This window comes from Oryctolagus cuniculus, chromosome 3, assembly GCF_051225735.1.
Source record: "Oryctolagus cuniculus isolate XC-2025 breed Fujian yellow rabbit chromosome 3, ASM5122573v1, whole genome shotgun sequence".
Lineage (NCBI taxonomy): Eukaryota > Metazoa > Chordata > Mammalia > Lagomorpha > Leporidae > Oryctolagus > Oryctolagus cuniculus.
The window spans coordinates 118,957,958-119,030,046 of NC_142869.1; the positions used below are offsets into that span (position 1 = coordinate 118,957,958).

At 46.5% G+C, this 72,089-nt stretch overlaps 1 long non-coding RNA gene across 7 annotated transcripts; it reads left to right on the plus strand.

Moving 5' to 3' along the window:
- The first annotated feature begins 1,918 nt into the window (after positions 1–1,918).
- LOC149127477 (uncharacterized) lies at positions 1,919–46,630 on the plus strand. Of its 7 annotated transcripts, none has more exons than XR_016231233.1 (4): positions 1,919–2,344; positions 38,885–39,059; positions 41,310–41,431; positions 44,783–45,078. It is a non-coding gene; the product is annotated as an uncharacterized LOC149127477 (long non-coding RNA). The 7 variants fall into 7 exon arrangements; XR_016231232.1 differs by lacking the exon at positions 44,783–45,078 and adding an exon at positions 46,412–46,630 and having other exon boundaries at positions 1,921–2,344; XR_016231231.1 differs by lacking the exon at positions 44,783–45,078 and adding an exon at positions 46,430–46,630 and having other exon boundaries at positions 1,925–2,344.
- The last annotated feature ends 25,459 nt before the right edge of the window (positions 46,631–72,089 follow it).

The following is a 72,089-nucleotide window of genomic DNA, read 5'->3' on the forward strand; positions in this document are numbered from 1 at the left end:
GCATGGAAAGCCAAGGCACTCTGGCAAAACATCTCTGTGAGTGAGATCCCAGTGGAAAGAACAGGCCATCAAAGAAGGAGGTACCTTTCTCTGAAGGGAGGAGAGAACCTCCACTTTGACTATGAGCTTGTCTAAACAAGATAAGAATCAGAGAACTCAGAGGGCTTCCATAGCCTTGGAAACTCATGACTGGAGCATAGGGAGATTACTGATGCCATAGACAGGAGTGTCAATTGGTAAAGTCAACAACAGGAGTCACTGTGCACTTACTCCTCATGTAGGATCTCTATCCTTAATGTGCTGTACATTGAGATTTAATGCTATAACGAGTACTCAAACAATATATTTCACTTTGTGTTTCTATGGGGGTGCAAACTGTTGAAATCCTTACTTAATGCATACTAAACTGATCCTCTGTAAAAAAAAAAAAAAAAAAGAAATTATCAATTCCCAACTTGACTCTCACTGGGATTAAACATGACAATAGGTCTGCTCTGATTTCATCATCATTTTAAAAAATCATCTATTATTTTTCACTTTATGTTTCTGTGTGGGAGCAAACTGTTGAAATCCATACTTAATGTATACTAAGCTGATCTTCTGTATATTAAGATAATCGAAAATGAATCTTGATGTGAATGGAAGGGGAGAGGGAGTGGGAAAGGGGAGGGTTGTGGGTGGGAGGGACGGTACGGGGGGAAAGCCATTGTAATCCATAAGTCGTACTTTGGAAATTTATATGCATTAAATAAAAGTTTAAAAAAAAATTTTGTGTAAGTTATACAAGCTTCATATATTTCATAGATACAGATTTCGGAACAAAGTGGTGCTTCCCCTCCCCCTCTGCCCACATTCCGACCCTTCCCCCCACCCCCGCATTCCCATTCTTAATTTTTACAATGATCTATTGTCAGTTTACTTAGTGATCATATCTTGAACCCTACTCTAAATAGAGGAGTTCAGCAAATACTATGCTGAGAAAGAAAACAAAACAAAATTAAGCAAAGCTAAACAAAAAAATTGTTCCTCAATGGAAGAGACAAGGGTTGTAAACAATCATCCACTCTCCAAATGTCTATTTTGCTTGAACATATTACATTTCAGGTATTCTACTAGTTGCATCGGATCAGGGAAAACATGATATTTGTCTTTTCAGGCTTATTTCACTAGGTATAATGGCTTCCAGCTGTGACCACTCTGTTGAAAAAGAATTTAGTTGTGTTTTTTTTTCCTTTTTAATAGCTGAGTAGTACTCCATGGTGTATATGTACCATAAATTTCTTTATCCAGTCAACAGTTGATGGACATTTGGGTTGATTCCTCAACTTTACCCAAACCAAACCCAAAGAAATCAATATAGGAAAGAGTTCTCTATATACCCATGTTCATTGCAGCGCAATTCACGATAGCTAAGGTAAGAAGCACTTTAAAAAGCTGCTTTCCACTGGCTTTTATCTTGGTCATTGTTTTGGAGTTACTTGCCCTTGCGCTCTGATTAGGAACATGAAGAAGCGTATCACATGAAGGTATTACTTAACACATGTAAAATAAGAGAAAATGAGGAGCCCGTGTTGTGTCCCTAAAGCCTCCACCTGTGATGCTGGCCTCCCACATGGGTGCTGGTTTGAGTCCCAGCTGCTGCGCTTCTGATCCAGCTTTATGTTAATGAGCCTGGGAAAGCAGTAGAAGATGGCCCCAGCACCCAAGTGGGAGCCCTGAATGAAGCGCCTGGCTTTGGACTGGAGCCCAGCTCTAAGCCCTTGTGGCTATTTGGGGAGTGAGACGGCACATAGAAGATTCTCTGTCTCTCTCTCTCTCTAACTTTGCCTTTCTAATAAATAAGTAAATGTTTAGAAAAATGCCCCTGCCCATCATCCGGGGCATGGTGAGACAGAACCATAAGCTGCACTCATGTGAACATGAAAAGCAGGTGTATGGAGAATTTCTGCAGGTGGGAAACCGCCTGCATTGGGATGGAAAGCGGAGCCGGAAGTGCAACTGAGTCACTTTCTCAGCGCCGCCTTCCCTGACATCCCCGGTGAGGACGTGGTGCCCTCCACCAGTCCTCGTGGCACCCATCACAACTGTGATCAGTCATCCTGAATCAGTTAAGTGTGCACTCATGCTTCTGAAATCGACCTTGCATTAGCATGAAAGCTTCGGGAGGATAGCTATCAAGTGTGTTGTGCTCAGTGATTACTCCCCAAGGCTGAGAACAGCACCTGGCAAGTGGAAGCCACCGAATAAACAGACGCAGCAGAATCGGGAACCATGCAGTCTGCGGTCCTCTGTGCCTGGCTCCTTGCATTTAGAGTGCCTGGGTGCTTCATCAGTGTCCTACCAGGTATCTGCACTTCCCTTCTTACTGATAAATAACATTCTACTACATGGATCTATCACATTAGATCTTTATCTGATTGATAAAGTTGATGAGTATTTGGGTTGTTTCTACTTCCAAGGCTCTTATGCTTTGTTTTTATAATGTTTTAAGGTATGGTTAACATGCACATCAGTTCACTTTTCATTTATTTGAAAGACAGAGGGGAGGGGAGGGGAGAAAGGGATAGGTCGTTGATCTGCTGGCTCACTCCAAATGCTAACAATAGCCAGGTCTCAGCTGAGATTGAAGCTGGGAGCTGAGAACTAACTTGGAGTTTACTAAGAGGGTGGCAGGGACTCAACTACTGAGCCATCATCTGCTGTATCTTTAGGGTGTGCATTCTGAGGAAGCTGGAATCAGGAGTGGAGCTGGAACTCAAACCCAGGCACTCCAATATGAGCTGCAGGTGTTCCAAGGGGTGCATTAACAGCTGTTACAAATGTTTGCCATGGCTAATATGAGTGCTGTTGCTATGAACATTCTTGTGCAGGCTCTGTGTATCTATGTTATCATTTCTCTTGAACATACTCATATACCTAAGAGTGAAGTTGCTGCATCATGTAACAGTTCCGCTTCTTTATTTACTCTCCTTCTGGCAGTGTGTGATGGCTCAAATTGGGTCTCATCCTCAGAGGCACTTGTCTATGTTTTGGATTGAAGCTGTCATAGCGGGTATGAAGTGGTCATATCATTATGGTTTGATTTGCATTCCCATGATGAAAAATGATGTGGAGCATCTTTTCATTTGATGCTGGCATTTGTTTATCTTGGTTAGGGAAAGACCTACTCAAATCTTTGGCTCATTTTAATTGAATTATTTGTCTTTTCCTTGTTGAGTTAGAAGGATTTTAAAGAATATATCCTGCATACAAATTCCTTGTCAGATACACAATTTGAAAAATGTTTTCCCCCCATTTTGCTGGTTCTCTTTTGTCTTTATTGACGATGTCTTCTGAAACTCACAACATTTTAAATGTTGGTAAAGTGCAATTTATTTATTTTCCTTCTTTGCTTGTATAATTGATATCATGTATACATAACCAGTATCTAATGTAAGGTCAGCATATTAATCCCGTGCTTTCTTTTAAAGATTTTCATGGTTTTAGCTCTTATCTTCAGTTCTGTGATCCATTTTTGGGTTGGTTTTTGTATATGGTTTGAGGACATCCGGTTTTCCTAGTACTGTATATTGAAAAGACTATTCTTTCCTCCCTGAATGGACTTGGTGTGCTTGACAAAATTCAACTGGCTGTGAACATGAGGGGTTATTTCTGGACTCCCAATTCTCTCATTGATCTATATGTTCCTCCTTATTCCAGCACTGCACTGTCCTGATTTAGGGTAGCTATTATTAAGATTTTCCAACATTTATTTTAATTTTGAGAGGTGGGAGGTAGGAGAGAGAGAGAGAAGGGGCGAGAGAGAGAGAGAGAAGGGGCGAGAGAGAGAGAGAGAAGGGGCGAGAGAGAGAGAAGAGGGGAGAGAGAGAGAAGAGGGGAGAGAGAGAGAAAGAGAAGGGGAGAGAGAGAGAGAGAAGGGGAGAGAGAGAGAGAGAAGAGGGGAGAGAGAGAGAGAGAGAAGAGGGGAGAGAGAGAGAAAGAGAAGGGGAGAGAGAGAGAAAGAGAAGGGGAGAGAGAGAGAGAGAGAGAAGGGGAGAGAGAGAGAGAGAGAAGGGGCGAGAGAGAAGAGGGGAGAGAGAGAGAAGAGGGGAGAGAGAGAGAAGGGGAGAGAAGGAGAGAGAGAGAGAGAAGGAGAGAGAAGGGGAGATGTCCCATCTGCTGATTCGCTCTCCAATTGCCCAAAACAGCCAGGGTTGGGCCAGACTGAAGCCAGGAGTCAGGTACTTAATCTGGGTCCCCCACACGGGTAGCAGGGACCCAGCTACTTGAGTCATCACCTGCTGCCTCTTAGGGTGTGCATTGGCAGGAAGCTGAACTCAGGAGCAGAGCTTGGACTTGAACCCAGGCACTTCAAAATGGGATGGTGGTATCATAAGCAACGTTGTAAGTGTAGTCTCAACGGCTGTGCCAAACGCCTGTCCCAGATGGGGCTTCTTTCAAGAAGCATTCAGCCCTTCAAATTATGTATTCTCCCTTTAATTGCTAACACAAGGGTAGTTGTTACTACTACTGGTCGTGCAAGACTGCTGTGTTTTAAGACTGGTTGAGCTGGAGATGGGGGCTGGTAATAGGACAAGTTAAAATATCACAAAGCTGTGCTTACTGAGACGTAGCTGCTTTGCCTGAAAACAATTCTCCTTTAATTTTTGGTGAGTCTTTGGTTAAAGAGTTCTGCAAAAGTTGATTTTTGGCAGTTTTCTCATGTTTTCATGAAAAAGTTGATTTCAAGATTTTTCTTCTCTGCCACCCTGGAAGTTCCCCATAGCATTTTTATAAAAACTGTGTTAGCTATGAAGATATATTCTAGGAAAGCCTTCTAGGGATCAGAGTTAAACATCTACTTCTCTGGTCAGATCAGAGCACCTCTTTCTGCTCCAAGAGTCAACTGATGGGTCGCCTAAACTTAAGGGTCTTTAATATGTGAGGTGAAATTCCCTGTGAAGACAGAACACCCAGCTCCTTTAGGGGGAGATAAGTTTTGATTCAATATTGGCATCTTGAAGCCCTTGCTGAACCTCTGGACTTTTAGATCTACTGTTCAAGGAACGGCAGTAGGACAAGAAAGCACAAGGCTAGGTTAAGAATGAAATAGGAGGAAGAGGAGGATGTTCAATAAAATCGGTGAGAGGCCATAGATTGGGACTGAGCGTCTGTGTAGAGCTTAAGGTAACTAAGCCGGGTTGGTAGAAGGCGGCCCTGTAGCCAATTAACTAACTAAGCTGTAAACAATTAACTAGTTTAGTCAATCAACCACTCAACTGCTTCCATTGATTGCTTGATTGACTAAATTGTAGACAATTAAGCTGCTCTCTATGTCTCATCTCCATTTATCTATAAAGGCTAACTGAGCCGATTGTTGGCTGTGTTCTCAGAACCTGCTCTGGTTCATGCAGTATTTTTGCTTTGCTTTGCTCACATAAAGTCTACCCAATTGAATTGGCCTAAGAAATTTTCTTTTTAACAAAGGAAAGGAGGATATGCAGGAGAAGAAGCAGAAGGAAATCACACAACTGGGGCCTGCGCTGTGTCACAGTGGGTTAAGTAGGACAGCGCCATGGTGCAGTAAATTAATCCTCCACCTGTGGCACTGGCATCCCACATGGGTGGCGGTTCTAATTCGGCTGCTCCTCTTCCAATCCAGCCCTTGGCTATGGCCTGAGAAAGCAGTAAAAGATGGCCCAAATTCTTGGGCTCCTGTACCCGTGTGGGAGACCCAGAGGAATCTCCTGGCTCCTGGCTTCGGATCAGTTCCGCTCTGGCTATTGCAGCCAACTGGGGAGTGAACCAGCGGATAGAAGACCTCTCTCTCTCTCTCTCTCTCTCTCTCTCTGCCTCTGCCTCTCTGTAACCCTGACTTTCAAACAAATAAATAAATCTTAAAAAAAAATCACACAGCTCTCTTTGATTCTGGGGATTATTTATGATTATCGAGGGAGAATTCGACGAGATGAAATACAAAATGGCATCTTGACACTGTGTGTCTCGGTAAGCAACACAACTTGCTTTATCAATGTAACAGTTAGTCTTCCTGGGAAGTCGCAGACTCCATAGGCAGGAACTGGTGGAGCTCTGGAGAAGGGAGCCATCTGATCATCATTCTCTATCTGGATGAAATTTAGGAGAAACTGCCAAGGTATGAATCAAAGTGATAAACAAGTAATACTTGGCCATGTGACAGAGAGAAAGCCTACAGCACCTTAAGGTCTTTTATCTGTCTGATTGTTTTGTTTACCGAACAGGAGCTGGACACTATGTGTGTCAAAATACCATTTTGTATTTCATCTCATCAAATTCTCCCTCGATAATCATAAATATTCCCCAGAATCAAAGAGAGCTGTGTGATTTCTTTTTTTAAAAGATTTATTTATTTGTTTGAAAGTCAGGGTTACAGAGAGGCAGAGGCAGAGGCAGAGAGAGAGAGGCTTAGCGAGAGGGGTCCTTCTGCTTCTTCTCCTGCATATCCTCCTTTCCTTTGTTAAAAAGAAAATTTCTTAGGCCAATTCAGTTGGGTAGACATCTGTGGGGCAGGACACTGGGTCTGGAGCAGGGGACACACTACTGAAGGAATTACATTCCTACCTGAAGGCCAAGGAGGAGCACTGAGTTGGAACTGGGTGGGCGTGGAGAGAGGTGAGCCTAGTGACACCGGAGCCAGTGTGTTCCTGGACTGTTTGGAGCAAGCAAACATCACAGGATGACTTACTGGGCAGAGGGTTCAATGAGGTTTCTGAAAGTCTCATTACAGAGACACAGGTTATCATACTGAGCAGTTTGAACTCCTGAAAGTCGTGAACAAAGAAGTGCTAAGGTCAAGGTACACTGTGGGACTGTCATTCCATAGCTAGTGCAAGGTGACCTTGGAGGTAGGGTGTGGTGACATCCTGAGCAGGTGCCACTGCCATGGTATGGACCAGCAGCATGCAGCCCTGGCCCAGGTAGCTGATGGAGTGGTGAAAGTGGGTGAGAGATTAGAACTGAAAAAGAAATCATGAGATGATGGCAGATTGGGTATAAGTAGGGAGCCACAGCTAGAGCTGGAGCTTGTACAGCTGTGTGGGTGTGGTACCAAGTATCAAGACCAAGCACTGGGGGAAATTCAGGGATAGTGAAGACATCAACAAATACTTTTCAGCAACGCCTCACCAGGGCCTGCACGTGTACAGCCCCATTAAGGGCACTGAGGATACGAGGCAGCCCTAGGAACTGTAGTCTCATGCATGGGAGAGGAAGGCAAATACTCAACGCCATGTGTGCCCTGGCTGAGCAGAGGCTCAGGGGAGAGAGACTCTGTAAAATGCACTAGAGCAACGAGTACCAGTCGGTGGGCCGTAGGAGAGCCCAGTGGGGGCTGCAGGGAGAGCATGGTGGTCCTGGCAGGAAAGTATTCATGCTGGGCTTGATCCTGAGGCTAATGCAGAGTGTTGGAGGCACTGAGGGGGTATGGCTTGTGTTTTACCTTGCACATGGATCAGTGCATATGGGCAGCAAAGTCCAGCAAGCTCCTGGAGACATTGGTTATGACCTGGGGGAAGAACCCTCAGCTGGGGATAGAGATCTCAAATTTCTCACCAACAAGTGATTGCCATCACAGGGAGTGGGGTGGCATAGTGAGGCTATGCAGGGAGAGGACCAGCATGAGAAGGAAGGCTTTGCCACAAAAGAGCTCATGAAATTCAGCTCCAGGTTTTTATAGCCTGCAGTGAGGAAGAGAGGTGAAGCGTGCACAACATTGGCTTGTCTCCACTTTCTGCCTCTAACATCATCCCCTTGCATACTATGACCACCTGCTGTGGCTTCAGGTACCATCTGCCATCCTGTGACACCTCGGTTCCCCTTCAGGCCCTCCGAAGTCTCCTTACTCAGGCCACAGCTCTCTGTCCACTTCTACCCTCCCCACTGAGCTGTGGCCTTGCTGACAGTGACTGTCCAAGGTGGGCATTGTACTCCCTATGCATGTGTGACACAAGAATCTGAGTCAGGGGTCTGCCACCTCTTATGTAGATAAGAAACGCACAAGCTGTCCAAAAATCACACCTTTAGTATTTCATGTCTGCATTGCGTGCTAATGGGATGCGTGCAAATTAAGGTCATGTGCTGCTTTGTGACAGAGGGTATGTTCTGAGCAATGTATTTTTAGGTGATTGTAGTATTGCACAAACATCTTAGAGTATGTTTGCATGGGCCAGGATGGTATAGCTGAGTGCTATGTAGTGCATACTGTTGTGCAAATATGTGCCATAGTTTTATAGGACTGGCAGTGTAGTAGGCTTATTTATTTCAGCATCACTGCACACAAGTGAGCAATGCCTTGTGCTGGGATGTTACAATGGCTGCAATGTCAGTAGGCAAGAGGGATTTTTCAGTTCATTGACAGTCATGGGACCAGTGTCATACATGTGGTCCAACATGGACCAAAGCATTGCTGTGTGGCGCCTGCCTGTGTATCTTACATACACACAGGTAAAGGTGAGGGCTGGGAGCCTGCTGAGAATCTACTCTGACGTGGGTATTCTTCCAGGTACTTAAGGGTTCATCCAGGCCCAGCCATATCCTTTTCAGAGCCCAGTGCCAAATGACAAGCAGAGCCCCTTGTTCAGAAAGTATTAAGAATTTCAAAACAGGAACAGAACATTAGACAGCTTCAGGGCGGGATGGGGGAGCTACTCAGCACAGGTTGCAGGCCCATAAACTGGCTTTCGAGTTACCCACAGCAATCCTGAAGCAAGGAATTGTTTGTCTTCTTTTATGGACTCAGAGAGGGTAAGTAGCTTGACTGGGGTTGCTCAGCAAATGCACTAAGTAGTTAGGATTTGAACCTAAGGGATTCAGCTTCCAAAGCCCTCATTCTCCCGCCCCCCAGCTTCTGTAAAGTGAAGATTTTTGTGGAGTGCATTGGTTTTATCCGTATGAAATTGGCAGATCATTGGCAATTTCATGCAGTTCCATCTAACACGGTCCCCTTTACTGGCGACTCATCATGTGTGTGGGGGTCTTAGCTCATGTGAAGCCGAGGAGGCTGCCTGGCTTGATCATTCTGCAGGTGCCAGCTCCTGGCTGATGGTGGCCCCTCCGCCAAGAGCTGCAACTCTGGAGCTGTGAGTTACTGGTGAAGGTCCCCCGAAGCTAGGCCAGGGTCTGAGCTTTGTGGAAGGTGGCACGTGGGCCAGATTGCTGTTTCTAAGGAGGGCGCGGCCTCAGCAAAGGGTCTGGCAAATGCGTAAGTGCTCGGGAAACGCTTGCTAAACATTTCTGATCAGCAAAATTCAAGAACCAGGCAAAGCACATACACTTCTGACATATGTGTAAGTTAGCAATACAAAAATTACAGGAAGCAATCTGGCCCTCTGTGGCCACGCCTTACAGTATTATCGGTTTAGCATCCTTAATCTGTAGACAAAATCTGACATCCCCCTTAATCAGAAATGTCTTCCCCATCAACCTGGTGCCCAAGAGGAAAATTCCCCACCATGAACCTGTTTCACACAAAACTATGAAAAATATTGGCTAAGACTGACTTCACACTGTGTGTATAAGGTAGAATACGAAGGAATTTATGGTCTAGGCATGGGTCCTCTTCTTGAGATAATTTCATTATGTACATGCAAATATTCCAAAACCTGAAACTCCCAAACCTGGGGCCCTTGTGGTCCGGAGCATTTCAGATAATGTGAACCCAGCCTGGAAGGCGCTTCTTCCACTTATCACAGCTCTGAGAAGTGAATCTGAAGTGAAGGCAAAAATACCTGTGGGTCTTGAAGTGCTATTTATAGTAGAGAAAGCAAGGCACAAACCAAATGTCCATTAATAGGTGAAAGGCCAGGGAAATTAGGACACGAGCATTTGACAAAACACTCTGCAACGTGCTATGCGGGATTGCCATTAGTTATGTTATGAGATGGAAAAACACTTAGATGGTGATTTCAGGAAAAAGAAAAATGGGACCGTCTGTGAAAAGTTAAGTAGAATTTTGAAAAAGATTTTATTTATTTATTTGAGAGGTAGTTTAGACAGTGAGAGGGAGAGACAGAGACAAAGGTCTTCCATCTGCTGGTTCACTCCCCAAATGGCCTCAATGGCTGAAGCTCCAGTAATCTGAAGCCAGGAGCCAGGTGCTTATTCTTGGTCTCCCAAATGGATGCAAGGGCCCAAGCACTTGGGCCATTTTCTACTGCTTTCCTGGGCCATGGCAGAGAGCTGGATTGGAAGAGGAGCAGCCGGGACTAGAACCGGCACCCATATGGGATGATGGCGCCACAGGTGGAGGATTAACTTACTGCACCATGGTGCTGTCCCCTAAGTAGCATTATTATTAAGTGAAAGCTACATTGAACGAAAAGAGACTGAGGACAATCTACTAAAGATAACCAGTGATGGTGACATGGTCCTGGTGCTCTGTGTAATTGTCATTATTTATGTTCTGATTTGCTGGTGTTAAAATCACTGTAAGGAGGCTTAATCACTTCTGAAATGGAGAAAGAAGTGGACTTCCTTAGCCTTCCTCTCCTTGAGGTTTCTCTGGCCCTGCATGGGCTCCCCAGGCTCTGGCTCACTTGCCTTTGCCAGCACTCTGTGTGCTCAGCCTGCAGTCTGCTGCTTATCTGCCCGGGGCCTGGCCTGTGGGCCTTGCATTCTGTCCCTGTGCCCCATAACTTGTCCCTATTTGCCTAGGTTGATGGCATGGTCTGATGGCTTGGTTCTGCTTAGTCTCCTGGCTGTGACCTGTAACTCCTTTGACCCCAAATCCTAGCTGTCCAGTCCAGAATGTGCCTGGTCTCTTGCCAAACTTGGATGACTACTCATCCAAGCTTTAAGTCTGATGCAACTTCATCCAATTTCATCCAACCCAACAGCTCTGTTCTGCCCCAGTGGGGATAGATGTAGCGAGAGTGTCCTATAGGTCACTGAGCAGAAACCGCTAACTGAAGGAGACGGTGGGGGTGGGCATTGTGGCGCAGCAGGTTAAGCTGCCACCTGTGATGCTGGTGCCTTATATATTGGAGTGCCAGTTTGAGTCCTGGTTGTTGCACTTCTGATCCAGCTCCTTGCTAATGTGCCTGGGTAAGCAATGTAAGAGGCCCAAACACTCAGGCTGCTGTCGCCCTTGTGGGAGACCAGGGTAGAGTCTTTGGCTCCTGGCTTCAGGCTGGCCCATTCCCAGCTGTTGCAGCCATCTGAAGAGTGAACCAGGGCATGGAAGATCTGTCTTTCTCTCCTTCATCTGTCACTTGTCTTTCAAGTCAATAAATTAGTCCTTTAAAAAAAAACTGGAGAGAATGGATGAGTTCAGACTAAGCTTAGGCTTACTATGGTTTTGAAACAGAAGAAAGCTGTATCTTCCTAGTGTTATGACATAAGGGGACCACAGCTGCAGGGTAGGGGGGCAGCATGGTCTCAGCAGCTGTGTGACCCGAGGGGAGTTTATGAGCTGTTCTGTCCAAAGGCATGATTACAACAAATTCAGTTTCAGGTTAAACTGGCTTTTTTTTTTAAAGATGTATTTATTTATTTGGAAAGTCAGAGTTACACACACACACACACACAGAGAGAGAGAGAGAGAGAGAGAGAGAGAGAGAGAGAGAGGTCTTCCATCCGGTGATTCACTCCCCAATTGGCTGCAATGGCTGGAGCTGCACCGATCTGAAGCCAGGAGCCAGGAGCTTCTTCTGGGTCTCCCATGTAGGTACAGGGACCCAAGGACTCGGGCCATCTTCTACTGCTTTCCCAGGCCATAGCAGAGAGCTGGATTGGAAGAGGAGCAGCTGGGGCTCAAACCAGCGCCCATATGGGATGCTGGCACTTCCGGCCAGGACATTAGCCTGCTGCGCCAGAGTGTTGGCCCCTAGACTGGCTTTTTTGGTGATTTGTGAATGAGGCAGCCTGCATTCAACAAAAAGGAATGAGAGCCCCACCGGGCAGTGCCAGAGCAGTGGGGGTGTTCGTGGGAACCCAGGCACAGCTGTAGGAGAACGGCCGAGTGGTGAATATCAGCTTCTTCGGCTGAGATTTCCGTAAGCATTAGAGCAGACGAGAATTCCTTTTCCTCCTGGCTGACACGGGCTCCTGGAGTTTTGGCTCTTACCCCTTTCCTGATTTCTCGGAAGGTCACTTCCACAGCTTTGTTTGGATTTTGTGGCTGGAACTTTAGCACCAATGACTCCATGTTGGCTGTGTCTGTCTTGCCTCAAGCGGAATGAGCTCACTCCAAACCAATGGCCTCCTATAAATTGTGGTTCAAAACTTTCAGATCCAACTTCTTCATCTTTAAAAGTGGATTTTAAAGAATCCTCACTTGCAGAAGTTCTGTAAGGACTAGAAACAACAGTGGCAAGAGAGCAACAGTGGTCTTCTCAATGGATCAGGAGTTGGCCCTGAGGTTGGTTTCCAGAGCCCTGGATGACACCTGCGCTGACGCACAGGACCCTGAATGGGGAACGTCTTTCCCCAGTGAAACTAACTACGTGGCAAAGCTAAAAGTTTTGAGGATCGCTGATGCATTCTCTGCTCCCTCCCAGCTTCTCAACAAGTAGAATGCATGTCCTAGTTTACCCGTCTCAATTCACACGTATTGCCCCAGCAAAATTATTAATAGCACTGCCACTCATTGTAAGAGCATCCCAATTTGGACAATACCTTGTATGATCCGCCTACCTATAAATAGCTCTGTGAGAAACAGAGATCAAGGTCCCACTTCTGAAGCTGATGCAGGGCCCAGGCATGCGACAAGCACATCTCAGCTTGGGGTGGAAGGAGCCTGGGGCTGCATGGGTCCCCATCAGCTTGTGCGTTTGGGCTTCTGTGCCACAGGTCCCACTCTCATGACCAGCACCGTGAGCAGGAGAGAGGCTGCCCTGGAAGTGGGAGAAAGCCTCCTCGGGTGGTGTGGTTGGTTGGGTGAGTATGGCTGTGGGCAGAAGGAGCAGAGGCAGTATTTGTACAGCCGACTTGTGGCCTGTCAGTGTGGGGCAGCCCTGCCAGTCCTGTTAAGGGAAGAGAGATGTGGTAAGGGGGCTTGGGCTCCATTCCAGACAGAAAGACGTGGGGACAAAGAATCTGTCAGCTGGAGTCTTTACTGGGACTCCTTCCCATAGTTCTTAGAAAAGAGGTGGAGGAAACTGGGGGGCTGCCCGATCTTAAGGATTGGAGATGCAGAGAGGAGGGTGGCTCCATCTGTGAGCTGATACAGATGTGGCAGGCAGAGCACTGTGGGAGGTGGGAACCCTGGGAGTCTGGGGGCTGGGCCTGTGGAGACTGCGTCTGCCCTGGGCCCTGCAGGCATCTCACAAATGATCCGGGTTTTAGGGACAAAGAGCATGCCCACTGCATGGAGGATACACTGAGACGGACACTGGAGGAGGACCCCCCTGGCCCTTGGCACGTTGTGTAAGGGTCCCGAGCTCCCCTGGTACCCTGACCTGAGCCCCTTTTCAAGAACAAACAAACATGAGGTAAAATTGATTTCCGAGGCTGATGCACATGGACAAGACCATCTCCTTGTCCACTCCCCAAATGCCCGCCATGGCAGTGACTGGCCCGGGGCTGAAGCCAGGAACCAGGAACTCAATCCAGGATACCCACGTGGGTGGCAGGAACTCAATTACTGAAGCCATCTCTGCTGCCTCCCGGGGTTTGCGTTAACAGGAAGCTGGAGTCAGGAGACAGCTGAGCATCAGACCCAGCCTGAGCCCTTTTGAACTGTGGGGCAGCCCCAGGGTCCTACTCCTCCTGATGCAGAGTTGTTTGTAAGCAGTCAGGAGCCTTGGCATGGCTAAACCCATCAGAGGAGCTTGACCTGATACTCTGCCTCCCTGGACCTGGGTTTCCAGCTGGGTTTGCAGCAGTTTTAAATGGATAGGACTCACAACAAGGAGGAGTGAAGACCTGAGCCACGCCACTGCCTCCCTCCACACCCTAGCCGGACCCCTCCCTGCACCTGGGTTGCACCTGCAGCTCTCTGGGCACTGGAGCTATCAACTGAGATCATGCTTTGTCTCAACAACTCCCAGCTGTCTACCTACTCACCTTCTTTCTGGTAACACCTTCCTAGGCATTTCCCACCCAAGAGTGTGGGCCACCCCATCCAGCTCCTAGGAGGGCCCTACTGCCCCCGACTCACCTCCTGCCTGCCTTCCAGGACGGTCTTTGCCAATGTCACACCTAAGCTTGTCAATGTCTGGTTCAAGGCCCTGGGCGGGGCTCGTGTGGCTTCAGAGGTCAACTCCCAGCTCCTTCATGTTGGGGGCACACACCCTCCATCCCATATCTCATTGTCTGGCCTGGTACCTGGGGCCTGCACAGTGAAGGTCCAGCAGATGTTTGCTGTCATCTTTGTTTGTTCCCTGTGTGTCTGTAGGTACCTGCAAACACCTCTCTCTCTCTCTCTCTCTCTCTGTAAACACCCATCACCTCCACATTGTCCCCATGCCAAAGGTTTCTACTAAAGAGAAGAGTGTGGATTATGTGTCTGAGCTGCAGACAGGCCCCAGCCCAGCAGAGTCAACTCCTGCAGTGTGACAAGAGTACCACGGTCCATAGACACGGTAGGGGACTCAGCCAAGTGTCTGGAGACCAGATGGGTGCAATGAATGGGGCTTGCCTGTCTCCAGGGACAGTTTGAGAATGGTGTGGGAGGAGGCTTCCTGTTGGCATTGGCCAACCACACAGCGTGGTCTCGGGCTGTGTGCTGACATTTTCAGCAAACCCTGAAGTCCTCTGTCTCAGGGGAAAAGGCAACCCCAAGCTTGTGAACACCTTGACAAGAGGGTTCACCATATCATGCAAGTGGCTTCCAATTCTCTCGTTCAGCAGAAACAGGAGGGGGAGTCAGAGGCGGAAAGAAGACGTCCCTGTTTTTTTTTTTTTTTTTTTTTCTTGACAGGCAGAGTTAGACAGACAGAGAGAGAGAGAGAGAGAGAGAGAGAAAGGTCTTCCTTTTTCTGTTGGTTCACCTCGCAAGTGTCCTCTATGGCTGGTGCGCTGCACCGATCTGAAGCCAGAAGCCAGGTGCTTCCTCCTGGTCTCCATGAGGGTGCAGGGCCCAAGCACTTGGGCTATCCTCCACTGCCTTCCCGGGCTACAGCAGAGAGCCGGACTGGAAGAGGAGCAACCAGGACAGAATCTGGTGCCCCAACAGGGACTAGAACCTGGGGTGCCAGCGCCGCAGGTGGAGGATCAGCCAAGTGAGCCATGGCGCCGGCCCCCTGGTTTTCTTTGTAGGGAAGGCTGGGCGAGGTGGGGACCCATATGTCCCCATTTCTGGTCCAGCCCTCTGCATCCCCAGGGCTCCCAGCAGGCTGCTGAAGGAACGGATTAAATACTGCGTTTCTCAAGCCGCCTGGGGTGCTTTGAATGTGCCTTGTGATTAAAGTCGACTGGATACGAATTTCACAGCTCTCCTCATTCTCTCTTCCTCTATCATCTTTGGTGCTTTGCAATTACCCTGCATATGTTCTGCGGTGGAGCCCAGGGATCTGCTGCCGGTGGGGGGAGTGGAGGGAGCCCTGCTGAGCACCTTCTGTGGTGGGCCCTTCCCTGGGCCTTGCTGGAACACAGGAGGGAAAACACCGAAGCCATCCTGGCACCACTGGGGCAGACACTGCTGCTGAGTGACAGCCATGAGCCAGTGAGGCCCTGGAGGATGTGGAACTGGCTGGCCACTGGCTCTGACACCTGTGCAGGCTTGGCTGCTCCCACCTGCTTGAGATGAACCTGGGCCTGACCAAGACAACTGAGAGACGCCTTTGGCGTGTAAAAGAGGGTGGTGGGTACAGGGCCCGGAGTGTGAGAGGCATGAGGGAAGCTGAGTCTCCGGAGAGAGAGCCACAGGGTGTGGACATTCCTGATTTATTCTTTATAGTTTTTTTTTTTTAACCATAACCATACCATGGGACCTACTGTGTGTCAGAAACTCTTATAGGTCCTGGCGAGTATAGCAGTACTGGCAGGTGCAGGGGCCCTGGGTCTTGGGGAAGTGGGCTAGTTCAGTGTGTCCTGGGTTGCAGGGAGCCGTGGAGAGTAAGAAGACACACAGACGCAGGTAAGGGTCTGGGATAGGAGCAGACTTTGCCTGAGAAAGCCATGATGTGGGGAAGTTGGGCCTCCAGCTGCCTGAGGGACCCTGCCTGTGGCCCACCTGCTGCGGCTTCCACCTGTTGGGAGGCAGGAAAGTCACACCTGCGGGCCTCCTGCACGTCTGAGTTCACTGTCACTACTCCCATTTTGTAGATGAGGAAATACAGGTGTAGCAGTTTTAAATGGATAGGACTCACGATGAGGAGGAGTGGAGACTTGAGCCACGCCACTGCCTCCCTCCACACCCTACCTGGACCCCTCACCGCACCTGGGTCACCCCTGGGTTCTACGTGCTAAGACCTTCATTATGCACCCGCGTCATTACACATCTGAGCCTCTGTCCACGTTGCCTGTCAAGACCTCCCCCCTCCCCCCAACACACCATGATGCACTGGGCCACACCTGCAGCTCCCCCTGCTGCCTGCCAGGGCCCTTTCACTGCATGCCTGGGTCACATGGTCACTTCCCTGCCTGGTCCCACCAGGACCCCTCTCCCATGTGGCTGCGGGAGGCCCGCCCCCTTGGGTTGATGCTGCTCTCAGCGGCAGGTGAACACACAGCCCTTGGTGCTCTGTGGCAACTCTCTGCTCACCAGTCTCTCTGTGTGTCTTCTTGACCAAACAGAAGGGATCTCTACTCAAGTTTCCCTTGGTTGGGGGGGGGGGTGTCCATGGTTACAGATTCCCCAGGTGCTGTCAGTCACACCCTCTCCTCGAATTTCTAGAAACAGCATTGTGTGGTCTCTTGGGACTGCAAGCTTCTTTGATTGACTGCACTCAAGGGCTATTCCAGGAGAATGTTCCAGAAGCACGTTCTCAGATTCCCTAGCCCCAGTATTGCTCCAGACTTTCTTGTTCAGGGTGTGAAGTCCCCCATGTGAGAAAACACAGGCGCATAAACGAAGGGCTCTGCTCACACCAAGTGGCAACAAGCTGACTTCTGTGCTGGTGCGCAGGGGCTGAGGGAGCCCGGTGTCCTCCAGCATGACCGCCAGGGCTGCTTTGAGCCGAAGGTGATGATTGCTTAGTCCTGTCTGGGGTGCAGGGCAGGTCTTGGTCAAACTCCTGGGTGGAAGCAGCGTTGTTCACCGCCCTCCCCACCAACCCCAGGGTGGTGGGGCAGGTCTTGGCAGGCAGTGTGTTTCTGGAATAGCAGCTCTCTCCAAGCAGCTCTTAGAAGGATGCCAAGGGGCTGTTTAAGGTGGATGGAGAGCAAGGCAGGAGGAGAGAATGTACGGAGGCCACAGCACACAGCAGCAGGCTGTGTTTAGAAACCAGCAGGCAGCTGGACAGCTCACGTCGTGGGGAAGGTCAGGGCAGCCTGAGTTACTGCTGGACAGGGCAGAGGGACGCAGGCACACCTCAGCCCCTTTGCCACCTGCTGGCTTTGGCTACAGGTTCAAAGAGGGGCACCTGCCATGGCTCACGAGGACCAGGAGCCTCATCCCGTGCAGACCTCACGTTCACCTCAGCTCCCTTCTCTGCAGGTGCCCACCTTGCCGTCTCCAGGGGAGGACCCTGAGTCATTGTTTCTGCTCTAAGGCTGCTCCATTGCTAATTTTCCACTCCCAACCCGCATTTTGATTCTGTCTCAGAGAGAGCAGTAGCTAACAGTAGGCCTGCTGTGCCGCGTTGTTATCACATCATCACGAGGACGTAGTGTCTTCTGCTCAGTTGGAAGGGTTATCAATCAAGGCCTCACAGACAATTCCATGCAAGGATGTGTTCCTGGGAGCAGGCGAAACTGAGATCCAGAGGCACTGTGTAAAGCCTGCAAACACCACACTGAGCAATTTCAAGCCCGGCGTCCCCTGCAGGGGTAGAGCGGACAGTGTTGAGCACTGCCGTCACTCGGTCATCTCATCATGCAGGTGCAAGGTGTACGGCGCGTAACAAATCTTCCCAGGCAGACGAATCAATTAATTCACAAGCTTTATTGGGATTCCGCTCCCTGGCGAGGTTCCGGGTCCCAACAGAGCGGGGGCAGGGAAGTCGCGCATCAGAGGCTGGGAGGGCTCCTTTTGTAGATTCAGGGCATGGAGGTTAAAGGTTGAGGCGGGTCTGATCCTTATTGGTTGACCTTTAGGCACCTGTGGGGACCTTGACAAGGACTTTTCTTCCCCCGAAGTACAGGTAGGGACTCTCCATTCCTGGAAGTATAGGCCTTCCCTCCTTGTGGATCCCAAAGCTACCAGCAGGGACACGCCTTCACACAGCCTTGTGGCTGTGATCACTCTACTGGCAGTGTTGCCAAAATAGCACAAGGCAGGGTTAAAGCTGTGGTGCAAAGCCATTTTCACCCCTAGGCCTACAGGGGAAGTTGGGCTTGCAGAGCCCAGTGAAGGGGGCAGCAGGGACAAGAGTCTGGTGGGCACTGTGTCTGCTGAGAGGCACTGGTACAGGCAGTGTTGCTAACATTTGCTATCTTGTAAAAAAAAATCAGCCTTTTGAAGATTGCGGTACAACACATGTCATGGAACTTAGAGCCTTTTCAGAAATGTTTGATTTCAGTGCATTTCGAAAGGCAATGAAATAGTGATCCTGCACACAGTGGGGAGCAGATCCTGAAGTGGGAGCTGTGGAGAGCCAGCACCATGCAGAGAGCGCCAGGCGTCCCTTGCAAGGTCCTGAGCCTCTCACTGTGGCTGGGAGCCACACTAGCTGGCTACGTGACCTTCCAGACTTTTCTATGCATGTCCCAAATCTTACTTATAGATATATCTAAATATGTGCATGTGTGTATCTAAATATGTGCATGCATGTATGTGTGTATGTGTGTGGTCGCATTGCGTTCTCCCTATCCTATACCCACCTGCTTGGCTCCTGCCAGGTTATGCTGCTGTTCTTTCTTCCATGTCAGTGCATAGAGATCTAGCTCCTTTTTTAGAAAAATATTTATTTATTTATTTCAGAGGCAGTGAAAGGGCGAGAGGGCAAGCACACTTCCATCTGCTGCTTCACTCTCTAACTGTTGGCAACAGCCTCCTACCAGGAGCTAGGTCTCCCATGTGGGAGGCAGGGAGCCAATCATTGGAGCCTTCATCTACCTGCTGCCTCCCCAGTCTGCAACAGCTATAAGCTGGGGCCAGGAGCCAGAGCTGGGTATTGAGCCCAGGCACTCTGACATGGGATGAGGGACTCTTTTTTATTTGAAAGGCGGAATTACAGAGAGGCAGAGGCAGAGAGAGAGAGAGAGAGAGAGAGAGAGAGAGGGAGAGAGAGAAAGAGAGGGAGGGAGAGGTCTTCCATCCGCTGGGTCACTCCCCAATTGGCCGCAATGGCTGGAGCTGTGCCCATCCGAAGCCAGGAGCCAGGAACTTCTTCCGGGTCTCCCACGTGGGTGCAGGGTTCCAAGGACTTGGGCCATCTTCTACTGCTTTCCCAGGCCACAGCAGAGAGCTGGATTAGAAGTGGAGCAGCCGGTGCCCATATGGGATGCCAGCACTGTAGGTGGTGGCTCCACCCATTATGCCACAGCGCTGGCCCCATGGAATGAGGGAGTCTTATCCAGCGTCTTAACTGCTGGGCAACACACCCTCCCTCCCTCCTTTACAGTGATCCTGATTGTCCTTACTCCATGCACACAGAGCTCCTTGATTTCCTCCTTCATTTCTACTCGGCTGCTCGTGGTGCCTCCCCTCCACCCCCCCACAGCCCTAACCTGAGCAAATCTCAGCTCACTGGATGCTGTGAGGAGCGACTCCCCACCCCCACTGCGCAGCACCACTGTGGACTTACCTCCTGCCTGATGGGTGCACACCACAGGCCCTTTGTAGGTGCAGGGTCTGGGGTGAGCAGGAGCCCAGGGCACCCTCAGGGAATGGCGTCAAACCCACGCAGGGTCTCAGGAGGCACTCAGAGAGTGAGCGCGTGAGCTGCGCTCCCTGTGCTGGTGCAGGTGGGGCCTTGGTGATGGAGTCTAGCATATCTTGCTCCTGTTTCTGAGCCTCTCTGTCTTCACGTGGTGCATAGGATGAGCCCTTTATCCAGGAAGCTTTTGCTGGATGGCCACTGTTGCAGGCGCTGCACGCTGACTCCTGGTGTGGGTTTGGGGACAGCTGGCGGGACTGAAGGCTCCTCTGATAATGTCCCTATGTGGTGGGTCAGGAAAGGGTAAGAGAGTCCTCCAGGCAGAGAAGCAGAGGGAGGAACATTCCAGAAACAAAAGGGAAGCAAAGCATGTTTGGATCAGGGCTCACCCCAAGCCCCGTTGTGGCAAGAGTTGGGCTGGCAGGAAGGAGCATCACAGATGTTAGAGACCACGGTCATAGAGAGGGCCATCCAAGTGGTTTCCAGGCAGGCTCAGTGCAAACTAGGCCAGGGGCGGGAGGTGTCCACCCCGTGTTTGGGGAGGGTCCTGGTAGGAGGCATGGGGTGGAGAGCAGGGCACAGCCTGGGGATAACGCGTGGGGCTGCGGGGGGATGGGGGGATCAGCATGGCACATGGGGAAGCTGTCGTTAGGTTTGAACCTGCCTCCAGCAAATGTTGGGACTGCATGGCCGCAGCCCTGTAACCGCGGACTTCATGCTAGCCACACCCCTGCCTCTGAAGCCCTGGGAAGGACCCAGGGCAGAGAGGTCTCTGTGCTCCTGGAATGGGGCTGCAGACCCACTGAGAAACTAAGCAAGAGTCAGCTCAGAGTGCTCCAGATTGGAAAGCCACTGGGAGCCCCTCACTCACTGCAGAGGGACGAGGGTTCATGACACACAGGTACCATCTGGGTGTACCAGCAAGGGGCCGGCGCCGTGGCATAGTATGCTTAGCCTCTGCCTGCAGTGCCAGCATCCCATATGGGCATAGGTTTGTGTCCTGGTTGCTCCACTTCTAATCTAGCTCTCTTCTATGGCCTGGGAAATCGGTAGAAGATGGGCCCCTTCACCTGCATGGGAAATCTGGAAGAAACTCCTGGCTCCTGGCTTCGGATTGGCCTGGCTCCAGCTCTTGCAACAATTTGGGGAGTGAGCCAGCGGATGGAAGACCTCTATCTCTCTCTCTTTCTCTCTCTGCCTGGAATTCTGCCTCTCAAATAAATAAATATTTTTTTAAAAAAGATGTGCAATTAAATGGCTGGCCATACCTGAGTGTGCCCCTGAGATGCCCTGGGCTTCCAATGATTGAGGACTCTCCCCTATGTGGTCCTGCCATCCCTCTCAGGCCCCTATCTCCCAGGGTCTGGGTGCAAATTGCTTGAGGTCTGTTTCTGACAGTGTGTGCTTGAGGTGCTGAGGTCCAGTGGGATTCTCCCAGGCTCCCGGTGTGTAGTCCTTCTGAGTAGACCCACGTCACCAATCCAGGATGACAGTGCTTGTGAGACGAGGGAACGATTCCACAGCCTCTCACCTCTCAGCCCTTCTCTGATCATCGTGAAATGGGCTGGTGCTTTTCAAACCATATGCCTGGATTTCCATAACCAGGTCTCATTTTCTCGATCCTGTATCTTTATGCCAAATGGCACATCGACAGGGAGGTTTGGTAGATGAAGGCAGGTGCTGAGCAGAGATTCTATCTCTACTACACACTTGGAGTTTCCTGCATTTTGGATTCTCCTAGCATTTTCCCATCTGTTCTGTTTCTGTTGAACACTCACCAGATAGAGAACACACAAGGGCCTCTTTCCCTTTGGGCCCATGCAGAGCTGCAGTCCTTGCTCTGAGCTCAGAGCCAAGGAGGACTTTCCTCTGGACTTGGGTTCTTCCTGTCTCACTGGGAATCAGGTGGATTTGGCCCATCCACAGCCTGCTGATCCCCCGCAGCCCTGCAGAGGCAGCAGTGTGAACCAAATCCACACAGTGAACTTGGGGAAAATCCTGGAGCTCCTTGTGAAGGAAGCAAAAGTGAATGGCTCACTGCAAAGAATGAGCTATATCTCCATGCCCTGGCTAGAAAGAGAGGCAGCCGTGTGGCTTTACAGGTGATGAGCAGGTGGATGTGAAACAGGGAAAGTGTGACGCTACCCACGTGCAGGTGCATGTGCACACAGGCACACACGCATGCACTCTTTTAGATGTATCTCCACAAGTGAGTGTTTGGGTGTGCATAGAAAGATCTGGAAGTTCTTATAGCAGGAATACTGGGGGAGGAAGAGGCGAAAACTTTCTTGTCTTGGGTGAAGTTCTGTCATTTATGTTGTCACAAGCTGATTTTTTTTTTTTTTTTTGACAGGCAGAGTGGACAGTGAGAGAGAGAGACAGAGAGAAAGGTCTTCCTTTTGCCGTTGGTTCACCCTCCAATGGCTGCCGCGGCTGGCGCGCTGCGGCCGGCACACCGCGCTGATCCGATGGCAGGAGCCAGGAGCCAGGTGCTTTTCCTGGTCTCCCATGGGGTGCAGGGCCCAAGCACCTGGGCCATCCTCCACTGCACTCCCGGGCCACAGCAGAGAGCTGGCCTGGAAGAGGGGCAACTGGGACAGAATCCGGCGCCCCGACCGGGACTAGAACCCGGTGTGCCGGCGCCGCTAGGCGGAGGATTAGCCTAGTGAGCCGCGGCGCCGGCCTACAAGCTGATCTTAACACTGGTATCCTTCGCAAGGAAATATTAAGGGAAAGCAAGAGACTCCAGATTCTGAGCACAGGGAGAGGTTCGGGACTTTGTGAGTAAACCCCTGCTGTTCTCTCCCCCGTGCTGTTGGGGGTCCTCAGTTCCCACTTTGGGGTCTGCTCCTCCTTTTGTGCGGGGTCTTCTGCTTGGGTAAGTGGGGTGGTAGAAGGAGGATTGGCCAGGTGGGACCATTGCTGGTCTGAACCAGCGAGATGGACCAAGCCCATCCCGTGGTAACTGTGTGGGACATGGGAAAGGCCACCCACCAAGTTCATCCTGCAGCTGTGACTCATGCTTTTGACCCCTGTCTCTGCCTGGCCTGGGCACTTCCCTGCCCCAAGGAGGGGGAAGACAGCGAGTGAGGTGTATGGTGTTCTGGGGCTAGGCTTTCAGCTTCCACCTGTCTCTGTCTTGGGCTGGCTGCTGTGGCCCAGAAGGGAACCAAGGAAAGAGCGTGCTTGGGGAAAGAGGGGCTTGAGTCTGAGTCCTTGCCCACTTACAAGCAGAGTGTCCTTGAGAGAACACCACTTCTCAGTCTCATCTTCTAATGTGCAGATAACAACGTATCTCTCACATACTCGATCTGCAGAGACCATCCCTCCCTGGGCTGTGAGTCAGGCCATCCACAGGCCTTGACGAAGTGAATGTGTGTGGCTCTCACAGTCCAATCACTCTGCGCTGACCACATCCTGGGCACTGTTCCTGATGATCTGTGGCCTGCACCCTTTGAGCCCCACCAGAGCTCTGGCATAAGCACTGCTCACCACCCCCAATTCACAGGTGAGGGGCTGATGCGTGGGCAGTGGCAGGCTGAGGACTTGAACTTGGTAGATGAATTAGCTCTGCAGGCCAGGTACCCATCCTGAGGGTCTGTAGCTGCTCAGTGAAGCTGTAGAGGAGGGTGGGGGCAGCCCCAGGGACTGAGGAAGGGCAGGTGGAGGAAACCCTTAACACGTTTGCAATTAAGAAATTTGCAATGGGCACATCTAACTTAAATGCTGGCAGCTAACCCTGATCTTGCTTGAGCCGATGAAGCTACTTGATTGTGTATTGACTGTCACTGCTGGGGAGACCAGGAACTCACACCCTCAAGGGGCACGCGGATCTCAGGAAGAGGGATATTGTTGGCCTCCTGTTGCCACCTCCCACCTCCCTCCTCAAGGAGTGCTTGTTCTGTGATCTGGGCATCGATCAGCCTTGGTAGGGAGGGCTGTGTTGTTGGGGGCTCTTAATGGTGCCTCTTGGACTGAGGCTTGGCTGTGATGTTGATGGCAGGGTTGGGGTGGGTTGGGGGGTGGAGGTGGGGTCTCACTGTGCCATCCAAGCAGGAGGGGTGTGATGCCTAAGATTTGGCCGCCTGCAAGGAACCAGCATGTTAGGAAACAGATGGGAAGTGAGCACTATAGACCAAGGGGGAGACAGAGAGAGAGAGAGAGAGAGAGCAGAGTCCATGCAGGTGCAATGCAGTCCCCACTGAATGACAAGGGTGGCCTAACGCAGCCATGCTAAGAGACACTTGTTTCATACCTGCCAGCATCGCTGTGGTCAGATAGGATACATCTCACAGTTGGTTTGATCTCACAGTGTGGTGCCCGGGAGGCAACGGTTGTGATGGAATTATCATTGCTTGCATACAGGCTAACTCGGTTACAGTTGGAGAAACTCTGTTCCGCATTTTTTGGGGGGCTAGTGGTGGCTTATGTCAGTCACCCTGTATCAGTTATTTACAGCACCTCTTGTATTCTAAGAAGCCTTATAGTGGGATGAGAAATTGCACAGACTCCTCACCCACAGCAAGTGCCCCTAGTACCCTGTGCAGTGTTGTCATTATGTCTGTTGAGTTACATTATCTTCAGTAGGAGTGGCTTCCTATAGATAAAAACCTGCTATGGCAATGAAGCAAAAATTGTGTGCATAGGAAAGAGAAGCGAGGAAGGAATGTAACTTTCAAAAACATTCATTTGAGAGGAAAAGAGAGAGAGAGAGAGAGAGAGAGTTTGTGAGACACACACAAAAAGAGAGATTAAAGAATTGACTTGTGAGAGTGAGAGCTGGCAAATCTGAAATCTGTATGACAGGTCAACAGCAATGGGCTGGAAACTCGGGTAAGAGCTGATGTGTTGCCTTGAGTTCAAATTCCTTCTTCTTTGGGAAACGTTGGCCTTGCTCTAAAGGCCTTCAGCTGTTAGGATGGGGGCCACCCACCCTCTGAGGGTGCTCTGTTTTACTGACAGTCTACAGATTTAGATTGCTGGCTGAAATAATCAGAGCCTGGCTGGAGAATCAAAGTTAGGGTTTGATCAGCAAACAAAAGACAGGTGGCAAGGCCAGAGGTAGTCTGAATTGGCTGCTCTGAAAACTTTTGTTTTGTTGCTTCTTACAGAGTGCGTACATGCACTGGGTCAGGTTTAGATAAGATAGCAGAGTATCTGGGTTTGATTCCCAGTGTTGGCTCCTAATTCCAGCTTCCTGTCAGTGTAGATCCTGGGAGGCAGTGGCAATGGGCCAAGTAGTTGGGTTCCAACCACGTCTGAAAACAGAGGGACCTCGTTCTCCCCCTACTTCTGACCCCAAATGACCTTGCGAACTTCGACAGACAACTGGCCGCTCTAAACCTAAGCTCACAGTTCTAAAATGAAATCACTCTCCTTCCCATCCTTGAGGGCAGGTTTCTGCCTCTGGCGGGAAGAATAGAATCGATGGCTTCTCTAAGGCTGTCTGGAAAATCTGCACTCAAGTTGCAGTTCCTGTGTCTCCTGCTCACTGCTTCTTAGCTTTGTTTCCCTGTGCTGGGGTGGCGGTTAAATGCCAGTGAGCGAGTGCTTTCTGGCCGCAATCACCACCAACATGTATGGTTTCCTTCATAATGGGGGCTCCCAAAACCACAGGGCTGGAGGGAGATCAGTCACACTTTGCCATCTCAAAGAGTTTGCTGGGCTTTGCTAGGATCTCTTGTTGTGGGATCCACATCAAGATCACATTTGGGGTCCCGAGCAGAGCTATGCACTCTAGGACATGGTGCTCAGTGGAGCCAGGAGGGCCAGCCTGGGTTCGGGAATCTTGGGTTCTATGTTGGGTAGGCTGCTGATTCGCTGCGTCACTTTGTGCCAGGTCTGTGGCCTCCCTGGGTAAGTTCTTTCCTTGGTTGATAGGGTGAAGCCTGGACTCTGTGACTTGATGCCTTGGGGTCCACCATCCTGCAGTGCTGTGTGGCATCCTGGGCACTTCGCACAAGTGGTCCAGGCAGGAAAGTAGAGAGCAAGCACATGGGGCATTTCAAATGGAGGCAATTTAATGCGGAGAACCAATCGCACAGGTATTGAGAGGTTGGAAGAACAAGAAAGGAATGAAGAGATAACTCAGAAATCGCTAGGAGGGTGCAGGTGGAAGCCACTGTCCATGGGAGGAGAGAAGAGCATGGGCCTGGTGAGGGGCACTAGAGTTGGTGCTCAGATGGGGGGACACAGTGTTGTTGCTTGGCTGGGAGGGAACCTGGACTCCAGTAGGGAGCAGGGCATGGTGTCACCTGGCTGGCGAGTGAGAAGCTAACAGTGCTGAGGTATGGCTTCCACTGCCGATGTGGGCATGCCAGCAGGACCTAGCGGGGCAGGAAGAGGGTCTCTTGTCCCCCCCTCCCATCTCTCGTCCCCTAACTGTGCTCCAGACATGGTTGCAGGAGACGGGCATAGAATCATTCTGACTTTTATTGCTGGGAAGCCAGAGAACCTGTTGATGGGGCTCAGAAGAAATCAGATGTGTGAGACCAGGACATGATGCAGCGGAGAGATCTTCCATCTGCTGGTTCACTCCCTGAATGTGTGCAATAGCCAGGACTGGGCCAGGTTGATGCCAGGAGCCAGGAACTCCATCCTGGTCTCTCAAGTGAGTGGTAGGAACTCAAGTACCTGAGCCACCATGGCTGCCTCCCAGGGGCATTAGCAGGAGGACTTGAACCAGGGTTCTGAGACGACAGTGTCTTAAGCAGCAGCTTAACCCATTGTACCACAGCATCGCTCCATCCCTGTCCCTGGCTGCCATCTCCTTATTTCTGCTGGTTTCTGGAACTTGGTGGATCCAATAGATTGTTATCCTGTTGAGCTAAAGGAGTCCCAGGGAATCCTGGTCGTTCATGCACACAGAGTGGGTACATGCACTGGGTCAGGTGTAGATGCCCCAGCTGCCCGGCAGGCAGTGGGCATGCGTGGATAGTGGACCCTCCTGCCTCCTGTCCTGCAGCTCCCTGGATGTTCCGCTCTGGGACCCCCTGAGAAGGGCAGGTGAGGTGAGGGGGTCCCAGTGCCCCTTTCCTACTGGGACTCTCAGCGCGCCCCCAGCTTCTTGCCTCCTGGGCAGAGCTGGAGGGTTTGCTGCCCCTTCTGACTTGCCATCACAACCCACACTGCTCCAAAGGCAACGTGCAGATGGAGGTGATGCTGCCCCATAAGCCACTCCTGACCTCCAAGGGGGAGGCTGGTATGTACATGGGCAGCACCCAGTGAGGCCACTGACAGGAGCACAGGCAATCCCTGCTGAGACCCAGCCTGCACGTGACACAGTGATGATAACTTGCAAACATTCTAGGTGTGACGTGTAGAGATACACTTGACACCACAATCCATTTGTGAGCTGGTATGTGAATGCAACATACACACACATATGCACACATGTTATATGTGTAATATAGTTATATGTGTAATATAGATAACTATATTATGTGTGTATATATAGATAATATAGATAAATATAGATAACTGTATGTACAGACCTGCTTTGTCCCAGCCTGGGACCCTGCAGGGCACTGAGGCAGGGTTTGGTGCTGGTGCTTTTTTGCAGGAGAGGTGGGGGTGCAACAAGAAAGGAGGAAAGCAAATGCAAACTATGTTCTCACGCTGGCCCCTGGCTTCATCTGCAAACACAGTGGGCTTTGGGCCACGAAAGATGTCACCAGAGGAATTCAGTGGACGCATTGCCCCCTGCCAAGAAAAGCCTGCTGCGAGGAAGAGGGAAAGGAGCCGATCTGCTGGCTTCCTCCACACCCTGTCTCTCATCAGTTGAGTTTGCTTCTCAACGCGTGACCCTTGCATTTCAGGCAGTACCTCCATGGACGTGGTTGAGGTGGACAAGGGGGCTGTGGTTGCTGTCCTCTTCCCACAGCAGGTGTGGCAGATGCCGTGTCCAGATTTTGGCCTTCACTACTGTGGGTGTCAGAGAAAGCAGTGTGGTTAGAAGAAGGGACAGCTGAAGCTGCTAGGGCTCTCCACACACCCCATTCCTCTTTTCCTTCCCTAAATCTTGGTAACCTCTAATTTGCCCTCTATTTCTAAAATCCTGTGATGTGTTTATTTGGCATATGAATATCCTCCGACTAGCTGTTCATGTCTTTTGCCCACATTTTAATTGGATTGCTTTCATTGTTTCTGGTTTGATTTTGACAATTCATCACATATTCAGGGTGCTAGTCAGATACATACTCTGTAATATTTTTTCTCCCTTTTTTCAGTGTGTCTTTTTTTTTTAAGACTTACTTATTTTATTTGAAAGGCAGAGATACGGAGAGGAAGAAAGGCCTTGTATCTACTCGTTCACTCCCCATTTGGCCAAAACAGTGGGTCTGGGCCAGGCTGAAGCCAAGAGCCAGGAGCTTCTCTCCAGTCTCACACGTGGGTGCAGGGGTTCAAGCACTTGGACCATCTTCTGTTGCTTTCCCAGGTACACGAGCAGGGAACTTGATTGGAAATGGAGCAGCCAGGACTCAAACTGGTGCCCATTTGGGATGCCAACACTGCAGATAGAAACTTACCCTTCTGTGCCACAGTGCAGCTCCTCAGTCCATCTTTTTTTTCCCCTCCAGAAACCTTTTATTTAAGGTGTACAAACTTCACACATTCCATAAATACAACTTTAGGAACATACCGATTCTTTCCACTGTACCCATCCTCCCACCTTACTCCCACCCTTCTTCCTCCTCCCTCTCCTATTTCCATTCTTATTTTTTACTAAGATCTATTTTTAGTTAACTTCATACACATGTGATTAACTCTATACTAAGTAAAGTGTTCAAAAAATCGTATTTAAAAAAGTGTTCCTCAACAGTCAAGACAAGGGCTGTTCAAAGTGATCACATCTCAAAGTATCAATTTCACTTCTATAGATTACCTATTAGGAACTCTATTATTTATCATAGATCAGGGAGAACATATGATGTTTGTCCTTTGGGGACTGGCTTATTTCACTCAGCGTGCTATTTTCCAGTTTCATCCATTTTGTTGCAAACTACAGGATTTCATTTTTTAAAACTGCTGTTTAGTATTCCATGGTTTACATATTCCATAATTTTTTATCCATTCTTCAGTTGACAGGCACTTGAGTTGATTCCATGTCTTAGCTCTTGTGAATTGAGCTGCAATAAACATGGGGGTACAGATCACTCTTTCATACACTGATTTCATTTCCTTTGGTTAAATTCCCAGGAGTGGTATGGCTGGGTCATATGGTAGGTCTCTACTCAGATTTCTGAGTGTCTCCACACTGTTTTCCACAGTGGCTGGACCAGGTTACATCCCTATCAACGGTGGGTTAGGGTACCTTTTTTTCCCACATCCTCACCATCATTTGTGATTTGTTGATTTCTGTACGAGAACCATTCTAACTGGGGTGAGGTGAAACCTCATTGTGGTTTTGATTTGCATTTCCCTGATGGCTAGTGATCTGAGCATTTTTTTTATGAGTCTGCTGGCCATTTGGATTTCCTCTTTTGAAAAATACCTCTTTAAGCTCTTTGTCTGTTTCTTATTCAGTTTATTCTTTTCACAGTCTTTGTAAATTTTAAAATTTTGATATTTAATTTATCATTTTCCTTTAATGGATTGTGTTCTTGATATCAAATACAAACATTCTTCGACTAGATTCCAATGTTTTTCTCCTATTGTTCCCAAAACTTTTGTAGTTTTATGTTGTATGTTTAAGTATGCCACCCATTTTGAGTCCCTTTTATATAAGCTGTGAGATTTAGGTCAATGATCATATTTTTTTCATTTTCCTTTTTCCTCCCTCCCTTCCTTCCTTTTGCATGTTCATGTCCAATTGCTCCAGCACTGTTTTTCTTTTTTTAAAGATTTATCTATTTATTTGAAAGGCAGGGTGACAGAGACGGGGGAGGGACACAGAGAGATCTTCTATCTGCCGGTTCATTCTCCCGATGGGTGCAACAGCCAGGGTTGGGCCAGGAGGAAGCCAGGAGCCTGGAACTCCACCAAGGTCTCCCATGTGGTTGGCAGGGGTGGAAGTATTTGGGCCATCTTCTGCTGCCTTCCCAGGTGCGTTAGCAGGGAGCAGGACTTGAATTGGCACTCTGATATGGGACGCAGGCATCACATTGGTGGCTTAATCTGATGTGCCACAATGTTGGCCCCAGCAGTGTTCCTTGGAAAGACTGTTGATCCTTCCTCCATTGAACTGCTTTTGCACCTTTGTCAAAAACCAGGGAAGCATAACTGTGCAAGCCTGTTTCCGGGTACTCTGATGTGTTCCGTTGATCTGTGTATCTGTCCTTCAATCATAGCCACGCTGTCTTGATTTCTGTGCTACATAGTAACTCTTATATGTGATACAGCGATTCTTTCCAATTTCTTCTTCTTTCTTTCAATACTGTTTTAGATATTCTAGGGGCTATAGCTTTCCATATAAATTTTAGAGTAAGCTAGTCTATGTCTATAAAAATCATTGAGGATTTTTGATAGGAATTACAGTCAACACATATTCATTTGTGGAGAGTTGACAACTTTTCTGTGTTAGATCTTCTGTTCCATGAGCATTGTATATCTCTTCAGTTACTTAGGTCTCCTTTGATGTCCTTCACCCACATGTTCGATTTTGATTACTGCATTCCATGGCTATTATGGAAGAGGTGATTAATTTTCATTGTAGACCTTGTATCTTGCAACTGTCCTCAATGAATTTATTGCTGCTTATATTTGTTTGTATATTCCTTGAGACTTTGCAAATAGATAATTATGCCGTCTGCAAACAGAGGAAATTTTATTTCTTCCCTTCCATTCTGTGTGTTTTGATTCATGTACTATGTTGTACAAAAGTGATAATTTTTGTTTTACAAGAAATCTTAGGGGAAAAAGCAGCTGATCTTTTGACTACTAAATGTGGTGTTAGCTATAGCAACATTTGTGTTCTTTGTGAATTTGAGGTAATTTCCTTCTGTTCTTAATTTGCTGGGAGGATTTGTTTTTCCTTATGAATAATGTTTCATTCAATAACAATAACGTACATTGGATTTTGTCAAATGCTTTTTCTGTCTTGATAGAATCATATGCTCTTGGGGCCAGTGCTGTGGCATAGCAGGTAAAACCACCACCTGCAGTGCCAGCATCCCATATGGGTGCAGATTCAAGAGCCGGCTGCTCCACTTCCCATGCAGCTCCCTGCTATGGCCTGAGAAAGCAGTAGAAGATGGCCCAAGTCCATGGGCCCCTGCACCTGTGTGGGAGACCTGGAGGAAGCTCCTGGCTCCTGGCTTCAGATTGGCACAGCTCTGGCTGTTGTGGCCAGTTGGGGAGTGAACAAGAAGATGGAAGACCTCTCTCTCTCTGCTTCTCCTTCTCTCTCTGTATAACTCAAATAAATAAATAAATAAATCTTAAAAAAAAAATCATATGCTCTTTCTTCTTTGCTTCTTGACCTAGTGACTACAATGGCTAAGTCTTGAATATTGAATCAGTGAAGCATTTCTGAACTAAACTCCACCTGGTAGGTTATCATTCTTTCTCTACTCTGATTAATTCAGTTTGCTAATATTGCATTAAGGATTTGGGACTCTAACTTTATGGGGGACACTGATCTTTAGAATCCTGTTTTGGAAGTAGTATAGTTGTCTGGTTTTGTATCAGAGTATTATTTGTGCTTGTAAAATCCATCAGGAAGTCTTTTCTCCTCTTCTGTATTCTGTAAGAGATTGTTAAACTTGAACTAATTCTTTAATTCTTTGGTATAATTATCCAGTGTAGCTCTTCAAGCCTGAGGGTTTCGTTTTCCGGGGATTTTAATGACAAAATCAATTTCATTAATGATTGCCGGGCAATTCAGATAATCTTTCTAATCTCGGCAGAGTTTTAGCTTGTGGTTTTCAAGGAGGTGATCCATTTCTTCTACATCGTGAAAGCGTGAGCGTGAGCTGTCCCCAGTGTTTATTCCCTTATGATTCTTCTGTTGTCTGCAGGATCTATTATGGCACCCATTTCGTTTCTGTTGTGGGCTATTTGTATCTTCTAACTTTTCTATTTTCCAGCCCCAGGAGAGTTTATAAATTTTACTGACTTTTTTTCCCCCAAACAAACCAGCTTTGTGTTCCAATGGTTCCCTTGATTGTCTTCTGCACAGAGAATAGTTGACCTAGCAGGCTGAGATGGTTACCCTTTGAAAGGCTTGTTAACAAGGTTGGCCCTAGGAATGTGCATTTCAGGAGGGCTCCCACTGTTCCCGGATGTTATGAAGTGGCTCCATGCAGGCAGTTTGTGCAAACAGTGTGGTTTATGCGGAACACAGGGCTTGCTATCGGGAGCCTGGAATTTGGGTGTGAGGGTGCTTGCACCATCAGCTCCCAGTAAAAATGGGGCAGCAATGAGTTTCTAGTGAACTCTGGTCTGCTACACTGCACATGGGTCCTGGAGGGAATTCAGTGAGTCCCGTGTGGCCTCACAGGAGCAGACTCTTGGAAACGCATCCTGGTCTGGTCTGAACATCACCTTCCTGCTTTATCACTGTGATGACCTTGCCTCTTACTCCTTCGCTGTCCAACATTGTAGCTGTGATGGTGTGCTGAGGTCTGCGGCTCCTTAGTGAGCAGTGAAAATGAGGGGTGGTCTCGAGGACCTCTTGACGTATTTTCTTATTTTCATTTTCATCGATTTATGCTCTTACCTCTTGAATTTTGTTTTTATTCCTGTATTCCACTCATTTTGCTCTCACATGATTGAGGTCTTTCCTCTTCCTGCAATGCACAGTTAAATTTTGTAAGTTTCCCTGTTGCTCGATCCGAACCCCAAATACTCAAATATTATGTTTTAGCTTTTACTGAACTCTAAGGGCATTTTTCATTTTCCTTATGACCTGACCCCCGGATTCACTGGAAGTGTGTTGCTTAATTTCCCGTGCTCTGACACCTTCTGTTGCCAGACCGCTTGTGGTTGCAGAGCACATTTCGTGTGATTTCGATGATTTTCAAGGTGTTAATGTTTGTTTTCTGACCCAGGATTTGATCTTCATCGGTGAATGCTCTGAGAGCTCTGAGAATTGTGTAGTCTGGATTCCTTGAGTGTTGTGTTCTGTATCAGTTTAACCCCTTGGCTTTGTTGCTGCATAGATCTCTGATGATTTTGTGTCTAGGAGTTCCATCAGTTGCTGACAAGTGTCTGATTTCTAACTTTCATACTGTTTTTGTCTGTTTCCCTTTTTATCTGCAGCAGGGGTGGGGGATGTCCATCCCATGGGCATAAGGTCCTGGGAAATTGTTTGGTCTGGTCCTGCTGAGGCAACCACGATGAGATGCAAAATTCCGTAAGTCCTTAGTAAGCTAATATTAAAAAAATTTATTTGAAAAACAAAGTTACAGAGAGGCAGAGGCAGAGAGAGAGAGAGATTTCTATCCTCTGGTTTACTCCCCAGATGGCCACAACTGCCAGAGCTGTGCCGATCCAAAACCAGGAGCCAAGAGCTTCTTCCATGTCTCCCACATGGGTGCAGGGGCCCAAGGACTTGGGCCATCTTCTACTGCTTGCCAGGCCATAGCAGAGAGCTGAATCACAAGTGAAGCAGCCAGGACTCGAACTGGAATCCAGTGGGATGCGGGCACTGCAGGTGGTGGCTTTTTACCTGCTATGCCACAGTGCCAGCCCCAGCAAGCTAATTTTTAAGTTGATGATTTTTTTGTGGCTCACAAATACTGTTATAAATATGCAAATGGCCCTTTGCAGAAGCAATGGCCCTCTTCCATGCCACACTAAAGTATTCAGGGCTCTATGGTATGTTCCGATTTAGGATGGCTGTGTCTTCCTGGAGGGCTGACCCTTAAACACTGTGCAACGTCTGTCTTTGTCTCAAGTAATCTATTATGGCTCTGAATTTGGCTTCATCAGATTTTAATACAAACCTCTTTCACCCTGCTTTATTCTGATTATGCTTACATGGTGTATCTTTTCTGATCTTTTTTTTCTCCACTGTCAATATCTGGGTTTTGATTGGTGCATTTGAACCACTTACTTTTAAGCTAATTATTAACATATTATAGCTTAGATCTGTCATCTTATTCGGCTTTAGTTTCCTGTTATTGCTATTGCTTTTTTTCTTGCCTTCCGACAGGCTACTTCAAATGTGTTCAGAATTATATACTGGTTTATTTGTAGTGTCAATGAGGACATTTCCTTGTATAGTTTTCCTAATGGTTGGATGCTGCGTTACACACATGTGACTTACTGTCCTCACTGGTGCCAGCGTCTTACCTCTTTGAGCAAAGACTGAAAAGTTCACTTCCATATATTGTTTTGGTTTCCTTCCCACTTTTGAATATCAGTATCTTTGAGATTAGACGTGCTATACTTTTTGGTTTAATCAACAAATATTTTTATTTATTTATTTTTAAAGATTTATTTATTCATTTGAAAGTCAGAGTTACACAGAGAGAGAAGGAGAGGCAGAGAGAGAGAGGTATTTCATCCACTGGTTCACTCCCCAATTGGCCGTAGCGGCTGGAGCTGCACCGATCCGAAGCCAGGAGCCAGGAGCTTCCTCCGGGTCTTCCCACGTGGGTGTAGGGGCCCAAGCACTTGGGCCATCTTCTACTGCTTTCCCAGGCCATAGCAGAGAGCTAGATCAGAAGTGGATCAGCCGGGACTTGAACCGGTGCCCATATGGGATGCCAGTGCTTCAGGTGGCGGCTTTATCTGCTATGCAACAGTGCTGGCCCCTCAACAAATATTATTTATAAAATGTAGGAGCAAACATAAGTCATGTTATTTTTATTCATATTTCTTTTCTGTGTTCCCTCCCTTTTCCTGATGCTCTAACATTCCTGTATTTATCATTTTTTTTCAGTTTGAAGAACTTCCTCTAGCCATTCTTTAAAAGTAGAATTGCTAGAGACAGACTCATTTTTTTAAAGGGTTTATTTATTTATTTGTTGAGAGGCAGAGTTACACACAGAGAGAAGGAGAGACAGAGAGAGGTCTTCCACCCACTGGTTCACTCCCCGGATAGTTGGGACAGCTGGAGCTGGGCCGAGCCGATGCCAGGAGCCTGGAGCTTCCTGCAGGCCCAGCAGCAGCTGAGTCCTTCTCGCTGTGTCTCGGACCCTGGCGTTCTTTCTTCCCTCCTGTGCAGCCATTAAATGGGGGCGTGGAGAATGGAGGGAACTCCATTCTTAGCCATGAACTCCACTGCTTGCTCTCAGCCAAACTTCACAGCTTTTTTTTTTTCTTCACTAAGCATTGCCCAGGATATTGGGCATTTTATAAAAATTATATTCCAAAATCCCGTCAAGTCAGTCCTGACAGTGTTTTCCAGGTGATCACTGTAGTAGAGGGAACCGATTTTGGAGTTCTTTATTCCATGGTTCTCCGTGACATCACTCTGGACTGACTTTTCCCATTAAGGTGTGAAAAATGGAAGGAGAGCCCGTCCCAGACATTCACAGGCAAATACAGATATAAATTTCGACCTAAGGCTCACACCTCATACAAAAAGTAATTTCAAATGGATCATATGTTTCAACGTCGAAAGTAAAACTATGACACTCTCACAAAATAAATAAAAAATGTTTGGAATCCAAGGCTAGGCAAAGGGTCCTAAAACTTGACACCCAAAAGATGCTCTATAAAAGGAAATTGGACATTAAAATGAAAGAGTTGTGTTTTATGGCAGCCCCTGTTAGGATCAAAAAGGTACAAAGAGAGAGACAGCAGCTGCAAACCACGTATTTGATGAGAATTATTAGGTAGGATACTCTGACACAAAGAATTCTTAAAGCTCACCAGTTGAAAAACAAATAATGGTTTTCACAGGGGCAAAGGATATATGTACAGACTAACCAAGACATGCTCATGCGAGACGAGCATGTGAAAGCAGGTTCGACCTCATTGGCCATTAGGGAAAATGCAGATGAAGAGTGACACCTGTCAAAATGGCTAAAAGAAAAACATGGTGAAATTGGAAGACTCAGACGTGGATGGTAGAATGCAAAATGGAAACTTTGTTGGACGACGGTTTAGCAGTTTCTTAGTGAAATGCTTACCATCATCCAGCAGTTGTCTCTTGTGCCTTTATCCCAGAGAACTGACAACCACATTTGCACAAAACCTTCTTCCTGAATGCTCATAGCACTTGCATTTATAATGGTCAAACACTGGAAACAACCAACACACCCTTTAACAGATGAATGGTTCAACAAGTTGCTGTACTTACACAGGTAATAGAATACTACTCAGCCGTGAAAAGGAACCAATTATTGATGCACCCAGCAGCCTGGGTGAATCTCAAAGGAATTATGTTGAGTGCAAAATGCAAATCTCAACAGCTTATATAGTATATGACTTCATGTAATAGCATTCTTGAAATGGTGTTACACTGGGGAGAACAGATTAGTGGTTGCCAGGGTTGCAGGACAGTACTGGGGGGAGGGTAGGCAGGAGGTAGTTGCAGTTATAAATGGACATATACCTATCTTCCTTCCATGGAACTCTCCTGCATCTGAACTCTGACCATGGACGCACGATGCTGTACATAAGTAAATACACACGAATAAGCACCAGGAGATGAATCTGAATGCCACTGGGCTGTTGTGTCAACATGGCTATGCTGGACCTGATATTGTCATTGTTTAGCAAGATGTTAGTACTAGAGTTGCTATAGAGGGAGACTGGGTGAGCCACACAGGGAATCTGTTCCTGTTATTTCTCACAACTGTGTGTGAGTCTGCAGTATCTCAACATAATTCCTTTTTTCTTTAATAAAGCAAATAAGCAAACTGGGGGATGAGCATTGGACACAGTGGTTAAGCAGCCTCTTGGGGTGCCCACACCCTGTCTTGGAGTATCTGGTTTGAGTCCCAGCAACTTCACTTTTGATCCATCTTCCTACTAATGTATACTCTCGAAGGCAGCTCAAGTACTTGGATTCCCATCACCTATGTAGGAGACCAAGAGTAAGTTCCAGGCTCCCAGCTTTGGCCTGGCTAAGCCCTGGCTGTTGCTATGAGTTGGAGAGTGATTGGCAGTTAGAAAATCTCATTCCATCTGCTTCTGTGCTTTTCAAATGAAGTAAAAATAAATAGGTTTTTAAAATAATTAAATTAGATAATTTTGCTTTTGTGTTTAAAATGCTTCAGTGGTCAGCTAGCCACTGCTGCAAGCACTATGTAAGAAGCATACAAACCTGGCAGTTCCAGCAGTGGTGCCCTTACACATGTCATCTCTCTCTCTCTCTCTCTCTCTCTCTCTCTCACACACACACACACACACACAGAAAGAGAGAGAGAAAGGAGAAAGAGAGATCTTCCATCCACTGATTCACTTTCCCAGTGATCACAACAGCCAGAGCTGATCCCAGCTAAAGCCAGGAGCCCCAAGTTCCTTCTGGCTCTCCCACATGGTAGTAGGAATCCAAGCACTTGGGCCATCTTCCATTGCTTCCCCATCCACATTACCAGGGGTTTGGATCAGAAGGAGAGCAGCTGGGATTCAAACCAGAGCTCCGATATGGGAGGCGTGCGTGGCAGACAGCAGCTGAGCTCTCTGTACCATGGCACTGGCCCCTGTGTCGACTTTAGAGCTGGAGTCACAATGCTCCTTAGCAGTGCCGGCCAGTGACGGAGCCCCAGGGAGCTGCCATGGCTCAGCATTCCGGGCAGAGCAAGATTCTTCTGTGGGCACTCTTTATCTAGCATCCCTTGGGGTGGGTCTAGGTTTTCTCAGAACTGCACTGCAGTCTGAGAGCTTCCTGGCCCCCTCTGCACCCAGGTGCATCCTGCCAGCCCCAGCCCTGTCCCTCCTTAATCATCCACAGGTTTTTTTTTTTTTTTTTTTTTTGACAGGCAGAGTGGACAGTGAGAGAGAGACACGGAGAGAAAGGTCCTCCTTCGCCGTTGGTTCACCCTCCAATGGCCGCCCCGGCCGGCGCGCTGTGGCCGGCGCACCACGCTGATCCGAAGACAGGAGCCAGGTACTTATCCTGGTCTCCCATGGGGTGCAGGGCCCAAGCACTTGGGCCATCCTCCACTGCACTCCCTGGCCACAGCAGAGAGCTTGCCTGGAAGAGGGGCAACCGGGACAGAATCTGGCGCCCCGACCGGGACTAGAACCCGGTGTGCCGGCGCCGCAAGGCAGAGGATTAGCCTAGTGAGCCGCGGCGCCGGCCTCATCCTCAGGTTTTCTGCCCAGTGAGCTGTTTGTACTTCTCATTCTGTCCAGTGCCTGCTTTCTGGAGGACTCCAACAACCACAAATCATTTCCAAGGGCTCACATGATGTGCTCAGAGACCACCCTTAAAGTATCTGGAAGACCATGGTGTCATCCCCAGCTCCTCTGGCTTCCAAGAAAGAGAGAGCCCTGTTCCTTTCTTTCTGCACCTCCTGAACCTTGTTCTGTCCACAGCCGGAATGGAAGCTTCACCTGCTGCAGGACGTCCCGCTTGCCCTCCCTTCTCCTGGGCAGCTCCAGTCTCTGCCTCTCTCCCAGTGATCCCCGCTGCATGTTGTCACTAGCTGCAATAGCTCTCTGCTAGGTAGGATGACGGAAATTAGTCTGTGAACAAGGCCTAAGGGAAACAAAGCACCTGCAGAGAGGCAGCCTGTAGCACACTTGGGAAGCTGCCCAGTATTTTACACTGGGAAGTCCTCCCACACCTCAGTGGCTTCAGAGGAGGCCCGAGCCTCCCCCCCCCCCCCCCGCAAGGAAAGGATTACCCCAGTCTGATAACACTAGGGAATAAAACCTACTTCACACTCAGCAAACCTTTGTGGGGGAAGACCCGGACTCCATTGCCTGAGTGCAGAGTGCACGCTCAGCTCTTCCCAGAGACACCCGCCTGGCCTGGCAGGTGTTTTCTCTCCATTAAACTAGGTGATCTTGCTTATACCCCCGTCTGAATGGCTGGGCACTCTCTCTGTCAGATCCACTTGGAGAGATCCCCGTCCTTTCTGACAGATGCCCCAGCTCACAAAACCTTGCTGCCTTGCTTGTTGCATCTCCATATCACGGCTGAATTCTTTTCTCCGTTGCAGCCTCCTCCGGCACCACCTTGCAGGCGGCTCATCCCTGATCGCTCAGACCCTGGCAACGTCTGCTTTCCCCTTGCACCTGCTGCTGCTTGCGCGCATGCTGGAGCAGTGTCTGAGTCTCCCCGAACCCCAAAGCTGAGACACTGCTGGAAGCCTGGCACCAGTCCCGCACGCGATGGTATCTGTTGAATGGATGAACATTGAGTACTTGGGAGAAGGACAACGCTTTTTCCTGACTTCTTCCTTTCAGTTAAAAAAAAGTGCAAATCCTTTCATTTAGGGAATTCAGGGGACCTTGGAGGGTGTTGGATGCTTGGTGTCTGGTGCACTTGAACCATCTCAAGGCTCCTCCCTGCTCCAGCCCACAGCCTGCTGCACTTGTGCACTTGCGTTCCCTGGAGATGGTTATCTTAAGTCTGATGCTGATTTGCTAATCAAAGGCTTCACTTCTTCCCCTAAGCCTCTCCTGAAATCCGAAGGGAAAGGAGGCCATTCCAGCAGACAGGTCCCTCACCCTTAGCAAACAATCCTCATAAAATGCTAATGAAGCGATAAATCCTGAGGCCAATCTGCAAATGGCTGACTTGTGTTTGCTGAGTTAATGAGTGTTTTTAGTTGCAGTCCCCATGGAGGTCATTTGGGATTTCCTGGTGCAGTGTTTGACAGGAGACCCATAAACCTCCCATCTCGGAGAGGGATCATCGCTCAAGCTCCAAGGGAAGAGACCTGGGGGCGGAGTCTGTGTAAAATGCTTTATTCTCTGAGGCTTCTGGCAACTGAAGTGTGTGGAAGCTAATTAATAACAAACACAACAAATAACACCCACATACAAACACATGCAAATTCTACTATGAATGTTTATGCAAAACAGAACTCTAGTGCATTCCAACAAGTTCTAATCAACAATTGATTAGCGTGAATTCAACTCTCAAACCCTTGCAGTCATGAGCATGAGTTTCTAAGCCCTCCCTTGCACCTGGTGCTGTGCTGGTGCTCATCACCCCAATCTACCTCACCTTTCTTCTCCAGGCCTTGCCTTCTCTGGTGCTTAGTCTGGCTGATCCCTCTGCTGACGCACTTTTTCCATAGCACGGTGCCCCTGGGGAGGTTCCTGGCTCCTGGCCCGGCCCTGGCAGTGGTGGCCATTGGGAGAGTGAGCCAGCAAGTATAAGATCTCTCTCTCTCTAACTCTGCCTTTCAGTTTATTTTTTTTAATTTTTAATTAAATTTTTTTTTTTACAGGCAGAGTTAGACAGTGAGAGAGAGAGACAGAAAGAAAGGTCTTCCTTCCATTGGTTCATCCCCAAAATGGCCGCTACGGCCGGCGCGCTGCGCCGTTCCAAAGCCAGGAGCCAGGTGCTTCCTCCTGGTCTCCCATGCAGGTGCAGGCCCAAGCACCTGGGCCATCCTCCACTGCACTCCCTGGCCACAGCAGAGAGCTGGCCTGGAAGAGGAGCAACCGGGACAGAACCCGGCACCCCAACCGGGACTAGAACCTGGTGTGCCGGTGCCACAGGCAGAGGATTAGCCTAGTGAGCCATGGAGCTGGCCAACTCTGCCTTTCAAATATATCTTTTTTAAGGGTCTTAAATGGAGGCAGGCATTTGTCATAGTGATTAGGCGCTAGGGTTGGATACCTACATCCCCTCTCAAAGTGCCTGGACCAAGTCCCAGCTTGGCTCCCTGTTTCATCTTCCTGCTTATGTGCACCTGGGAAACAACAGATGATGGCTCAAGTGGTTGAGTCCCTGCCATCTAGGCAGGAGACCTGGTCTGGGTTCCTGGCTCCCAGCTGTGGCCTGGCCCAGCCCCAGTTGTGGGCATTTATGAGGAGCGAATCAGCAGGTGGGATAAGAGCTCTCTTTATGTCTGTCTCTTCCCCCTCTCACTCTCTGACTCTCAAATAAATGAATGAAGATACATAAAAGAAAATAAGGAGGGCAGTTACTTGAGAAGGGTGAGTGACAAAAATCTTCCTCCCCTGCCTGCCAGCCCTCCTTTGGGAGAAGAGGGACCCTATTGCTTTCTGCTTGTTTTGGGGACACAAAGGCCCAGGTAAATGACATTTGGAAGGCTGTTCTCTCTCTCCAGCACCACCCCCTGTGATGGGAAGCTTGCTGGCACTTCCAAAGCCTGTGGCAGAGCTGGAAGCATCCAAGCCCCCTCCGCCAGGAAGGCACGGGTGGCGGGGAACGTATCCTCAGCCCTTGGCGAAGGTTCTCACAAGCAGGCATTCCAGTGCCTCAGCTTCAGAGGCATCCCATGGCAAGGTCGATTTGGAAATTGTTCCTTGCAGTTCCAGCCATGAAGCCCAGCCTAGCAGCTCCATGCATTGTGCCCAGCTTCTTTGAAACATTTCTTCTCTCTGCTTTAAAGGGGTATGGAAATCATTTTGTCTGAAATATCCTTTTTTTTTTTTTTTCTAAAGGAGGAAATAGGTTTCCTTTCAGAACGTGAGTTGGTGGCTCTGTAGAGTGTGGAGAGCTGAGCATCCACACCTGAACTGGCCCAAGATGACTCTCCTGACCCTTCGATTGCAGCGGGAGCAAGGTATGTGTCTGTTGAAAGCATGCTGTCTGAAGGCTTACAGCTGCTGCTTGGGGCTCTTGGGACAGTTCTTGGGAGCCCAGAGTGACTATGTAGGAGGCCACAATCTGGGAGGCTATCCGCGGGCACTCTGGCTTTCAGTCTCACCTGAGCAGCCCCATAGCTATCTCCACCTTGACCCCTGACACTCATAGGAATGGAGCCAGCTTAGACCCTGTAGATCAGCCCATCTTCCAGTCGAACACCACCCAGTATGACCTCTGTCAAGGAACAGAGTGTCCCCGGCTGCCCACGAGCCAGACCCTATCTGAATTCCTGACCGCAGGTCCTGAGCTGTGTGTTTAAGAGGTGGTTGTCTTAAGTCACTGAGTTTGGAATTGTTTGTGATGCAGATAACCAGATTCTTCCCCTGAATAAGGCAGTTACAAATAATGTCTTTGCATGATTGTTGGGAAGATCAGCAGAAACAAAAGATAAAGCTTACCTGGAGGAGGATGAGAAAAGTGACTAACATCATTTCCATTATTGTAATGGTACCTGTGCCTTATATGACTGTGATGGTTATGTCAAACAAGACAGGGATTGCTAAAGCGATGCCTTGGGGGACAGGATGAGTCCAGGGTAGCAAAAAAAGGAGCCTGGGATAGGTCCTTTTTTGTCAGTTCCATTTCCAAACCTCTAATCTTTGCTTTAAGTGACACATTTAGTGGCTGTCCCCATTTGGTCCTACCTACATCAAGAAAGACGTATCTGGCTGACCGGCTCTGGTGCCGGGGATTGCAACTGTCCCAGGGATGTGAGGGAAGGGTCAACTACTCCACCTGCGTTGGTTGATGAGTTGGTTGGGTTGGGAGGAGAAGATGTTAGTAGAGAAATCCCACCAAATGGTCACAGCTGGGGAAAAGATTGTGTGAAGAAAGCCAGTGCTACAAGGATGTGTCGTTCGCTGTGGTTGCTTCAATGAAGTGGACTAAGGAAGCTACCTCATGAGAGCAGGAGGCAGAGGCCAGAGACTTAACTCCCAGGGCATGGAACCAAGCCTCTTCCATGGGATGAGCCCTTGCTGGGAGGATGCGAAGTCTCTCACCAGAACAGATGCCTGAACAGCCCACTGGATTGGCTGCCAAGACACATTGGGAACATCCCAATGGACTTTCTAATGGATGGTCACTTCCAAGACAGGTACACTTTATCAGAATGTATAGTCTTAGGCTAAAAAGTATGTTTCAAGTACAGCAGACCAGGTCTCCTGCGCCACTCTCCCATCATGCACCACGGAGAAACAGAGAGGCATTGTGAACCAGGGTTTAAGAAGCATGAGGGAGAATGAGAGTGAGAAAGTCTAATTGGAATTCCAGGGTGGCAGGGAGGGGGAAGAAAGGGAGAAAGAAAGCATCCTCGGATCACGGCTGACAATGTCTGAGCCGTAAAGAAAGAGATCCACAGAGACAATAGCCCAACAAACAAATAAACAAATAAAGAAATTCCCCAAACAAATCACAGTTAGACATGTGATGGTGAACCTGGCAAACAAAATTAAAAAGAAAAAAAAGAAAATCTTATGAGCACTCAGAACATAAAGATATTAAACTTAATAGGGGAACAATTTGTCTCAGAGCGTGTTTCTCTCTAAGAACAATGGATACTGACTTTTTTTTCCCTTCTGTTTTTCTCTTTTGTTGCAAAAAAGTGGCTGCCAACATAACATTTTGTAATCAGCAAAACATTTTTAAAGAATGAGCCAGAAATAAGAACATTTGAATATTTATACAAAATCTTGGAGGATAAGCAGCAATATACAACCACTGGTGAGATTTTTGAAAGATGAATTTCAGGCAGAAAAAATATAGAGTTAAGGCCTGAAATGTCTTAAGGAAAGCAAGAAAGGACATTTTGGGTAAAATGTGAATAAATCTAATCAGGCAATCCATAAGACGAAACCTCCATGGCAACAATGTGTGGCTTATCCAGTGAGAAAGTGAGTAGATGAGAGTTAAATCACAGGCCAAAAATAACAGTGAGACAGGAGAGGGCTGATCATTATCACATCATATTGTTGAGAAAAGAGATGGTGATAGTTCGTGTTCTTGTGGTTAAAAAATATCTATGTATATAATAAAATTGACCATTGTGGGGAGCAATCCGGACTAGACTGAGTTACTGGAATTAAGACTTATTCTATGCATCTGCTCTCCCACAATATGGCGCTGGGAGAGGAGGCAACAGCTTCTACCCAGCTGCCTCTCACCAACTTGACAAACTGTAGGACTTGCTATTGATTGGAGGAGAGCAGCGTACTCGGCGTGTGGGCAGCCGAGTTAGGATTGGCGGAGGAGGACTATAAAGGAGGAGAGAGACGGCATGCACCAGGAACATCTAAGGGGAACATCTAGCTGAAGGAACACCCGTGCAGCCCCCGAGAAGAGCCGGCCGGCGGTGTGCCGCTCCCCTGCGGAAGTGGGGAATGTGGCCAGGGGGAACTGCCCTTCCACGGAGGTGGAAGGGATAGTAGCCAACCCGGGAAGAACCAGCAGCAAAGCCGGGGAGGGCCGAGCAGACGAGAGAACAGCGCAGGGTCCTGTGTCGTTCCTCCACGAAGAGGGGGAGCGACAGACCATCTTCACCATTGTTAAGTGCATGGTTTAACGGAGTTGAGTATATTCACATTTGAATAACCAGTCTCAACAAACCTTTGCCTCTTGCAGAGCTAAAACTCTGTTCGTGAAATAACAACTCCCCATCCCCTTTGCTCCCGGCTCCTGGAAGTCACCGTCCTACTTGCTATCTTTTTCAATGTGACATAAAAGTGGAATCATGTAATATTTAATGTTTTTTGTGACTAGCTAATTTCACATAATATAATGACCTCAAGGTTCATCCATGCCATAGTATGTGTCAAAATGGCTATGATTCCAAAGACTGAATACTGTTCTATTACAATGTGTGATTGATCATTCTGTAACACTTGGGTTGTCTCTACTTTCTAGCTGTTGGGAATAACGCTGCTATGAACATGGATGTACAATTTTGTGTTCAAGCTCTGCTTTCAATTTCTTTGAATATATCCCAGCCATGGAATTGCTGGATCATACAGTAATTCTATTTTTAGTTTTTCAAGACACTGCTACACTGTTTTGTATTGTAGCAGCACCATCTCACGTTCCCACTATCACTGTGCAAGGATGCCAGTTTCTCTGTATCTTCACCAACACTTGTTATTTTCTCTCTTTATTTTTGAAAAGGTCATCTTAATGGATATGAGGTGTTATCTCATTGTACCATTGAATTTATTTTCCTAATGCATAGCAGTGCTGAGTATCTTTATGTATGCTTGCTGTTTGTACACCCAAAAAGGAAAACATCTGTTCAAGTTATTCGCCCATCCATATAGTCGCCGGTTCATGTCCTGGCTGCTCCACTTCTGATCCAGCTCTCTGCTGTGGCCTGAGATATCAGTAGAAGATGGCCAGAGTCCTTGGGCCCCTCCACCTACATGGGAGACCCAGAAGAAGATCCTGGCTTCTGGCTTTGGATTGGTGCAGCTCCAGCCATTGTGGCCAATTGGGGAGTGAACCAGCAGAGGGAAGATCTTTCTTGCTCGCGTGCTCTCTCTCTCTCTCTTTCTCTCTTTCTTTCTCTGCCTCTCCTTCTCTCTCTGTGTAACTCTGACTTTCAAATAAATAAATAAATCTTTAAAAAATTTAAGTATATAATACATTATTATTAACTATAATCACTGTGCTATACATTCAATTCCAGACTAATTCTTTTTACAACTGAAAGTTTGTATCTTTTGACCAGTCTACTCTCCTTTTGCCCATTTCACTGTAGTTTTTGTTGCTGTTGTTGTAGTTGAATTACGTTTATGTACTATAAATATTAACCCCTTAGAAATTTTGCAAATATTTCTCCAAGTTTAAAGTTGCTTTTCACTGTCAGTTCTTTGATGCACAGAAGTTTCAAATTTTGATGTAGCTCTGTTTATTTATTTTCTTCCTATTGCTTTTGGTGTCATATCCAAGAAATCATCACCAAAACCACTGCTGTGAAGTTTTTCTCAAATATTTTCTTCTAAGAGTTCTGTATTTTTAGCTCTTTTTGAAGTTAATTAATTTATTTGAGAGGCAGAGTTACAGAGAGAAGGAGAGACAGAAAGAGAGGGCTTCCATCCACTGATTCACTCCCCAAATGGCTGGATCTGCACCAATCCAAAGCCTGGAGCCAGGAGCTTCTTCCAGGTCTTCCATGCGGATGCAGGGGACTAAGGACTAGAGACATCTTCCAGTGCTTTCATAGGCAGACAGCTGGATCAGAAGTGGAGCAGCCTGGACATGAGCTGGTGACCATATGGGATGCTGTGTCGCAGGTGAAGGCTCAGCCTACTATACCACAGTGCCAGCCCCACGAGCCATTGATCTTTGAGTGCTGATTTTGTGTGCTTCCACTCTGCGGTATTTGATCATTAGATGTATTTTTTGTAGAATTTTGCAGGGTTTGGCAACCTTTTTTCTGCCAGAGAAAATCTGGATATTTTCGGAATTATTATTTATAGCCCTGTCTATATACCTGCAGAATCATAGTCTTTCTGCTTTCTCTTTGTTGAATTCTTTATTTAGTGGAGGATAAGCCTATGACTATAAAGTAAATTGAAATATGTTATAACAAAAATTAAGAGGAAAACATAAGAAATGGAAGAAGGGGGAGGGAGAGAGATTATTATGTGCTTAAAATTGTATATTACTTGAAATACATGTGATCTGTTCTATTTTATAAATAAATAAAAAGTGAAAATTAAAAAATTTCAATAGATGCATAATTTCCCTTTCTCATAATTACTCCTAAAATCTAGAAACAGAGGTAAACTTTGCATTTACTTTGTAATGCTGTTTTATAGTTAAGAAACACACAGGGGCTGGCTCTGTGGTGTAGTAGCATCCTATATGAGTGCCAGTTCATGTCCTGGCTGCTTCTCTTCTGATCCAGCTCTCTACTATGGCCTAGGAAAGCAGTAGAAGATGGCCCAAGTCCTTGAGCCCCTGCACCTGAATGGTAGACCCAGAAGAAGCTCCTGGCTCCTGGCTTCAGATTGGCCCAGCTCACTGTTGGCGGCCATTTGGAGGACACACCAGTGAATGGAAGACCTTTCTCTCTGTCTCTTCCTCTCTCTGTCTGTAACTCTGCCTCTCAAATAAATATAAATAAATAAGATATTTAAAAAAGAGAAACATAAAAATAAATAATGTCCTGGTCTATTGTTTGTTTCTAGGAATTTATGTATTTGGTCTAGATTGTCCGATTTGTTGGCATCCTGGTTCATGATTGTTCAAAACATTTTTTTCTAAGCTGTTTCTCTATTCCTGTACAATTAATGAGAATGACTCCATGTTCATTTCTGATATTAGTTATCTGATTCCTCTCTATTTCAGCCACTTGATCTAAAGTTTTGTTTGCCTTATTGATCTTTTCAAGGAACTATCTTGGAGGTCATTGAATTTCTTCCTATTGGTTTTCCCTTCTCTCTCCAATTTTTCTCTGCTCTAATCCCCGTAGTTTCCTTCCCTTCTGATAGCTTTTCTTTTTTTTCTTTTTCTTTTTCTTTCTTTTTTTTTTTTTTTTTTGTTGAACAGAGTGGCCAGTGAGAGAGAGAGAGAGACAGAGAGAAAGGTCTTCCTTTGCCGTTGGTTCACCCTCCAATGGCCACCGTGGCTGGCATGCTGCGGCCGGCGCACCGCACTCCCTGGCCACAGCAGAGAGCTGGCCTGGAAGAGGGGCAACTGGGACAGAATCCTGCGCCCTGACCGGGACTAGAACCCCGTGTGCTAGCGCCGCCAGGTGGAGGATTAGCCTATTGAGCCGCGGCGCCGCCCTTCTGATAGTTTTGAATTTAGTTTGCTCATCTTTCTCTAGTTCTTTTAAATACAGACTCAAATTGTTGTTGGAGACAGCAGCTGCTCCACTTCTGATTCAGCTCTTGGCTAACGCACCTGGGAGGCAGCGGGTGAAGGGTCAAGTACCTGGGCCCCTGCCACCTGTGTGGGAGACCAGGAGGAAGTTCCTAGCTCCTGGCTTCAATCTGGTGCAGCTCTGGCCATTGCAGCCAACTGGGGCGTGAACCAGTTGATGGAAGATTCTCTCTCTCTCTCTCTCTCTCTCTCTTGCTCTGCCTTTAAAATAGATAATAAATAAATAAGTGTTTTAAAAAGTAAATAAATCACACTACTGCCTTTAGACCTACAAGGTTTCTGTTCCAATAATCTCACTTAGCTTTCCTTGTACACAGTGCACTGTGACTTTCTTATTGCTTTCAAGATTCTCTTTTTATTTGACTTTCAACTATTTGATTATAATGTGTCTCTGCATGGGCATCTCCTGGTTAATCAGCAAACTACTTGGAATTTGTTGAACTTCTTATAGTTGTATGGTTACACGCCACTTAACAACAGTGATACATTATGAGAAATGCATCAATAGGTGATTTCGTCATTGTATAAGCAACATAAGCTGTGCTGACATAAGCCTATATGATACAACCTGTGGCTCACATAGGCCATGTGGTGTATAACACCGTACATGGACCATCATTGAATGACTTATTATGTGGTACATGATAGTATATTTTTTCCTTAAATTTGGTAAGATTTTGTCTATTATTTATTTCCTCTTGTAAGTTTTATTTCCCTTTTTCTCTTTTCCTTCTGAGACTCCTGTAATGTATATATTGATCCACTTCATGTTATCCCCTAAGTTTTCTAGTCTGGTTCACTTTTATTCACTCATTTTCTATGCACAATTTCAAATGACCATTTGTCAAGTTCAATGTTTTTTTTTCTTCCCCTGTTGGAGTCTGATGTTCTACCTTCTAGTAAATTCATTTACTCTGTTTTTCAGGTCCAGAATTTTTTTATGTGTGACTCTTTATAAACTAATTTCCTTTCATTTGTTGATATTCTAATTTCATTCATGTATGGTTTTCTTGATTTTATTTAGTTATCTACCTATGTTTTCTTCTGGTTCATGATGTATATTTAAAATAGGTGTTTAAAAATCTTTATCAAGAATGGACATTGTGGATAGCAAGCTAAGCAACCACCTTGGAGGCCCACCTCCCACACAAGAGTACCAGTTCGAATCTGGGTTACTCTACCTCTGATCCAGCTTCCTGCTAATGCTCCTGGGATGGCAGTGGATGATGGACCAAGTGCTTGGGTCCCTCCACCCACGTGCGAGACCTGGATGAAGTTCAAGCCTCTTGGCTTTGGCCTGGCCCAGTCCCTGCTGTTGAGTGCATTTGGAAATGAGCCAGCAGATGGACGATCTCTCTCTGTGTCTCCTTCTCTGCCATTCTGCCTTTCAAATCAACTAATTAATCTTTAAAAGATCCTTGTCAGGTAGGTCAGAAGCCTGTGTTTCTTTAGAGCCATCTTCTAGAGATTTATTTTGTCCTTTGCAAGGATCATCTTGCCTGGTTTATTTGTTTGTTTTGTTAAAAACTAGTCTTTGGGGGTCAGTGCTGTGATGCAGCGGTTAAGCTGCCACCTGTAACACCACCATCCTATATAGGCACCCGATCAAGTCCAGCTATTCTACTTCTGATCCAGCTCCCTGCTAATGCACCTGGGAAAAGCAGTGGCAGATGGCCCAAGTGCCATTCTTAATGGTGACGTGGATGGATGGAGCTCCAGGCTCCTGGCTTTGGCCTGGCCCAGCCCTGGCTGTTGCAGCTATTTGGGAGCAAACCAGTAGACGGAAGATCTCTCTCTCTCTCTAGCTCTGCCTTTCAAATAAATAAATCTTTCCCAAAAAACCTTAGGCTTTTGAAAAACAGACAGAACTCCTCTCCTCTCATTTGCAAGCTGGCTCTGTGCAGGGGAAGACCTTCCCTGGTGTAGAGCTTCTGAGTCCTCTCAAACCCTTTCTGGGCATGCGGCCTCCCTGGCTCTGTGGGTGTGTCCCACTCCCTCATATACACACTTTATCTTTTTTTTTTTTTTTCAAAGATTTTATTTATTTATTTGAAAGTCAGAATTACACAGACAGAGAAGGAGAGGCAGAGAGAGCGAGAAAGCGAGAGAGAACGAGAGAGAGAGAGAGGTCTTCCATCCGCTGGTTTACTCCCCAGATGGCCACAATGGCTGGAGCTGCATCAATCCGAAGCCAGGAGCCAGGAGTTTCTTCTGGATTTCCCACGCAGGTGCAGGGGCCCAAGGACTTGGGTCATCTACTTCTTTCCCAGGTCATAGCAGAGAGCTAGATCAGAAGTGGAGCAGCCGGGACTCGAACCGGTGCCTATATAGGATGCCGGCACTGCAGGCGGCGGCTTTACCCACTACGCCACAGCGCCGGCCCCTACGTACTTTATCTTAAATGTCTTAATCTTTCTAGGAGTCACCCTTGGCTATGCCCAGGGCATTTTATTTTTGTTGTCTTTCTCTTTGCTCTCACACTCAGATCCCCTTGAGTCTGCAGACCTCCTGAAGCTCTGGGTGCCACAGCACCTGCCACTGCTCCCAGCAACCTCCAAGCTGATAGTCTAATCCTGTCTCCACTGCCGTCCATGCTGTGAACAAGACGGGGCGGACGCCAGGCCCTGGAGCATCCTCTGCACAGGCTGGCTCCGTTCCTTCCCTTCCATCCCAGGGAAGGAACAGAATCGGGTGGCCTCCTTCCAGCCGCACAGCACAGTGCCTCCTCATGGCAAGGAGTCCCGGCCAAGTCTCGCCGGGCGGGCTCACCGTGGGGTGTTGGCAGGCCTATGCTCCTTTCTAGAGGCGGCAAGGCAGAACTCATTCCCTTGACTCTTCTAGTTCTTAGAGGCTGCACACTCCTGGCTCCTGACCCCCTTACTCTATCTTCAAAGCCAATAATGCTGTGTCTCTCTGATGGCTCCACCGTTGTCACATCTCCCTCCTACCTCAGCTTAGCAAAGCTCTTCTCTCTTAATGAATAAAGGCATGAGGTTGACCCCATCTGGATAATCCCATTCTGCCATCCCAAGGACATTGGCCAGAATCACACCAGCAAACTCTTACTGCCTGATCAGGTGACAGCATGTGCACAGCTGGTATCAGGATTTGGATGCAGATATCTATTTTGGGGGCGGGGTGGGGAGGGGTAACATTATTCTGTCTATGACAGTCTTTCTCCTAAAGGTTCTTGCCTATTGCTAAGAGCTTGAAGTAGAGTAAATGGTATTTAAAAAGTAATAGGAGTTGTCATTGTGGGCGCAGCAGGTTAAGCTGGTACCTGTGATACTGGCATCCTGTATGAGTGCTCATTCACTTCTCAGCTGTTCTGCTTCCAATCCAACTTCCTGCTCATGCATCTGGGAAAGCAATGGATGATGGTTCAAGACCTTGGTCCCCTACCGCCCGTGTGGAATATCTGGATGGGGTACCAGGCACCTGGCCCCGCCCAAGCTAGTCTGCAACTGGGGAGTGAACCAGCAGATGGAAGATTTGTCTCCCCTCCCCCATCCCTGCCCCTATTTCTCTCTCTGTAATTCTACTTTACAAATAAATGAACAAATCTTTCAAAAATCCAATATAATCCTAATTTCCGAACAGCAGAGTGTCTAACATGCAGTAAGAATGCCCTCACATGTCATATATGTACCCAAACAGTGGACCCATTCAGTCCTGTGAAAACAATATGCCAGGCGCAGCAGGTTAACATTCTGGCCTGAAGTGCCACATTCCATATGGGCACTGGTTCAAGACATGGCTGCTCCACTTCCAATCCAGCTCTCTGTTATGGCCTGGGAAAGCAGTAGAAGATGGCCCAAGGCATTGGGACTCTGCACCTGTGTGAGAGACCCAGAAGAAGCTCCTGGCTCCTGGCTTTGGATCTGCACAACTCCGGCGGTTGCGGCCAATTGGGGAGTGAACCATTGGACGGTAGATCTCTCTCTCTCTCTCTGCCTCACCTCTCTCTGTGTAACTCTGACTTTCAAATAAATAAGTAAGTAAGTAAATAAATAAATAAATAAAATCTTAAAAAAAGAAAAGAAAATATGGCAAAGAGAATTCTGTAGTCCCATGTTCAATGCACCATTGTTTACAACAGCCAAGATATGGAACCAACCTAAGTGTCTACCAACAAGCAAATGGGTAAAGAAAATGTATTTATTATATATGTATATATACACACACAATATGTGCATATATATATATGTGTGTGTGTATATATTAGTACTCGGCCTGAAAAAAAATACCATGTTAAGTTAAATAAGCCAGACAAAGAAAGATAAATATCACCTGATCTCACTAATATGTGGAACCTAAAAATATTGAACTCATAGGAATAGTAGAATGGAGGAGGGGACGTATTAGTTAAAGAACACAAAACTTATATGGGAAGGGTAAGTACAACATAGTAACTGCAGTTAATAGCAATGTGCTGTGTTTTTGGAAATCTCTAAGAAAGTCAGTTTTGGGGCCAGCACTTTGGCATAGTTTGCTGGGCCTCTGCCTGTGGTGCTGGCATTCCGCATGGGTGCCAGTTCAAGTCCTGGCTGCTACTCTTCCAATCAGCTCTCTGCTATGGCCTGGGAAAGCAGTGGAAGATGGCCCAAGTCCTTGGGCCCCTGTACCTGTGTGGGAGACCTGGAAGAAGCTCCTGGCTCCTGCCTTTGGATTGGCCTAGCTCTGGCCATTGCAGTCATTTGAGGACTGAATCAGTGCATGGAAGACCTTTCTCTCTGTCTCTCCCGCTCTCTGTACCTCTACCTCATAAATAAATAAATCTTTATGTATTTATTTATTTAATTAATTAATTTATTTTTTTTGACAGGCAGAGTTAGACAGTGAGAGAGTGTTGCTCCCCCTCTTCGTGGAGGAACGACACAGGACCCTGCGCTGTTCTTTTGTCTGCTCGGCCCTTCCCGGGTTTGCTGCTGGTTCTTCCCGGGTTGGCTACCAACACTTCCACCTCCGTGGAGGGGCGGGCCCCCCTGCCACTTTCCCCACTTCCACGGGGGAGCGGCACACCGCCAGCCGGCTCTCTCGGGGGCTGCTCAGATGTTCCTCAGGTGTTCCTGGTGCATGTTGTCTCTCTCCTCCTTTATAGTCCTCTTCCACCAATCCCAACTCTGCTACCCACACGCTGAGTACGCTGCTCTCCTCCAATCAGGAGCAGGATCAGCTCCTGCAGGTTATTGGTCGAACTGGAGGCAGCTGCGTAGAAGCTGTTTACTCCTCTCCCAGCGCCATATTGTGGGAGAGCAGATGCATAGAAAAGTCTTAATTCCAGTAACAGTGTAGTCCGAGTTGCTCGCCACAAGAGAGAGAGACAGAGAGAACGGTCTTCCTTCTGTTGATTCACCCCCCAAATGGCCGCTACGGCTGGAGCTATGCTGATCGGAAGCCAGGAGCCAGGTGCTTCTTCCTGGTCTCCCATGTGGGTGCAGGGCACAAGGACTTGGGCCATCCTCCACAGCACTCCCGGGCCACAGCAGAGAGCTGGACTGGAAGAGGAGCAACTGGGACAGAATCCGGCGCCCCAACCGGGACTAGAACCTGGGGTGCCGGCGTTGCAGGTGGAGGATTAGCCTAGTGAGCTGCGGCGCCGGCCAAATAAATCTTTTTTTAAAAAGTCAATTTTAAGTGTTCTCATACCACACAAAAGACAAGAATGTGAGGTATTTAGCATGTGGTAATTAGTTATACATAGTCATTCCATGTTGTTCACAGATTTCAAAACATCTTGTTGTATACCATCAATACAAAGAATATTTATTTAATAATGACACACCAGTCAATACAAATAAGAAAAATAGAGATGCACAGAAAAAGTAAGAAAAGCAGAAAACTTAAGACAGCAGAAGCATATCTACCTCAAGAATGCAGAGGCACTGAAATACCTGTTAAAATGCAGAGATTGTCATGTTGAAAAAGACATAAAAGCCAATAATGTACGGTTGATGAAAGACACACTGGAAAGCTACTAAGCCATAGATTTTATTAGCAGTAAAGAAGGCCATTTATAACGATAAGAAAATTCAACTTTTTACGAGATATGTATGCATCTGTGCAAAGCACACATCAACAGAAATACAGAGAAAATGAAGTGATTGATAAAATACTAGAGGATTTCAAAGCTGTCTTGTTAATCGACAGATAAGGAATAAAATGATTAGTAGAGGATTTGGAAGATTAACCAACACACAAAAATAAGCTTGTTATAAGAGTTGAAGCAACTTACATTGAGAAGTACAGATTAAACATTATTCTTACAGAAATGACATGTTAGGAAAATGATCAAACACTAAAAAATAAAGAAAGTCATGACACATTACAAGGAGTTGGAATTGTATAAGCAATTTTTTGCAATTAACTTACAAATCAATGAAAAGAATGATTACCCTCATTTATTTGTTACTTAAAACAAACACTTGTAAGTAATTCCAATTTAAAATGGAAATCATAATGAAAATTTAAAAGAATTTGAATTAGATTATATTGCAAAATTATAAAATATAAAAATTAACAGGATGCAGCAATAGAATAATGAAAGGAAAATATGTAATATTAAATGTATTTATTAGAGAAGAATTCTGAAAAATAATGACACTGTAAGATGCATTTAGATTACTAGGATAATAAAGGAAAAATGGAATTAAAGTGAAGGACAAAATGATAAAGATAAGATCAAACATTTCTTAAGTACAAATGACACAATAGAAAGAATCCATAATGTTAAAAGCTGGTTTTTTTTAAGACTAAATTAAAACTTTTATTGCAAAGATCAAGAGAAAAGGGAGGCAGGATGGCAAATGGAGCAAAAATACTTCTCAAAAGATAATAATGTGAATAACTCTATCAATAAATTTGATAAGTTAGACAAATCTTACATATGTAAATTAATATATAATAATAATATAGAACTAATATATGTGCAATATATAGTATCTAGAATGAAAATATGTATATATAACATTTAGTAAGGCACACTCCAGAATAGAGAACTTGAAGAGCAGTATAACCATTAAGTAATTTGATAGAGTAGTTAAATGCCTTCCTGCAAAGAAAAGATTAGGCTTTAATGGTTTTAGAAGTTTTATAAAAATTTCAAGGAACAGATAATTCCAATTAAAAACTCTTCTGGAGATTAGATAAAGAAAAAAGCACTTTCAATTCAATTATGAGACAAAATTCCTTGACATTGAAATCTGACAAGGACGGAATGAGAGAGGAAAATTGCAAGCCAATTTTACTCATAGACATAATGGAAGAACACTAAACAAAATGTTGTCCAAATAATGCAGCATGTATTTTAAAAGATAATACTTCATGACCAACTTGACAAACATTAAAAAATATTGATGTAACTCACCACATTAACTGTTTGAAGCATCATTTCAATAGTCACATGAGAAACATTTAATAACACTGAATCACATCAGTGATAAAAATGTAGGGGTGGGATTTGCGGCCCAGGGGGTGAAGCTGTGATTTAGCATGACCTCACGTATCAGAACGCCTGGGTTTGACTTGCGCTGCACTCCCCATCGGATTTCCTGCTAATGCACACCTGGGAGGCAGCAGATGCTGGCTGAGTGAGTTGAGTCCCTGCCCCCACGTGGGAGAGGCAGCTGGAGTTCCCGGCTCCCGGCTTCCGCAGGTCCGACCCTGGCTGTGGCAGACGTGGGGAATGAATCAGAGAACAGTGTTCTCTCTCTCCCTCTGTCTCTCCCTTCCTTTCAAATAAATAAATAAATAAACACTAAAACATTAAAAAATTAGCAAACTGGGGAGATGAAGTATATTTATTGACAAATACAATGTACCAAAACCTACTACGAATAATATATTCAAAGGTGAAATACTAGAGAAGTATTTACTTAAAAATCACAAATATGATAAGAATGATCATCTTCTGAGTGTGTTTACACATTTGGGAATCCTTGGAAGTGCAAAAAAAAAGAAAAAGAAATAAAAGAGAGTTGGAAAATAAAATCAGATCATCATCATGTGCAGATGATATGACTCTTGCACAGAAAAATACAAATTATGGATTTAAATACATTAAATTAAATTAAAGAGGGAAGTTTCCAGGGTCGCTAAACGTAAGGTTATTATTTACATACACAAAAGGACACTCATGCTATCAGCCAGGATGAAGTAACAGGAGTAGAATCTCCACTCCCACACCAAGAGGACTAAAACAACAGACGAAATACTTGAAGCAGGATTTCTAGACACTGGACGAGAGGTAATCCAATCCCGAGGGGGGAGAGAATGAGGTGAATCCCAGATTACCCATGATCCTCGCTGAGAGAGAGGATTCAGGCTGCAGCCCAGCAAGGGGAATCTGGGTGACTCCTTTAGCTGCTTAAACTCAGGAGATGGGCTGGGTTGAGGGTGGCACACATGAGCAAAGCACGACGAACCTTCGCAGACAAGTAGAAGGAGGTGTCACTGTAGCTCGTCTAGGGTCAGGTACACGCCTGATAATGGGGAGAAGACTTCATCAACAGACACACCCAGAAATAGCACAAATGATAGACAGTGACGGTGAGTTTGGGTATGTTCATTAGAAACATAGAATCTATAAAACATGAAATGTCTTCTTCTCCTAATTTATATGAATGGAAAATATACTATATGAGATCAACACAGCACAGGAAAGATTCAAGAATTCAAAGTACTAATGAATTTGTTCACAAACTAACAGCTTTGGCGCTGTTACTAATTTTAGCAAATCAACTTCAATAACAGATAAAAAGTGTGCTGCATCATGACTAGGCTTTGTTTTCCAGAATGGAAAAGTTAGTTTAATATTAAAAAATTAGTCAGTGTAATCATTATATCAATAAACATGCAGGCAAGAAATATATGATATTTTTGAAGTGTTCAGCAAATGCCTTTTGACAAAATCCAGCAAGCATTCCTATGGGGGGAAAAAAACTCTAATAGCACAAGGAATATAGGGGATTCTTTCAGCTTGATAAAGAACATTAATAAGAAAAGTACAGCCGAGGCCAGCGCTGCGGCATAGTTAGGGTAAGCCTCTGCCTGAGGCATTGGCATCCCAAGTGAGTATCTATACGTGTCCCAGCTGTTTCATTTCTGATCCAGCTCTCTGCTGTGGCCTGGGAAAGCAGTGGAAGATGGCTCAAGTCCTTGGACCCTTGCACCCACATGGGAGACCCAGAGGAAGCTCCTGGCTCCTGGCTTTGGATTAGCTCAGCTTTGGCCGTTGCAGCCAACTGGGGAGTGAACCATCGGGTGGGAGACCTTTCTCTCTCTCTCTACCTCTCTGTGTGCAACTCTACCTCTCAAATAAATAAACAAACAAATAAAAAAATCTACATCTGACACTATTCTTCATGTAAAAGAATGAATGTTTCTGATCAAGTTCAAGAACAATATAGGAATATCTAATCTTAGCTCTTTTATTTCACAAAATACTGGAGGCTGCAGGCAGTACAACAAGGCAGGGAAAAATGAGTAGCAAAAATAAATGAAGACAAAGATCTTCAGTCAACATGATTACTTATGTAGAAAATATGATGCAAGATACAAAAGGACTCACCGAACTAATAAACAAGTTTATCAAAGTTTCAGGATAAAATATAACCGAATTTCTATACAATTGCAATAAATATAAAATATTAAACTGAGAAATATATAATAGCATCTTTTTAAAAAAACAATTTGTTTATTTGAAAGTCAGAGTTACAGAGAAAAAGAAGGAGAGAGAGAGAGAAAGAGAGGGATCTTCTGTCTCTTGAGTTACTTCCCAAATGGCCACAACAGCCAGGGTTGGGTCAAATTGAAGCCCGGAGCCAGGAATTCCATGCATGGCTCCCACGTGGGTGGCAGGGGCCCAAGCACTTGGGCCATCTTCTGCTGCTTTCCCAGGCACATTAGCAGGGAGCTGGATTAGAAGTGAAGTAGATGGACATGAATGGCTTAAACAGCTGTGCCACAATGCTGGTCCCTATAATAGCATCTTAAAACATGAAATACTTGAGGATAACCTTGACAAAGAAAAAAGAAGAAAGACCTATATGGTGAAGCTATAAACCAATGCAGAAATAGATGTTAATAAGAAATGCATCCCTCTCCTTTTGGATCAGAAGACTTGATACCGTGAAGGCGTCGGCTGTTCTCACACCCATCTACAGACTCGAGTGCATTCGCAGTAACCTCAGCCTGCAGTTTTGTGGAGCATGATTTACTGAGTCTGATGATTATTTGGAAATTCAAGAGACCTAGAAAAGTAAAAACAGCTTTGAAAATGTGAAACGCATTTGGATTTCAGACTTGCTAGAAAGCGTGGATAATCAAGACAGCGTCAAGCAAATAGATCAATAGGACAGAAGAGATTCTAGAAATAGACCAATTCCTATAATGACAACTGATTGTCAACAAAGTGAGAAGTCAATTCAGTGGAGAAAAGCTCATCTTTTGAATAAGTACTACAGGAACCATTCAGCACTCACATGTGAAAATAAGCTTTGATTCAGATTACATATCAAATACAAAATAGTAACCCAGAATGAATCCTAAATCTAAATTCAAATCTAAATTACTTATCTTTAGAAGGAAACAAAGAGGGCATAAAGCCATTGTGACTTTGTGTTACACAACAATTGCTTACATACGACACCATAAGAACTTCTCATCAAAGAATAAATTGATAAATAGGGTTTAGTAAAAATGCATACTCTGCTCCTCAAAAGGCATGGCTAAGGTGATGAAATGCGAAGAACTCCACCGAGAGACAATATTTATAAAGCCTGTGCCTGATAAATAACTGATATCCAGATTTATAAAGGACATTCTAAACTCAATCATAAGAAAACAAACACCTGTATGTTTTCAAAACCATCCCAAGACTAGAACAGACATTTTCCCAAAGGTGCATGGATAGCAACTCCATACATGAAAATTACCCATCATTAGGAAAATGGGAAGTGAAATTACAGTGGGACATCATCTTACATCTGAAATCTGGTGTCTATTTTAAGCCTTGTGGCATCTTTGTGGAGACTTGAATGATCTATCTGTATTAACTTTAGTCAGTTCCAGCTTTAAGTGCTAGCAGTTACTCATCGTCCAGCCTGAAACCCTGGGAGAGTTAGTCATATCTGCCTTCCTAGAGTGGCTTGCATGGCTTGCTGGAACCAGGTTGGATACTAAGGATTTTATCCTCCAAGTATCTGTGCTCCAATTGCCGATTGCTGCTTTTGATTGCACAGGGGAAGACACAGCAACGGGCAGGTCTGTGGTAGCCTCCATTACCAAAGTTGCCTCCCTTTTTGGCTAACACGACTGAAGAAATTAAAAGGCCAGAATCTTTGTTTCCCACCCATATTTTCTTTCCCCCCTTTGGGAGTCAGACATTTAAAGACTAGGGCATTCAAAAACAACACCAAAGGCAGTATACTTTACAAAGTCACTAAGTACACCCAGGAAAAGACACAGGCTCGGAGGGGACATGAGAACACCGTTAGAAACATACCAGGGGACTCCAATTTAATCCCATCAAGGTGGCATGTACCAATGCCATCTCACTAGTCCAAGTGATCAATTTCAGTTCGCAATTGATCATAATGAAAGGACTAAGAGTCAAAGGGAGCTCATAAGCAAGTCTAGTACCTGCTAACACTAACCGATAGAATAAATAAAGGGGAGAGTGATCCAACATGGGAAGTGAGATACTCAGCAGACTCATAGAATGGCAGATGCCCTAAATAGCACTCTGGCCTCAGAATCAGCCCTAAAGGCATTCAGATCTGGCTGAAAAGCCCATGAGAGTATTTCAGGCATGGAAAGCCAAGACACTCTGGCAAAAGATCTCTGTGAGTGAGATCTCAGTGAAAAGAACAGGTCTTCAAAGAAGGAGGTACCTTTCTCTGAAGGGAGGAGAGAACCTCCACTTTGACTATGACCTTGTCTAAACAAGATAAGAGTCGGAGAACTCAAGGGGCTTCCATAGCCTTGGAAACTCATGACTGGAGCATAGGGAGATTACTGATGCCATAGACAGGAGTGTCAATTGGTAAAGTCAACAACAGGAGTCACTGTGCACTTACTCCTCATGTAGGATCTCTGTCATTAATGTGCTGTGCATTGAGATTTAATGCTATAACGAGTACTCAAATAATATATTTCACTTTGTGTTTCTATGGGGGTGCAAACTGTTGAAATCTTTACTTAATGCATACTAAACTGATCCTCTGTAAAAAAAAAAAAAAAAAAAAAAAAAGAATAGAAACTATCAACTCCCAACTTGACTCTCACTGGGATTAAACATGACAATAGGTCTGATCTGATTTCATCATCATTAAAAAAAATCATCTATTATTTTTCACTTTATGTTTCTGTGTGGGAGCAAACTGTTGAAATCCTTACTTAATGTATACTAAGCTGATCTTCTGTATATTAAGATAATCGAAAATGAATCTTGATGTGAATGGAAGGGGAGAGGGAGTGGGAAAGGGGAGGGTTGTGGGTGGGAGGGACGGTATGGGGGGGAAGCCATAGTAATCCATTATTCGTACTTTGGAAACGTATATTCATTAAATAAAAGTTAAAAAAAAAAAAAAAAAAAAAAAAAAAAAGAGAACACCTTAAGTTGACATCCCACAACGATCAGTTAGCAAACAAATCCCAATGAAGGAAAAGGATTTGATTTCCAGAATTACTACAATGTAAGATTAAAATATCCAATTTTCAGTAAACAAAATCCAAAGCTGCATACTAACACAGCATAGACCATTCAAATTAAAAAAAAAATGAATCAACAGAAAAAGTCCCTGAACCAGGCCAGGTGTCAGACTTACTAGACAGAGACTTTACAACAATTATCTTAAAAGATGCACAAGGCACTAAAGGAACATGTGGGCAAAGTCAAGGAAACATTGCATGAATAAAATACAGAGATGTGTAAAGACATACAAAAAACACAAAAAGGAGCCCCAAAGAAATTTGGGTGCTGAAAATACAGTTGAAATGTCTACTAGAAGAATATAAATGCAGATTTGAGTAGACAGAAGGAAGAAATAGCAAAGATAGGACAAATGGAATTATTTCATGTGAGGAGCAGAAAGAAAAAGGATTGAAGAGAAATGAACAGAGCCTAAAGTGGCCCATCAGGTTGGCCAAGACATGAAAAAGAACAGAGAGAGGTGGAGAGATTACATGAACAACTACTAGCTTCAAAGCATTCCAAACTTGATAAAAGACATGAGTGTGAATATCAAGAAATCCTAAACAGGATATCTTCAAAGAGACCCACACCAAAACACATCAGAATCAAATTGTTGAAAGACAAAGGCAGAGACAGAACCCAGAAAGTTTCAAGAAAGAAGCAACAGGTGACATATAAGAAATCCTCAATAAATCAATGAATTTCTCATCAGAAATCCTGGAGGCCAGAAATGTGGTATTCAATATGCTGAAAGAAATAAAGCATCAATCAAGGATCCTATTCCTGGCAAAGCTGTCCTCCAGAAATGAGGCAGAGATCAAGACAGTCCCAAATAAACAAAAGCTGGAGAAACTTTTCATCAGAGATGTCCTACAAAAATAGGCTAAAAGGATCCCTGCAGGTTGAAATGAGAGGACACCAGACAATAGCTCAAAGTCATATAAAGGCATACGGATTGCAGTGGAGGCAAATACATGGCAGGTATGGAAGTTGGTATTATTGTGACTTTGGCTTGTAATTCCACTTTTTGTTTTCTGCATGAAAGATAGTACGTTAAAAGATAACTATTAGCCGATGGTTTTGGACACAGAATGCACAAAGATGTGATTTTGTGACATCAGTTACTAAAGGAGAGTAGGTTTGGGGCTGCACAAGGGCAAAGTTTTTCATTATTGAAGTGATGTTTGTATAAATTCACATTACAGAATTATAACTTTAGGCTGTTGAATTTAATCCCCATAGTAGCCACAAATAAACAGCTATAGATTATACTCAAAAAGACAAAAGAGTTCAAATGTGACACAACAACAACAACAAAAAACCACAACTGAACATAAAAGAAAACAATGAGGCAGGAAGTGAGTGACAAAGATAGCTTTAAGGCATATAGAAAATAACAAAATGAAAGAAGTAAGTCTCTTCTTCTTGGTAATTTCAGTGGAAGTGAATAAACTCCCCAGTCAAAAGGCAAATTGGCTAAATAGATAAAAAAAAAAAAAAATAGGGGCCGGCACAGTGGCACAGTGGCACAGTGGGTTAATGCCCTGGCCTGAAGCACCAGCACCCTATATGGGCGCCAGTTTGAGACCCAGCTGTTCCATTTCTGATCCAGCTCTCTGCTATGGCCTGGGAAAGCAGTAGAAGATAGCCCAAGTCCTTAGACCCCTGCACCTGTGTGGGAGACCCAGAGGAAGCTTCTAGCTCCTGGCTTCAGATAGGCACAGCTCTGGCCGTTGTGGCCAATTGGGGAGTGAGCCATCGGATGGAAGCCATCGGATGGATGTCTCTCTGCCTCTCCTTCTTTCTCTGTGTAATTCTGACTTTCAAATAAAATAGATAAATCTTAAAAAAAAAAAAACTAACTATGGTGCATATGGGACCCAGTGTTATGGTACTGTGGATTAAGCCTCTTCCTGCATCCCATATTGGAGTGCCAAATTTGAGTCCTGGCTACTCCAGCTCTGCTATCTGGGAAAGCAGTGGAAGATGGCCCAAGTGCTAGATCCCTGGCTCCCATGTGGGAGACTTGGATAGAGTTTCAGGTTCCTGGCTTCAGTGAGCCTGGCCCAACCCTGGCTATTGCAGCGATTTAGGGAGTGAACCAGCAGATGGAAGATCTCTCTCTCTCTCTCTGTATGTGTGTCTCCCACTCTTTCTCCCTGTCACTCAGTTTTTCAAATAAATAAAAATAAATCTTTAAGAGCAACATGATCCAACTACTTCAGATTGAAGGATGCAAATAGGTTGCAAATGAAAGGATGGAAGAGGACATTTTCATGCAAATAATAATCAAGAGAGTCAAGGTGGCTATATTAAAATAAGATCTACTAGACTTTAAACAAAAAAAGATTTGAGGAGAGAAAGAAGGACATTATATATTTACACAATTTCAACACATTAAGAAGAAAAAGTAATTGCAAACATTGATGCACCTATTAACAGATCATCAAAATATATAAAGCAAACATCCACACAATTCAAGAGAGAGAGAAACCATAGTTGGAGATATCAATATTCCATTCTCAATAATGGATAAATAGAAAGAAAGAGTGGACTTAACACAATTAACCATCCAGATTTAATAGACATACAAATATAAGGATACTCAACTCAACAAAAACAGAGTTCATGCTTTTCTCATGTGCACTTCAGATATTCTCCAGGATAGACCAAATGTTGGGTCACAAATTTTAAAAAAAATCTGTAATTAAAATCTGACATGTACATACAATGAAATAATATTCAGTCATTAAAGGGAACAAAAATCTGGCACGTGCTCTGATATGGGTGAACCCTAAGGATATTATACGTAAGTGAAATAAGCCAGTTACAAAAAAACAACTATTGTATGAATCCACTTACATGAGGTACCTAAAGTCATCACATTCATAGAGACTAGACATAAAACAATGACTAGGAGCTGGGGGCGGGACAGACAAGGAATGGGGACTGCTGTTTAAGGTGTACAGAGTTTTAGTTGGGGAATAAGAAAGTTCTGGAGATGGATAGTGGTGATGTTTACAACCACAGGAATGCACTTAATGCCACTTAACTGTATGCTTAAATGGTGCATTGCATAATGCATGTATTTTACCAGAATAAGAAATAAAGGTGAAGAACAAGAAGACTGACACTACCAAGTACTGACAAAAATGAGGAGAAATTAGCTCTCAAATCCTGTTGGTAGAAATGCAGAATTGTACATTTGCTTAGTGACAGTTTGGCAGTTTGTTTAAAAGCCAAACATTTATCACCACATGATCCAGTCATTCCACTCCTAGGTATTTTCTCAAGGGCATTTAATACCTATATCAGCATAAAGATGTGTACACAAATGTTTATAGAATCTATTTTTAGCATTCAAAGCTGGAAACAACCCAAATGTCAATGTACAGGTGAGTGAAGTATGTTACAGCCATGCAATGGGATACTATTCAGTAATGTAAGTGAATCTACTGTTGATACATACTGCAACATAGATGAGTCTCAGCAAATGTATGATAAGTAAAAGAAGCCTGATGAATGAAGTTCATGCTGATTTCATTCATAGAGAACCAGAAAATGCAAACTCACCTATAGGAACAGGAAGTGGATCTATGGTTTTCTAGAGTTGGCAGAGAGAACTTTAAGGTGGGACCTGCAAAGGAGCCCACAGAGACAGGGGGGAATTGGCTGTGTTCATTGCATTGATGGTGGGGATGATTCCGTGGGTCTGTTTTCCTGTTAAGACTTGTAAAATTGGACGCTTTAGATATGTGCAGTTGTACCTCAACAAAAGAGACCTTAAAAATGTGTGACCAGATGCCACCTCTTAGAACAGCTAAAATTTAAACCAATCTTCATGGCTTGTGTTGGAGAGAATGTGAAGAAACTTTTAGCTTTTTTTTTTAAATTTTTTTTTGACAGGCAGAGTGGACAGTGAGAGAGAGAGAGACAGAGAGAAAGGTCTTCCTTTGCTATTGGTTCACCCTCCAATGGCCGCTGCGGCTGGCACACCGTGCTGATCCAATGGCAGGAGCCAGGTACTTCTCCTGGTCTCCCATGGGGTGCAGGGCCCAAGCACTTGGGCCATCCTCCACTGCCTTCCCTGGCCACAGCAGAGAGCTGGCCTGGAAGAGGGGCAACCGGGACAGAATCCGGTGCCCCAACCAGGACTAGAACCCGGGGTGCCGGCGCTGCAAGCGGAGGATTAGCCTATTGAGCCGCGGCGCCGAGCTGAAACTGTTAGCTTTTATACACTGCTAGTGGAAATGTTAAATGATTCAACTATTGTGGAAATCCCTTTGGAAGTTTCTTAAAAGTTTGAACATGCACCTGTCAGATGATTCAGTCGTTCAACTTCTAGAGAGGTTCTTAAGAATGAAACCATGTGTATACAAGGACTTGTGGACAAGTACTCAAGAGAGAATGTCCACCAATAAGTGAGAAAGAAATACAGTTCTATATATCCACACAATCCACACAATAGAGTATTACCACCAATGAAAACGACTGAACTAAGACTCACTTACAAAATCCCCTTATAGGAAAAATGGAAAACTAGTCAGACATCAGAGAAAACCAATGTAAATGGGCAGAGAGGACACATTACTGGAGAGACACGCCTACAGCCATACATACCCTTGCTTCCCAGTTCGAACCATGAGTTTCTACTACACTCTTCCAGGAACAGCCCCAGGAGTCTCTTCTAAATCCAGAGTCATTTCAGCTCCTGGTCCATCAGAGAGGTGAGTATGTGTTAGCTAGTCTTCCATGTTTCCTTAGAAAACATCTCTTTCTAGGGATAATACTACCACCTGGTTGGGTGAGAAAAGGACAAGAAACTTGAATTAGGGGGCCAGGGAGAGGAAGGGAATTTTCCAAATGTCTGCACATGACTGTCTGTAACTCGGGCACCTGAGCCCATACCCACTACTTCATATGCAGTGACACAGTCAGATTTCCACATAATTAAGTAGACAGAAAGCATTCCTAAGGTGATGACTACTACAGACAGGGGTGTGGATTTGAGTGCATTAAAACTCGCATTACCTAGTTTTCCACAACAGCTGGGGTGTCTGCAATTGACAGGTGACATCAGTGATACTCTTGCTTAAGTGTGGGGATGGGCAAGCGGGACCCAGGGGGACCCTGCTGTTAACCCCTCTCTCATTTTCAGTTAAAGGGTACAGAGACACATTGTTCTCAATCGGAGGTTGATTTTCTACAAGACTTTGAAAGCTGGTGGCTTATTGGCCTTCTTATGGTTTATCCACACTAGTTTCTAGGGGAAGTTGATGATTTCTGGTTAAATCACACTTATACATCAGTAGTATCTAGATGTCTAGAAATAAGCAAGGGTGTAGGAGGGGCACAGCTGTGTGGAGAGCCTACACTTCTCAGACCCACACTTGGCACAAGAATAGGAACCCTTAGGCAGAGCTCTGCCACTGGACCACCGGGTAGGACTCACTGACCTTTCTCGGCATCAATCTTGTCTGTGGCAGAAGGGACTCTCTTTTATCTTTATATAGCCACCTCCTAGTACAGGGCCGTCCCAAAGAAGGGAACTTGAGGCACTCGATGACAAAAGGAATGGGGAGAAAGATACAAGCAGGCACTGTGACTACAGCGGACTCCCAGAGTGAGCTTCGCTACACTTACAGAGAGCCCAGAACCCAGTCTGGACACCATGGGGCTGATGAAAAGCAGTTCAGTTACCTTATTGTAGATAACCCCGAGCTGATGCAGCACAGAACTGCAGTGTAGACGCCACAAAGCTATAGAGAGCCCAGAACCCGGCTACAGTCACCAGAGGGCTGATCATAGAACCACGGTTGAACACCATGGCAGTGGTGTAGAGCACCCAGTGTAGACACCATAGGGTGATGGAAAGCACAGAGACTGGTGTGAGTGTCATGGTCTTGATAGAGAGCACAAAACGCCAGCCTAGACAGAAAGGAGCTGATGGAAAACAACGAAAAGCAGTGTAGACACCACAGAACTGCACTGACTGTGGAGTCCTGGTGTGGAAAGCACAGTGCCAATGCGGAGGACAGACTTACTGAGGCTGACAGCTGGCTGATGCAGCACAGACCCTGCTGTCAGCTCCACAAAGCTGATGGCAGGCACAGTTGCTGGCGGCAAGGAGCCCCTGTGTAGACAGCACTAGGCTTATGGAGAACCCAGTACCCCGGTGTGGACGAGAGAACCAATAGCGAGCACAGACCCCCAGCATGGACACCCTGGGGACTGGCTGACAGTGCACAATCCCTGTGTGGACACCATAGGGGTGATGGAGGACATGGAACCTGGTCTGCTACTACAAGGCTGCCGGTGAGCTCAGAGCCCAGTGTAGACAGCAATGCACTGACACGGGTCCCAGAAGTGCCCTGTGGACTGTACAGTGCTGATGTGGAGCACAGAACAGCAGTGTGGACACCACAGGCTGGACAGAGATCACAAACCAGACATCCAACATGGACTCCACTGCCTGGTGGAAACCACAGAGCCCTACGTGGGTACCAGAAGGTAGAAAGAGAATGAAGAGCTTGGGTGGGTTACACTTGCCAGCAAGCCCATGAGAGTCCAAAGAACAAGGGAGGAGTTTCTGGACACCTGCAGTATGGCAGGTCAGTGCTAAGTTCCTTTGATGTGGTTTCTCATTTAATCCTCTCAACTGAGTATTTTTTTAAAATATTTATTTATTTGAAAGTCAGAGTTACATAGAAGGAGGAGATGCAGAGAGAGACAGAGGTCTTCCATCCACTGGTTCACTCCCCAATTGGCTGCAACGGGCCTGAGTTGTGAGGATCAAAAGGGAGGAGCCAGGAGCTTCTTCCGGTTCTCCCACACAGGTGCAGGGGCCCAAGGACTTGGGCCATCTTCCACTGCTTCCTCAGGCCATAACAGAAAACTGGATCAGAAGTGGAGCAGCTGGAACTTGAACCGGTGCCCATATGCGAGCCGGCACTGCAAGTGCTGGCTTTACCCACTATGCCACAGCACTGGCCCCAATTGAGTATTCTTATGTTCAATATATAGATGAGAAAATAGCAGCTTACAGAAAATACTACAGTTCCTGAGATCTCACCGATGGTTTGTGGCGGAGCTGGCCTTTGGACCAGATCCACGCAACGATCAAGTCTGATTTTCCTATTAAACCACACTGAACCTTCTGAAAGGTGTTGGATGTGCTTGTGGGATTCAGTCAACAGAGACTATATGGACATTTCTTGTTTTAAATCTTTGCTATGTCAGCACCAGCTGTTGGCTTATTCTTTCTCTACTGCAGATCAGTGAGACAATGGCTTTGCCTTTCCAACTCGATTTCACTCTAAATGTAAATAAGAGTAGGGAAGTTTTGCTGATAGATGGAGGAAGAACAAATATGATTTTTGTTTGTTTTCCTGGCTTTGGCTCTGCATGTTTTAAACATCATTAACTGGAGTTCTCCCCAGCCATGCCCTAGCAGCCCATAGAACTTCTAATGGTCTGCATTTCCTGGGCTCAGTCCTTGCTGGCCAGCTCTCCCAGCCTGAAGGCCATGGGCAGGCCAAGAGTGGAGAGTTGGCCCTCAGCTTACTGGAGGCCAAGAGCAACAAAGATAGGCCTCAATGCAGACACACATTCCAGCCCAGGTGCATGATCGGTCCCACGCGGGTCTCCTTATAAGCTGAACCACTCCTGCTACCTCCTCAGGAACCTTATGAACCTTGGCTTTAGAGCAAATTCAGGACAACTCAGTCCTGCTGGGAATAATCAGCATGATGCAGGCTAGGGTTCAGAACTGAGGCATAGAGGTGAAGCTGTGCAGGAACTTTGAGGAACACAGAGGACACCGTGGGAGGAGGACACGATGTGCTGAGGGGAGCTGAGGCAGGGCCACACAAGATGAGGAGCTGGGGACTGGTGCTGTGGTGCAGTGGGTAAAGCCACTGCTTGCAGCGCTGGCATCCCATATGGGTGCTGGTTCGGGGACCGGCTGCTCCACTTCCCATCCAGCTCTGCTATGGCTTGGGAAAGCAGTGGAAGATGGGCCAAGTCCTTTGGCCCCTGCACTGGTGTGGGAGACTTGGGAGAATCTCCTGGCTCCTGGCTTTGGATTGGAGCAGCTCTGGCTGTTGCAACCATCTGGGGAATGAACCTTCGGATGGAAGACCTCTCTCTCTCTCTCTCTCTGTCTCTGCCTCTCAATCACTCTACCTTTCAAATAAGTAAATAAATAAATTAGAAAAAAAAAAAGATGCAGGAGTCATGGCCTTGAACTTGGGGGATTGAGTTGAAAGGCAATGGGCTTTGTTTTAACATTGTTTTTGTATATTTTTCTACTTTTTTTGTAATTTCTCAAAATAAAAGTAATGAATATTCATTAGTTTATAATTTAAAAAAGGCATAATTGCTTGATGGGGGCCAGGATGAGCTCTCCTAGCATGCACAGGATTTGTTAAAAACAAGGAGAATTTACAAGCTCACCAGTGGACAGGTGAAATTAGCCAGCATATAAGTGCACTGCAGGACACCCATGGCCAAAAATGTTGCTATGGAGAGGCTGGCATCGTAGCATAGTGGGTTAAGCCCCCACTTACAACATGACATCCCATATCACAGAGCTGGTTTGAGTCCCAGTAGCACTGCTTTCAATCCAGCTCCCTGATAATGCACCTGGTAAGGCAATGGAAGACAGCCCAAGCACTTAGACCCCTGCCACCCACATGGGAGACCAGGATGGAGTTCCTGGCTCCTGGTTCAGCCTGGTCCAGACCTGGCTTTTGTAGCCATTTGGGGAGTGAGGTAGCAGATGTAAGATCTCTCTGTCTCTCATTCTGCCTTTCAAAGAAAAAATAAATGAATAAAAAGTGTAAAAAGTCTATATGGAGTATGTGCTATGCCCAAGATACTCTTATCTAGGAAAAGCCTGAAGAGCTGGTGATCAATCTGGACAATTCCATGACTACTGGCAACTTTATCTTTTTTTTTAAGATTTATTTTATTTATTTGAAAGGTGAAGTTACAGAGAAAGGCAGAAACAGAGAGAGAGAGAGAGGTCTTCCATCCGCTGATTCACTCCCCACATGGCCACAGTGGCCAGAGCTGCGCCAATCCGAAGCCAGGAGCCAGGTGCTTCTTCTGGATCTCCCACATGGGTACAGGGGCCCAAGTGTTTGGGCCATCTTCTGCTGCTTTCCCAGGCCACAACAGAGAGCTGGATTGGAAGTAGAGCAGCTGGAACTAGAACTGGTGCCCATATGGGATGCCGGCACTGCAGGGGGCAGCTTTAATCCTTGCACCACAGTGCCGGCCCCTGGCATCTTCCTTTTTACTCCAAACTTCTGAATCCAAAACTGTGGGAAACCCAAGATGTGATTCAAAGGCAAAGAAAGAGCAAGATTTCATTTTTTTTATTTTGTATTTATTTTAATTTGAAAGAGAGGCAAAAAATAAAAAAAAGCAAAAAATAAAGAAAAAAAGCAGAGACTGATGGGGGGATATCCACTGATTTCCCCCCTGCATGCCCACAGCATCCAGGGCTGGCCCAATGCCAAAGCCAGCAGCCAGGAACTTGATCAAGGTTTCTCACAAGAGTGGCAGGGACCCGATTTGTTGAGCCATCGATGCCCAGAGTATATACAAACAGGAAGCTGGAGTTGGGATCTGGACCCAGGTACCAAATCCAGGTTACTCTGGTTTGGGACTCAGGCACCTTAACTGCTGGGCCAAACAACCACCCTTGGACTCACTACTATGTTGCTGAAATAGATAAGAATCATATTTTCTTTTATGTGTTTTAGGGCTGGATGTTCCTAAGACTTCTGATTTATTTTAGTAGAAGAAAACACACACACACACACACAGCCACACAGGGCTTTGGCTGATGTTGGATTAATTTCCCTCCTGCTCTCTATTGTTCAAGTCCATGACCAGATATGACTTTCCCGTAATGCACATCACAGACATCCCAAAGCCTGGACACAAGATCTGTCCACCAGGGACCCCTATTTACATGACTGTGTAGGCTCAGACTCCGCTTGGATTACACCGGGAAGAGAATTGACAAGGTCTCTTCAAATGATGGGCTGGGCTGCTGAGGGAAACAGAGTTCATTAGGGAAGAAGGCAACAGCTCAGGACCAATTGTCCCATGAGCCAGCATCAGCTCTGTGTGTGCCCCCTCTGTAGGAACCACAGCACCCTTCTGCCAGCATCCATCGTGAGTGGCACACCTGGTGTAACACTTGCCTCTCAGGGCTCTCACACAGGTTACCCAATGCCCCTCAAATACCCTGCCCCCGGCCCAAGCTCATTTATGGAGCACGTATTATTTTCTCTTTGCAAGAAATGCCTCCTCCTGGCTCTGGGGCGCCTCAGGGAATGGCATGCCCTGGCTCCCAGCCTTCTCCTGGTTGAGTCTCCCCATGGTAGCCACCCAGTGTGCTGACTTGAGTGTGCCTGCCCACCGCTGTGGGGACCCTGATGTCAAGGGCACAGGATCTACATCGGAGCCCACCATGGTCCTCTCTCATGGGCTCCCTCCCACGTCTTCTCCAGGGAATGGAGCTGCCACTCTGAGGCCATCAGTCTGACTGCTGTCTCTTCTTCCCGCTTCTATGAAGCACTTCATCTGCCTCTAGAGAGCCTTGAGATTTGTCTCTCCATGAGCTGCGCGCCCAGGTTCTGACACCTTCAACCCTCTGGTTCGACAGTGCAACCTGCTGTTCTGTCCCTTCCTCTCTCGTCTCCTCCCCCTGCCAAAGTCAGACTGGCAAAGTTGATGTCCAGATGTTCAGATCCCTTTCTCTTTGGCTATGGGCAGCCAAGGACATTTGCCCAGCAGGAGGTGAACCCTATGCCTGGGGTACTGGCTCAATGCACGTCGGGGTGTGGGTCTGATAGAGACAGCTCTACTGTGGTGCCCACATAGGTCATGCAGACAAAATTCACACCACACGGGGCTCTGTGGCGCAGCAAGTGAAGCTGCCACCTGCAGTGCTGGCATCCTATATGGACGCGAGTTCAAGTCCCGGCTGCTCCACTTCAGACCTGGCTCCCTGCTAGTGTACCTGGGAAAGCAGAGGAAGATGGCCCAAGTCTTTGGGACCCCACACTCATGTGGGAGGCCTGGAAGAAGCTCCTGGCTCCTGGCTTCAGACTGGCCCAGCTCCAGCACTTGCAGCCATTTGGGGAGTGAACCAGCAGATGCACGATCTCTCTCTGCCTCTCCCTCTCTGTAATTCTGCCTTTTAAATAAATACATAAATAAATCTTAAAGGAAAAAAAAAATCTCACACCACAGCTGACCTGAGTCTTGGCAAGATGCCTTATGGTGTTTCCCAAGGCCCAGAGGGTACAGGAGGATGGGGAGCTGCTCCGAGGGGCTCTCTCAGTGGTCTCTCAAGAGCTTGTCACAGGACAATTTCTGTCACCTTCCGGATTCTGATGAGTCATGAAGCTCTCAGTCCCTTGTCCCTTCAAGGTGGAGCTGCACACCCTGAAACCACAGAGCTGCAACCTAGAACAGGTCCTCAGGAAGCGCTGTCCCCACTTAGCCCTTTACTGTGTCTTTCTTACTGCTGTATGAGACAAGAATCAGGGGCTGCTGGCCTGCGTTAGTAATAAGCCATCTGAACCCAAAGGTGGCCACCTGTGTCTGTGGCTGGGCGAGGCCAGACCTTGGTCTTGGCTGGGCCTTGGCTGAGCGCATCACATGCCTCTCAGTGGAAAGGTGGCCATGCCCTCTGTGGAGGCAGGAAGTGTTCAAGTGCTGCAAGAGCAGGCCTGGGGGACGTCTTTGCAGGCACTTTCTCTTCATTGCTCCATAAAGGCTGTCTTCTCCTTCTCCTCCTCCTCTTTCTCCTCCTCTTCCTCCTCCTCCTTCCTCTTCCTCTTCTTCCTCTTCTTTTTACTATTTATTTATTTGAAAGGCAGAGTTACAGAGAGGCAGAGGCAGAGACACAGAGAGAGAAGTCATCCATCCACTGGTTCACTCCCCCATTGGCTGCAGGGGTCAGAGCTGTGCTGATCCAAAG